Genomic DNA, 72,089 nt, shown 5'->3' with positions numbered 1-72,089 from the left:
CTATGATGCTCTCTCTCCAACAGGTGTTGCCTTTACTGGTGCTCTTTCTTTTGCTTCTCTTCCTAAAACTATTATTGAGGCTATGATAGACCCCAAGTGGAAGCAAGCCATGTCTGAGGAAATGATGGCCTCTAAGAAGAACGGCACTTGGAAACTGGTTGATCTTCCCAAGGGAAGAGTTCTAGTTGGATGACGTGGGTCTATACAATCAACTACCGATCATATGGTGCTATTGAGAGGTACAAGGCAAGATTGGGTGCCAAAGGGTACAGTCAGGACTATGGAATTGATTATCAAGAGACCTTTGGTCCTGTGGCCAAACATAACTCTATAAGAATTCTTTTATCTGTGGCGGCAAACAGAATTTGGCCCTTATATCAGTTATATGTGAAGAATGCATTTCTCTATGGTGAATCAAGAGGAAGTGTATATGCAGTTTCCTCCTGGCTTCAAATCTCTAGCAGTTGATGGTAAAGTGTATCTCCTAAAGAAGGCTCTATATGGTCTCAAACAATCACCAAAAGTTTTATTTGACGGTTCAGGCAGGCCATCTTAAAGAATGGCATTCCTAGATTCAAGCAGATCACACATTATTTACCTGGAGAGGTAATGGTACCATCACAGCATTGATTGCCCATGTTGATGATATGATGGTGGCTAAAAATGACAATAATGAGATAGCTACGCTGAAAGCCTACTTAGCCAAACAATTTGAGATCAAAGACCTAGGGCCCTTGAAGTACATCTTGGGGATGGAAGTGTTGAGGTCTAAAAAGGGAATCAATATTTGCCAAAGGAAATTTCTGTTAGACCTGTTGAAGGAAACAGGGATGTTGAGGTGCAAACCGACAAGTTCTCCTATTGAGCAAAATCACAAGTTAGGAGAAGACTGTGGTTCTTCTCTTGTTGATGCAGGCAAATAGCAAAGGTTAGTGGGAAGCTAATATATCTATCTCTAACTCGCCCAGATATCACTTACACAGTGGGAGTAGTGAGCCAATTTATGCATGCTCCCAATAGCGGACAATTGGATGTTGTGTACCGCATCCTCAGATACTTAAAGTTAGGGGTGTCAATTCCAAGCCCGTTTCGGTAGGCCCGACCAAGCCCGACACGTTTATGGCCTGACACGCTTATGGCTCGACCTAGACCGGCCTGATTAATAAATGTGTCAGGCCTCAGCCCGTCCCGTTTATAAATAGGTAGTACACGGTGCAAGGGGTAAGCCCGATGTGCCTCCCGACTGGCCCGGCCCTTTTACAAGCCTGACTTGGACCGACACGTTTAGCCCGACCTTTTATATAGCTATTTTATTTTTTTTGGAATAGAATAGGGTATATATTGATATTTTTATCAATTATTAACTGTAATTAAGTGTAATATGTTTTCAAAATTGTTAATGATTTAACAAAATAAATTAAAGTATCTTAAATCTAAGAAAAGTAAAGACCGTTTAAGGCCCGTTTAAAATTTTGTTGGTACATTATCCCGTTTAAGGCCCAATTATAGCCCGATTAGGAGAAGCCCAATTAAAGCCCGGAACCTGACCAACCCTTACACGACATCGACCGAGACCGACTCATTCCTTAAATAGGTAGGTCATGGTCCAAGGACACAGGCCCGCCAAACCCGGCTAGGCCCGACTGAGACCGGTCCGGCCCGACCGATTGACACCCCTACTTGAAGTCCCCTCCAAGAAAATGACTCTTATATGCCTAAAACAATCACTTAAGGGTAGAAGGTTATTCTAATGTTGATTGGGCTAGATCCATCTCTGAAAGAGGATCTACTTCTCGCTATTGCACATTTGTGAGTGGTAATTTGGTTACATAGCGGAGAAAGAAACATGTTGTAGCTAATCTAGTGCAGAGGCAGCGTCAGGGCAATGGTACATGGAGTTTGTGAACTCATTTAATTGAGACTACTAGTTTTTGAGTTGAGATATGATACTGACGGACCTATGCGTCTCTATTGTGATAATAAAGCAGCCATAAGCATTGCCCATAATCAAGTGCAACATGATAGAATAAAGCATATTGAAGTGGACCGGCACTTCATCAAAGAAAAAATTGACACTAGCAACATTTGCACTCCCTTTGTGAAGACAGGTGATCAGTTGGCAGACATCTTCACCAAAGGACGCATTCTTCACCAGTTCATTTCCCTCTTATGCAAGCTGGGAATGTATGAAATTTATTCTCCAACTTGAGGGGGAGTGTTGGAATGTATGTAATAGGGGTACTTTGAAAACTGTCTTATGTTAAGTTGTCCTAATTTGTATTTCTTTTTATTTCTCTTTCACCTCTCTTAGGGAAGAATATGTAATTCCCTAAAGTATTAGTTGAAACTAATATAGGTGAGATGAGCTAAGAGCCCACTCACGATTTTCCCTCGTCTCTCTCTTTGTCCTCTCTTCTTCTCTCCTCCTCTCTTCCTCTCTTCTCTCTTTCTCCTACATCTCTAATCTTAATCTTCTCAACTTCCAACTAATTGAACTCCAAATGGTTCAAGGGACGGGGGCAATAAGCCAAACACTTTTAGAAATTGCTAACAGTAGAAAGAGGAGGAACCCAATCTCCAAACTACAGATAGATGATGAATTTATTGGAGAAGATGAAGCTATTAGAAATTCTACGATTTCTATCAATATGCTTTATTCTGAGGTAGGTCCTTTTAGGTTGTGATTACATTATTTGGCTTTTGAGTTGGTGTTGGAGGAGAAGAAACCGAGGCCAGAAGAGCCTTTCAAGGAAGAAGATGTTCCAATCCACAAAGACTATCATCTCATGGGTCTATCACAATCCCATAATGTTTTTCCATGTTAGTAATCAATGCATGAACCTTTTTCTTCATTATCTTGCAATACCTCCAGCCATCATTGTTGTACTGGTTCCAACTTCCAAGGCAAAGCATAGGTGCCATGGTGCCTCCGCGATGCTTAGGTGAGCACCATATACATGGTATATTTTCCATATTTGAGGTATGTTTCCATATCCCAAGCCTGTTTTCCATATTACACGTATATTTCCTTCGTTGTCTAGGTATGGGCGCCTAGAAACATGTGGTGTCTGATTGCCTTGGGCATCACACACACCTTGTTGCCTATGTGTCACCTTGACAACTATCCTTTTCATGGTTTTAATTAAATCTAGAAAGAAAAAATGCTACCTCCTGGAGTGTACCTGTGCCAAGACACAGCAGGTGCAAAAAGACCGTGCTACCCTACGCTGAAGATGCTCACGTGCACCCTCCTACTGGCTGCTCCTGCTGGCGTGTACCTACGCCAAGAGGTAGCATTATCTTGCCCTTAAATCGATTATTTACTTATCTTTCACCATCTACCCATTAATCTATAATGACTACATGTGGGGCAACATTGGACACAAATGAAGTTAATTGGGACGTTGACTCATTAATAACAGTCTCCTTAAAATGTGTTTCTCAAAGAAGGCTTTTTGTGAACAGAGGGAGGTATAGAAAATGATTAAGGATATAGGAGTGTAAAGCTCAAAATCTTATGGTTTTTACTGAAAAGCTGGCACATCAAATAATAGGACTTGCTCAAAGTGTTCCATGACTTCCACGCAAATGGGTTTTATGTAGGGGAAATAAACCCAGCATTATTTGAATGTAGTGGGCAGAAGAATTACAGGGTTTTTTTTTTTTCTCTATCCAATCAGTTTGTTCACTTCGTCGAGGAATACAAACAATATTAATTGCAAAATCATTGGCATTGAGACTGAAATGAGACTAGGCCCATACTTTTTCTTCCCAAGGCGCTTTTGTGGGTAGCTGTCATTGTAACCATTATACATTGCTTCAAGGGTTAAAGATGGTGTTTGGGATGGTCTGCAAAGTAGAGATGTAAAGGCCTAAGATATCACAATAATAATATCAGAAGCCCCTAACTAAAGCTTTTCTAGTACCCAAAAATCACAATATTGAAAGCAAGTTGAGTATGGGAAATTTAACCAGCTCAAGGAGGAACATTGAGAGAACATACTTACTTAGATGGGGATATATATCATACTACTATTAAAAAGTATGTACTCCCTGTCTTTGGTATACTTTTTCAAAAAGACAAAAAAACCATTAACATCTACAAAAAAAAAATTTCAAATGACCAAAAAACCCCTCAAAATGGAAGATGAAAAAAATAATAATTATAAACGTGGAGGAGAAAAGGGGAAGTAAAATCTATCCCTCCATACTAAAATCTCTTATAGGATTTTTCAAAAAGACAAAAAAACCATTGACATCTACCAAAAAAAATTTCCAAATGACCACAAAACACCAAAAAACAAATTCCAAAAAACCCCTCAAAATGGAAGACAAAAAAAAATAATAATTATCACTCTCTCTCTCTCTCTCTCTCTCTCTCTCTCTCTCTCTCTCTCTCTCTCTCCATATTTAAATCTCTATAATTATTTTAAAAAAATCCCACTCACCCTTCAAAATGGAAGATGAAAAAAACTCTCTCTAAACGTGGAGGAGAAAAGGGGAATAATCATTAATTATAATTATTAAGTATTAAAGAGGAAAGTAATTCTTGCTATTACTCCTCTTTAAATCTCTCTCTCTCTCTCTCTCCCCCTCCATATTTAAATCTCTATAATTATTTTAAAAAAAATCCCACTCATCCTCTCAGCCCTCAAAATGGAAGATGAAAAAATAATAATAATAATAATAATAAACGCTTTATAATTCTCTCTCTCTCTCTCTCTCTCTCTCTCTCTCTCTAAACGTGGAGGAGAAAGTGGGGGAGTAATCATTAATTATAATTATTATTAAGTATTAAAAAAGATAAAAATAAAAAAAGGCACATAATAATCCACAATAGGCGTGGACTTCAAAGGTAAATATGGAGAGAGAGAGAGAGAGAGAGAGAGTTTTTTCATCAATCCTCTTTCTTCGAGTATAACAGTTTTTCTAGCATGAAATTCCTCACTAATTATGCCATTTTTTCTCTTTATTTATCTCCTTTCAAATTTTGTATTATCTCTATAACACATTATAGCAAGTCTCTCTCTCAACTCCTAAAATCTCTCTTTCTCCTCCTTCAAAATATCTATCCTCCCTTATGGTAGTAACGTTTCTTTCCATCAATTGTTAGGGAAATAAAAAAGTTTTCTCTCAATCCTCTTTCATCGCTTTTAAAGAGGGAAAGAAAACGTGGAGTAGAAAGGGGAGCTAATTATTAATTATTAAGTATTATTAATTTTGTTTATCTCTCTCTCCCCCTATAAATTTATGAAAGCCATGGTGTTTCGGTATAATCGAGGCTCGGTTGTTTGATTGTTTCTAAGGAGAAAGCTTATAGGTTAGGGGCTTGCATCTATTTTCCTCAGCTCACAATGATACTCATTTGACGAGGTATTGTATATGTTTTTTTTTACTGGTTCTATGATTTGGGTTTCTGTTTTTCTTTTATTTCCTCTTCTGATTTTGTCCAATTTGCTTTACTGGATTTGTAGTTTGAAGGTTTTTTTTTAGATTGATTGTTATGTTTTGTGTTATGAGATGCCTACTAATTTGGATTCATGAAAATTTTCTTCTTTTTGGAGTCTAATCTACAATGAAGTCGCTCTTCAGAAAATATGTGATTTCAAATTGGGTTTCAAAGCAATGAGATTTCAAATCTGAATTCCTCAATTGAGAGAGAAAGAGAGAGATTTATCTTCTAAATTTCCTTGCTCTGTTGAATCCATCTTTTTTATTGATGCTTTTTACACTTTTCCTCATTGGCAAGAGAGGATTAGTGGCTTATCAGATTAATAGATGAAGATGGGGTTTTGAACCTTGCAATGATTCAACATTCAAAGAGTTGACCAGGAAATGAGAAATTTTTTATTTACTCTATTTTATTTGTATTGAGATTCAAAGATATAAGATGGCATTGATTTGAACTTATATTTGTTTTTTTTTTTCTTTTAACGGTTCTGATCCTCTATAAAACCTTTGCATAGATTAGAGGGATTCACTCTATTTTTTTTTCTTCTAATAATCAGAGATTGGAAGAAAGAAAAAAAACGGAGGAACAATTGTGAATCTCAACTTGAAGAATGATTCAAGTGAGAACATGACATGGGTAACTCGAATGCGTGGGAGAAGGAATGAATGATCAGCCAACTTATAGTTTATTATTCTGATGTATGCATATTTCACTTTCACTTATGTGATCGAGATCTTTACCCAATATACACCTATATTAAACCGAAGATGGTGTCTTTTTCATTCTTGCCCTATAAACTACATATACATGAAACTTTTTTTTTTTTTGGTGAAAAGATACATGAACTCAGACTGGGATGTCTTTATCAGAACAAGTTCTACTAAATTTCTAACTTGTTGTTTTTTCGTTCTGAAACCGTTTATGAAACAGGTTTACCAAACACCATTTATTAGGCAAAAAATAAATTTTTAACACAAAAACAGAATATTCTGGTTTTGATATGAAATGTCGTTCCTGGAACAGAAATGTTACCAAACACAACCTCAACATAATCCAACTAATCAAGTATGACTAAAGTATGAAACACAAAAAAACAAGGTAGAAAAGAACTGGAGGAATAAAGTAGATTGGGTAATGTGTGGTATTCAGTTGCGCCAGTTGTTCTCCTTATGTTTTCTGACATTGCTTCAAAATTTTTATCCCATAATTTTTTAACATCTAGCTCACAATGAACAATTATCACTGCAAAAATTTTACGAACGATCTTTGGAATTTGGAAGTAAGCTGAATCTTTCAAACATTATTGCCTTTGAAAATCAACTAAAAATGGTAAAATATGGATTCACAATTGAAGTTTGGGTATCTACAATCAGGATGGTAATAATCAAAGGAAACTTTCTTGCCTATGGAAATCAAATAAAAATGGTAAAATATGGATTCACAAGAAGAAAAACTATTGAGGTTCGATTATCTACATTCATTTTTTTTTTTCCGTAGAAATTATCTAGAATCATGACATGATATTATGGGGAAAAAAATTAACTTGCCTAAATCAAATAAAAATGGTAAATATGGGATCGCAAGAAGGAAAACTACAGAGGTTTGGGTATCTACATCATGATATTAAGAATAAAAAGCAAACAAAGAATAAAATGAATCAACACTTCGACACTAGGTCAATAATATTTAAAAACAATGCTACAATTTTATAAATTAAGAGATCCCGATGCGCAAAGCCAAGGAGCTTTGCCTTTCTAGAAAACACAACTTTTTTTTTTTTTTGGGGGGATTCAATACTAACATCAAAATGGATTGATTAACTTGCTAAAGAAAGCAAACATAGTGAGGGTTGAAATTTTTCTCTAGGATACCAAGATTTGTAAGCGAATAGTAACAATGATGAACATTAATGCTCTCCCTCAATGTATCATAGTAATGGTTTCCAAGATGTTTTATTCTTGAATGTCCTTATACTGGTTATAATTCTAATGTGTAAATATACACGTGCAAGTTTGCTAGTGTGTATATATATATATATATATATATTAATCATTAGTTCATTACGTACTAAGTGGGTGCTAGTACAGTTGTTCTATTACCTGAAGGGCATTCCTTACAATAGAGGGCATAATATAAGGAAGAAATACATAAACAACTGCTCCAATCTCTCTTCCTTAACTCACAAACTCCTATTTAATTCCTTTCTCCTTCTTTATTTACTCCTCTTCTGCTTCTCAAACATACAAACCAAACACATGAATAGATGAAATATATTCAGGCCAATCTATGATTACAGATCAAATATATACCACCACAGAACAGGATTTGTTCAGCTAACAATGATTAACAAAATAGTGCCAGTTGAGCTGTAACATAGTTGGGTTGTCTCTGGCCCTTCAATGGGTCCATGTGTGTGGCTAAGCATGTAAGATACATGCAGCTTGTTTTTAAGTTTCTTCCAAGATATGGATGTAAATCTGAACATCTAGACGGATTACTGCATATATACAAACTTATCTAAGGTCAAAGAACACCACAAGAAGTCAGAGAAGTAATGTATAATATAGAGCACTGATGACAATATGATTGATTATGATTTATGACTACACATCCTAGAATAAAGAAAGGTAACATAGCCAAAAATGTACGACAACAATGACGAATAAATCAAAAGCACCAGAATCATTACCACAATGATGTGGGTTATTTCTAATAAATCATTCAACGTATCAATTGAAGCCTCTTCCCTTGATGAATTAGTGCCTTTGCCTTTGCCAACCAGTACCCTTAAAATAACACCATTCGTGCAAAACATAATAGATGAGTTCTTCCCACCTTTCGACTCCAGCCTTATCTAGCAATGCAACAAAAGAATCAAGTTAAAAGGAGAACATAATCTAACCGAAAACATTGTCTAGGGAAACAGCTAAGAATCATAATCCAAAATAAGTTCGAATATCACCATTGTCTTTGAATATCTAAGCGAACAGCACACATATACACACAAAGAGAAAGAGAGAGAGAAAGAATCAAAATTTCTAGGGAAATTAAAATATAGAAGAAAACTAAAAAGGAAAGTCAATATTTCCATTGTGCATGACTATCTAAGAAGAAGTAAATAGCTGTGAGTTTGTTGGGAATTTGGAGAGAGATATAGAAAAAGTCTACTTGCCTGGGGAAATGAAATAAAAACTGATATGCGCAATAAGATTAACATTACCATTTTGTATGACTGTCTAGGATGTGAACACAGCAGAGAAAGACCAAAATTGTTTTTTGAATTGAAATGCAACTGATTAAATTAAGTTTGTGTAACAGGAACAATGGGGGAAGGACAAGTAGAAGTCAATTCATATTCTTGCATTGGCATATTGGTCTTTCCTCCTAGTCTCACCTCACTCCCAGTAGTCTCATAATGATGCCCTAGGTCCAAAAAGGAGAAAAGGGTGGAACTAGCAAATAGAAGTGAAGTCAGCCAGTATAAATCACTGTTGGAGGTACTTGAGAGCTGGCTGTCCATGTCATCCAGAAGCAAATATGTGAACCAAATGGCATTGTAATTGAAATCCCAGCAGGCTGTTTGATCAGAAACCGGAAATAAAAGGGACTTCCCTGTTGATTTGTTGATTTGATATTGAATCAAAAGATACACAGCATGGTCAATTGTTTCGATGAGGAACCAGAATCAACGTGACTTCCCTGTTGATTTGGCATGAACCGAAGGGTACATGGTCAGGGTCAATTCTTCTTATGAGAATCACTTATAGTTATAGAGGGCATTTTCACTCTTGATCATTTAATTTCTAGGGTTCATGTGCAGCCTCTTTGGCCTTCGGGTTGCTGAGAGTCTGAGACTGTACTCACCTCTTATACAGCTGCCCCTATGCAACTCAAGTTCGGAGAGAAATTATTGCATCGACATTCCACAAGGGTTAATGGGTGCCCCAAGATAAGAGATGGACAAACAGTTTCAAGGTGAGTGTAGAAGATCCAGGATGAAATAAAAAGGCAGGCAGATGGCAACAGAAAAAGCATAACAAGTTCAAAACAAGAGCTTGCTTGGAAAATTCAGTGTACTAAAATCTCAGATTGCTCCCCTATGTTTACTAGATTTAATATTTTAAGTCATCTAAGCCTATGATATTTTCATGAGACTATTTAATATTTGGAGTCATCTAAGAGTTGTATATTTCACGAGTCTATTTGAGGTAGAGATTTAGAACTCAGTAATGGATATTGGATTGTACTCACCTCAATACTGATACAGATCAGATGGTAAGGCCCAATCCTGGCTGAGGCTTGGCTGATGCATCACAGTATAAGCTATATGGAGCAGGCACATCCAACAGTAGAAACCTTGATATAAAGAGTTAAGTCATCCTCATTTATATAGCTGAGCATTGTTGAATATTGAATGAATGAAGACCAATTTGGGCAAGAGTAACCAGTAGGTAAGAGACCCTTGGAGGAACTTAATCAAATGCGTGTCCAAGTTTCAAGAACTCGTTTCATCGGTGTTTCGGTGGTTTCAAAACCACTCGTCGAAACAGTAACTTTTTCCATGTGTTTTGCTTAGCCATTTTGGGTGGCTAATGGCCAAAACGGTCGAAATTAGTAAAATTTCGAAACGAAGTGATCAAGATTCTGTCCTTTTGCGTTTCGTATGCAATTTCGTTTCGATATTATAAAAACAAAAAACAAAAAAAAATGAAATCCGAGATTCCGGCGAGATATCGCAAGTTTTTAAACCATGTGCATGTCTACTTTCTTTCAATGTTCTTCAGGTACCATTCAAGGGTAGTGGGGTAGTATTCAAAATCCAACAGCATCCACCTCTCCTATTTTCTTGATTCACAACCCTAGTTAGTTAAAACGTATTCTTCAGTTACTATATTTTTTCCCTTTTTCCATTTTTCCCCCTTTTTTATTCACAATTTACGCCTCTTTTTTTTTTTCTTTTTTTTTTGGGGTGGGGGGGGTGTTCAGTAATTTTCAAATCTAAATGTTTGACACCCGTACCATCTGTTTTCTTTTTTTTCCGTTTCCAAAATGTTTGACCGTATTTTTTACCATCATGTTCGAATTCTGAACTGTTTTAAACACACCGTACCAAACAATGTTTTTTTTCCGTTCCTGTTTTAAAAATGTTCATAACCAGTCCTATTTTCACTTCACCATTCACTAGTTAAGTCTGATAGTAATCCACCACAGCACTAAGCTTATTTTTATTGGTGACTTATGCAGCATGCCAACGCCAAATAAAGAGTCTGTATCTGCATACACGATACAACAGCGAACATTTTGTGGGACTACGAAGAATTTTTAGAGCTTGACTCATGGGAAAACAATAACCACAAAAACTAATCCGAATGATTCACCCTGCATTCTTAATATAGCCCACACCAGGCTCTAATTCTATATTACCCTTGTTAAACGATAACTACTGACTAACTTAGAAATCTATCAGGGCAAGCGAAAGACTAGAAATTAAAGGGTCAAAGAGAAGAAAAATGAGCTCACTCCACTGTCCACACCTCACCTACACATCTTCTCAAGCAATAACCAAAAATAAACCCCTCCAAACGAACAAAAGACATCAGCGAACTAGGGACTAATAAGACAATTTCCAACCTCCAGATGCAGAGACCTTCCACAGAGAGTAAAGGACAAGATAAGCAAAGAGAGACATAACACACCCAGATAATTGGGAGAGGTGGGAGTGTGGGACAAAGCTGCAAAATTATGTCCACTTCAAATCCCAAATTCTAACAACCTATTATAGATCTTCTCAATCCCTTCCCCTTAGCATGACCACAAAGATCTGTGCATTATGTACACATAAACATTAAAACAATGTATATCATAGTTATCAAGGCGATGCCTACGCCTAGGCATCCAGGCAGCTTTGCCTGGACTGGCACCTTGCTGGAGTCACCTTACAATTCCCCCCCCCAAACTGCCTTGGATCTCCTAGACACCATGACAAATATATATATAGAAAGAGAGAGAGACACGCACCACACATGGATCAAACCACCAACACATTCATACACACTATGGTGTGTTTGGTAACACTGCGGGAGTCTTTCTGCTGCCTTTTTACTCCGCGGGAGTAAGAAACACCCGAAACGTGTTTAAATGTGCCGGTTTGCTTTTGTACTCCCAAGAAGTGAACTGGCCCTCAAGAGTAGAAATGAAGCATTTTGAAAATGCTTTTGCACTCCAGGAACAGTTGCACTCGCAAAGGCGGAGAAATACACAATACTTGAGGGGAGGGCGTCTACCCCTGATATCCCCAGACTCCCAAAGCTTCCAGAGACCTCAGTTCCTGCTTGACCATGGATACTCTCGCAAACTAGAAAGATTTTTTACCTCTGGTTATCAAATGTATTATTATCTCTCGAATGTGCTCCCTGAGAGCAGAAACACCCACAAGTGCTCTTAGCACAGAAACACACCCAGGGAGCAGAAGTGTTACAAAACACAGCACATATTTCCATTTTCCAGATTTCCCATACTTGTCATGGGTCATGATTTCCCATATCAGCTAAACAGAAAAAACAACAGAATTGAAAATGAAAATAATAATAATAATAACTCATCTGCCTTAACATTGATAACACTGCACTGAAAAGTTATTATGTTTCTTTGATACATAAAATAGTGTATATGCAGTGGGCTATAAATGCATGCATGCTTATAAAAGTTACCTTGTATCCAACACTATCTCCAACATTTTCTCCTCTTTCACAAGCAATTCTCTCCGCAACTATGCATAACAATTCTCCAATATAAGTTCACTAGGGTACCACTGAAATCAAAACTATAAAAAAGAATAACAATAACAGAGAAAAAGAACTACAAACTTTAAGGGAATGGTTACTCAGCACAAACCTGATATTGCTGATATACGCCTGGGTTGGGTACACACAATCTTGCATGCCTCACTCTTACCCCAGCAATAGTCCAGAAGAAATTGTGGAACCTGAATTGTTAGAAGGAAAAAAAAATTATAAAAAAGATATCATATGTACAGTTCATTAACCATAGTAGTAAAAAATAATGGCACCCTATATAACAGGATATGCACAGCTATGGATCATACCCACATACACGTGCAAGCAGGTACAGAAATGTGAGGGACTGAAAGATGAATACAATGCTCTCTCTCAAATTTCAAATTTGAATGAACATTATTAAATTTCTAGTTTCTTAGTGGTAGGAGCTTATTCAGGCCCCACACTTGGGTCGAACTATTAGCTTTGAATGAGGTTAGAATTAATAATTCATAGTCGTTATGATCAAATGCTATTAAGGCCTCAACATTATGGGAATCACCCCAGCCTAGAGAGGCCAAGAAAGCAAAGATGATTAGAGCCACAAAGTCACCAAAAATAAATAAAAAAAAGAAATAAAAATAAAAGTGCCGAGAGGCCAGGGTCTTGCATGGGGGAAGTTATTAAGGTTTTCTTTTAAATTTTATATCATTAATATCGGGAAACTACCACTGGAGACAGAGAATTGGATGACAAGGGAACAGAAACCTCATTCCATATATCTAGTTCAACAATATGTAACTGGGGCTAACACCTTTGAACCCTTAATAAGATAATAAGAAAGTTTGGTGAGAAACCTTCAATTGGTTCAACAATAACCCTAGCAATAAAAGGATAGATTGTTTCCCAAAGAACCTCTCATGACAGCATGGTTTCAGGAATCGGATCGGAACGGTCAGTACCGTTTGGATCGGATCGGTCAGTACCGTTTGGATCGGACGGATTCAGCCTTAACCGATCCCAATTCTGGCCAATACTGTATCAGTGGATCGGAATGGACGAAGGGTAAAATAGTCCAAAAAATGGTCTCTTAATTGAAAGCAGTGGTATTTCTATCCGATCTTGGCCGATCCACATTGGTATCAACCTTCACCGATCCCATTCCCGATACCGAGTTCTCAAACCTTGCATGACACCAAATTTTCTTCGCTGCCCTGGAAAGAATGAAAAGTGATTAAATATTTGGGGGTTACCGTATTTTACATATATCAAGCAAAGCAAGTATGAGAAAACAAGTTCCTCTATTTTCTTTATTACAGAAGACATTGGGACTGTTAGCCTTCTAAACAAATACTCTCATCATATAAAGGCCATAAGAAGTCAAAACCAACTTGAAAATAAATGAGCAATAAGAAAGAAGATGGAAAGCAAGCATTTTACAAGCAATTTTGAGGAAAAATAAAGCTTCCTCAGTTCCTCTCGAGTCTGGTGTCTATAGACTTCCTCTCTCCACCATCAAATATGTGGAATTCTCTCATGTGCACCTTCCTTTGGAAAGGTGTTGACTCCGCCAGAGTCCTTCACCTCGTCAGTTGGTCCTCCATCTACCTCCCTAAATCTAAGGAGGGTAGGGGTTGAGGTGAATCCATAAAGTCAACATTGTTGGCATCCTCAAGCTCATATGGAAGATAAATTCTAAGAGAAAATCGATTTGGGTCTCCTAGGTCTACTCTTCCCTCCTTAAGAAAGACTCTCTTTCAAGTTTGGACTGCCTCCCCTCCCTCCAATGTTTCCTAGGTGTGGCGCAAAATCCTTGAAGTCGGACCTCTTGCCATCTCAGCCCTTGATTCCTCTATTGGGGATGGATCCTCTACTTCCCTATGGCTGGATAACTGGCACCCCTCTGGGGTCCTCTTCTCTATGATCGGTGCCAAAGCCGTGTATTCCTCTGGCCAAACCAAGTACTCCACTGTGGCTACCATCATTTCCAATAGTTCTTGGGCTCCTCCCTCTCGGCCCCCTCTCACTAACATTTCGTCTTCCCTTCCCCCCAGACATCATGGTAGAGATGATAAAGTCATATGGTCCCATTCCTTCTCTGGTTCCTTCAGTTCCTCTTGTGCTTGGGATCTGGTCTGCACTCGCAAACCCCTCTCCCTCTAGTACAAAATTGTTTGGTTTCGAGGCCATATTCTCCACCATAGCTTCACTACCTGGAGAGCTCTCTCCAATCGCCTCCCACTCAAGCCTTCCTCATCCATCGCCACATTTCCCCCCCCCCCCGCCTATTGCCTTTGATGGAACTGAACAGAAGACTCTAACCACCTCTCTTTTAGTTGTCCTTTATCTACCTCTATATGGAGGAAAGTACTCAGTAGTTGTTGGCCTCCAAGTAGACGTATTCTCCCCCTCAATAGAGAATGGATTTGGATTCACATGACCTTTTCTAGGAACACCTCTTGCGACTCCATAGGTAAGCTCGTCTTCTGTGCAACCATCGAGCACATCTGGATGGAGTGGAATCTTTGTATATGGACCTCCAACTCTCGTTCCTTTGATATTTTTTGGAAATCCATCTTCTTTAATGTTAGCTCCAAGATTTGTGCACTCCCCTGCTGGCCTTCTAAGGATTCCCCATGGAACAGGCTCATTGTTGTGTCCTGTGGCCTGCTCTCCTCTACCATCCTTTCCCCTGATCCCCCCTGATATCCCCTCTTGGTAGTTTTTTGTTTAGTTCCTCTCTGTTCGTGCCGCCTTATTATTAGCTTGCATTTTTCTATTTTTTTCTTTTCTCCCCCTTAACCATCTGTATATCCCCCCACCTCTTTTCTTTCCTCTTGGAATTGAATTTTATTCACCCCCAAAAAAACAAAAACAAAAAAAAAGGGCACTAGATTCTGGAAGCTTAACACTGAAGGTATATATTTTCACAAATTCTCAGTTTAACAGCCACATCACCAACAGTATCATTGAACATTCACTGCATACAGCTAAGGGCTTCTAATTTTCTAGAGAGTAGAGATCAAACTAGTAAAAGGATTGATCATGGGATGCCAGGTGCTAAGAACTAGAGTTTTGGGAGCTAGAAATAATCAGAAGGTTGACACTTTACTGATTCATATTTTCACATATACTATCTCCACAGAATTCTAGTCCTACGATAGAGCCCAACAATAAGGAAATCCTGGGATTAACATGGGAGTGGGAATTAAGTATTAACAAAATAAGTTCAAGAAAAGGACACACTGAATGAGTTCCAGGATGTGAATTGCTAAGGAGAGACTAGGTAGGTGTTTGGAGGTAAAACAAATATTTCTGCCAACACCACTAAAGTAGCCTAGAGGTATGAAAATCTTCGCAAGGTATGCAATTTTAAGTTGTAAGTTGTAACCCAATCATATCAGAAAACTACTCTAAAAATCCAAAGATATGAAATGTGGCATCAACACGTTATTTCCCCACATCGGCCATCTGATCATTTATTGCAGGTTCTAATTGATTTACGGATTATGGTTTTAACACTCTTTAGTTGCTTATGGCTGTGATGAATTTTTTGTATGCATCTCTTGCATGATTGAAGCATCACAGCTGCAAACCCTGCAACCACTAATTTAGTTTATTTTCTGTAATCGTTGTGACTTATACTGTACATGGCCGATTTTATATGAGACACATTAGCCAAAAAAAATAAAAGGATCTCTTATAAAAGCTAAAAAAATATTTATATGATGTCTTCCCTTTTATCCATGTGGTGCTATTTTAACCATACTAACCTAATTTCATAATAAACTCATGCCCAGATCTCTTTTTTTGCTGTTGGATTTCAAGGCATTGGCTATGATTTAAACAGATTTGACATTTGAAAGCTTTAGAAGTAGATGTTAAAAGGGAGCAAAAAGGTGTGATGTTTTCTTATGTATGGAACTTGGTAAGAGAAATTTGTGACAAAATATGATATAATGGCCTCTTTCACCTCTATGTGAAAGAAAGCCTCTCATGAGGGATGATCAAATAGAGTCTGGAGAGAAAGGCTTATGAGGAGAAATTTAACAAGCTATGAGCCAGTGATCAGGATAAGAGCAAGAAGGAAATAAGGTTTCTAGCTCAAGATGCCTCTTGACACCTATATATAAGAGAAGGGAACATGAAAAAAAAAAAAATGAAATACAACATCACAAAATAAGACTGAAATCAATGCTGCAGCGGAAACCACTTCAAAACATAGTTCTTTGTTACCAAAACCAGTAGAGTGATAACTTGATCTTTCAGCTTCATATTTGTATTCAGTCTTTCAAACAAGTTTCACCACCTATAAATGTAAATGAATTATGAAGGACTAACTTAGTAACCCCAGATTAATCCTATACAAGATACAACTCTAATAGAGTTTGGTTTGGATCAACTGACCCAATAAGCACAAGCCCAGCATTTCTGGTGGATAATAACTAAGGGGTGGCAACTTAACAGGCCAGGCCTACCATAGGGCATAAAAGGCGTATGCCAGGTCCAGACCCATTCAGGCCCGGACATGAGGCCTCATATTCAGGCCCAAACATGCCCTATATGCAGGTTAGCAAGGCTCTGGACCCGTTAAGCTTGCCAAACACTAAGAAACTACCTCTGAACTTTGCTGTTCAAATTCAACTCAATCCCTTTTCTTTAATTTTTGATAGATTAAAAAGAGAAGGAAAAGAACATGAAAATAAAGATTTAATGCGTACAACTTATGTCTCTACAATCAACATCAAACTTGCAGCTTGAGATCTATGTTGAAGTGTGTTAAGGGTTTGGAATTATATTAGTTCTACACAGGGTGTTTTGGGTGTATGGTTCTTGTTTTTAAAGGTTCCTTACGTAATGTTCAGTTATTAGAGCTATTGAAAGAATAACACTAAAGTCCGTCAACAAGTCTCAACTTCTAGCAGGTTTGGAGGAAGTGTGATGGGACTGCAGGGTAGGCTAGTTGAGCTGTTCTCTCACCAAAATTTTAATGGGTGGAATGTAGGGAGAACACAGAATCAGGATGATATGTGTAGTTAATAGTTATTGTAGCCAGAGGCCCCTCAAAGTTCCCCATTTCTTTTCCTTTTTCAACCTATCTGCCCTTCATATACTTCTTCCTCATTTATCGTAAATTACCACTTCAAGAAAGAGAGCCAAGGAGCTATGACTTTAATCAAAGTTTCTGTTAAGTCATTCTCCTCACCGCCAGTGAAAGTTACTTTCTCATTTTTTCTTCCACATCACCAGCTTCTTTCCAAACTTCCCACCATCCATCCAGAACTTAAAAGATTTTAGGCTATTCCTAGTGCAAGACCAGATAACACATGGATAAATTTCTTCCCCAATTTCCACTATGTTGATGATCAACTCAATTTTTTTGTGACTCGCATGAAATTCCGCCAATCTACTTCTCCCCCCGATTATTCTTCAATAAAGAATCACCAGAAAGCATTTAGAGATGGTTATGTCAACATTACCTTCCGTCCTTCCCTAAACATAAAAGTGCTCCCTGTAATTAGATGAGATAATGTCACCCTTTCTTCAAGCTTCAAAAGCATTTATGAGTTCTGCGTTTTTTCATAATTCTGGAAAAGACACCAACAGAAGTGTCAAAGGATCCGTTTTGTGTTCTTCCATTTCTCTGTTTTCTATTTTGGGAGGAACTAACACAGAGAGATAGTCTCCTCTATCTCTGATGGTCATTAACTTCTCTCTAGCTTGACAACTGCATCCATCTGGTGTTCTCCTTCCCAGGGTGGAAGCCATAGCTGTCTATTCCTCTGACTTGGACAAAGATTCACATGTCGCCTCTATCATCTCCAACAAGGCTTGGTCCCCCCCACCTCCCTCCTCTCCTCTTTCGAACATTTGGTCCTCTCTCCCCCCAATTCCTCCTGGTCACTGGGGCAGGGGCAATAGAGTCATCTGGTCCCCCTCGCCTTCTAGCACCTTTAGCTCCTCCACAGCTTGGGATTTTGTTCATTTCCCGCAACCCTTTTGTCCTCTTGTGTAAGATTATTTGGTTCAAAGATCACATTCCCCCGCCACAGTTGCACCGCCTAGAGAGCCCTCTCCATGTGCCCCTCCCACCCAATCCTTCCTTCTTTATCGGCACATGCATGTCCCTCCAGCATGTTGTCTGTGTTGGAACGATTTCGAAGACCCTGATCACCTTTTTTAAGTTGCCCCCTGTCTGTGTTGGAATGATTTCGAAGACCCTGATCACCTTTTTTCAGTTGCCCCCTTCTCTACCTTTGTCTGGAAAAGAGTCCTCATTAGTTGTTGGCCTGGCAGGAGAAGAATTTCGCCCCTTCATAGGGAGTGGATTTGGGTTGACATGACTTATGCAAGATCTGCTATTTGCGACACTGCCAAAAAGATTTCCTTCTGTACCACCAGCAATCACATCTGGATGGAACAAAACCTTCGTAGAAGGACTTCCAACTTTGCTCTTTTGACAAGATTTGGAATGCCATCTTCTTCGATGTTAGTTCTAAGCTTACCATGCTCCCCTTCTCCCTATAAGGGATTCCCCAAGGAACAGGCTCATTGTTGTGTCCTGGGATCTTTCCCCCTCCATTTTTTTGTCCCCACCCCCCACCTCCATAATGGGTTTTGTTTCCATGTGTAGCTGGCCATAGTTTTTTTCTTTTCTTTCCCCTCGGGGCTTGTATATTCCATCTTTCTTCTTTCTTATTGGAAATGAATTTATTATTCACCCCACACCACACACAAAAAAAAAAAAAAAAACACACATACACACACAAAGAGATAGTACTAACAAACTAGTCATGAGACTATAACTATAATACACAAGTTCCACAAGCCACTCTGGCTACAAATTCAAAGAATCCCACCTCGCTCCATGGTCAGCCAACCCATCTGCCAAATAGCTGGTCAATCTCAAGCATCACCGAAACAAGATGTTGAATGAAGAAGCAAGAGAACAAACCAATGTCATGGCACAAGACTAACTATACGGCTCGACCAGATAATCATCTATTACAATTACCATCTTTGTCCACAACTAGACTCTAATGTCATTATATTTGGCCCATCTCAGCCAAACCCCAACTCCTCTAGCCCACCAATCACTAAAACCATTACAGCAATAGGACCAGACAAACTGGCAAAATAGATACCAATCCATCCCATATGTTCCTCAAATCTCAAACTAGAGTTTCCAAAAGTACGGCGATCAGAACTTAGTTTGACAATACTTCCCTCCAGAAGGAACCACCATATAGAGCTTATTATACGGTATTGTTTCTTTACACAGTCAAAGAAAAGTCTCACATCCTTATGTTTTTTAAGTTGTTGTAATCAGGATGTACTTTGCTACCAGAATTAAAATTGATAATACTTACATTAACAAATATTAATATATATATATACGTAGCCGGCTAGCCCACAGCACATATGTAAAGAGAGTAATAGAATTAGTGAGACAGAGAAGGGGGGATGAGAGGAAGAGCAAGAGCTAATGATGCAAAATGCAAATAGAGAAAACAGCTACTTCTGAAGCAACAATTCACATATAGGTTCTGTTCAAATATACCATAAAGAAGACAAAGCAAAGAATTGGTAACCTGCGTAGTTTTCCCACAGCCAGTCTCACCAGATATGAGCACAACCTAAAGAAATAAATTAAAAAAAATAATAATAATAAATAATCTCAACAAATCTTGAATTAAGAGAATACACAATATCAGGAAAATACTTGTATAAAGTGGAGGTAAACCCTAGGCAGCTCAAAAGGGATGGGTCTTATAGGGTCATAACATCAATTGAGAGTAGAGAAATCAGTGCCTGAGGTACAAGACGGGAACAAGTCATCAGTCCAGAACAACCAACTTCTGGACTACCCAGCATTGGCCTACAATTCATACCATCATGCACTGTCCCAACACTTGAACAATCTGGATGGATGTGCAAAGGCAATTTACAACCAAGAAAGACTCAGGAAAAGGAGAAACAGACCAAAACGCATGCAAAATTAATTAAAGAACCTGGTGAGATTCCACTGTCGAAGTAATGACATCCTTGAAAGATGTAATTGGAAGCTTTGACTTCTCTTCAGCAATCTGCAGACATGAAGCCATATTAAACCTTCATTCCAACTTCCAAGTCAGACTGATCAACTATCCAAAACACTAAATCTATTCCTAAAGTGGAATGAAGACTATGCCAGTTTGCAAATACAACCAAAATGTGTGACTAATGAACCAAAGAAGAGTGTAGATTTCCCACTTAATCTAGTAGGTGGAGCAAACCTTTCTCATCTGTGAGTCCTTTTCCATCCTAGAAGCCAATGATTTCACCTTCTTTGCAATTTCGAACTTGTTCATTGATGGTTTGCTGAAACTATTATCTTTCCCCCAGTGTATCTTGTGAGCCTTTACATCCCGGTTCTTTTCCTCACTCATCTCTCTTTCGTCAGGAGGAAAGCGTGTAAATAGATTCTGTAAAACTGATTTCGTCTCTTCTGAAAAAGTTAAATAGGTGAGATTTTCATTCCCCTTTACACCATTATTATTTTTCTTCCTCCTTCTGTGGACGGTAACACGCCGCTCATTGCCACGCCTGTACAATGAAAATTTACTTTATAAAGTCAACAAAATCTAAAGATGTTACAAAATACTACTAAGGAACTCAAGATAACAAGCCTGCAGTATTTCTTTCTAAAGTTTGGGCCAAATACTAGAAGCATAAGATTTTATTTCACCAATTTTGGAACCAAACAATGAACCCAACTGAATCACACTGGCAAAGAATTTTCACAATGTTTACTACTTAACTATAAACAAGAAGATCACAACTCACCCAGAACTTCTTGAGGTCATACCCATTTTCCGACACAATTCATGCACCGCAGCACGTTCAACATTGCTGAGGCCGGCTTCGAACGTATACACTGCATGAAACATCCACAAAGTAAGAAACAACAAAAGATTCGTAAAATTTCATCCTCCAGTAACCTGTTAACCATTGAAAGCAATGGCACACACATGAGACATACTGAGACAAAGAAAATAAAGAACCGCATATCATATATCATATATAAAACTATAAAAGCTCAAATAAATTTTTAATTGTTTGGTACAATTTTTCTCTTATGACATGAATACTCCCTAATCGTTATAACTATTGCCCCCACTCCCCGCATCCTTGCTGTCCCCCAACCCCCCTTCGACTACTCATCTCTCCCTCTCCCACTTTCTGCTTTGCATGTCCCCATGTCTCCATGTCTCTCTCTTTTCCTTTCATTTCTCTCTCTTCCTCCCCTCCAGCTCCTTGATATCTCCCTCACTTTGATGTAGATCAAAGCTTGAAGAAAACGAGAAAAACAAGAGTCAGAAAACACTTGCGATTGAAACACTGGTCACATGAATGTATTTTGTGTCAATATCTTCTATTTTTAGTTTCCTATTTAGTTTGGTTAAGTTAGTTTCTAATTTACATAGTGAGCAAGTTAGTTAAGTTAGTTTCCTATTTTGTTAGTCAAAGAAGTTTCTATTTTGCAACTTAGGTAAGTTTCTTTTTTTTATCAGTAGTTGTTAGTTTCTAGTTTACTATTACTTGGTTAGCAAGTTAGAAGTTAAGTTAGAAGGTTTTATTTCCAGCATTAGTTTCCTTTTTTGATATGTCTTTGTGTCCAAACAATGTAAGGCTTTTTAAAGCCCATCAATTATAATGAAAAAACAGATTTGAATTGAACAAAAATTATGGCTTATGCTATTGTGTTGTGGGATACAGTTGGGTGAGACACCCCAGGTGAGATGCCTAAACCAGAGGGGTGAGATGCTCATTCACTAATTCTTTTTCCCCCTTCTCAACCCCACCATCGAATTCTCTTTCTTTTCTTTCTTTTCCTTTTATTTGTTTGTTGTGAGAGAGTATCAGAGTGATCAAAGCAAAACTTGTTGAAGTTCATAAGCTCCATCAAGAGACCAGTTTGTATCATATTTTGAGGGCTTGTTGACCCATCTAGGGCCCTCATCTACTCCAATTTTCAGCTCCATCTAGGCCACGGTTTGTGAGTTATCGAACTTCTCCCTATTTAGCCAGATTTTGAGATCCTGCCTGGGAATAGGGTCACTTGTGATTCTAGTCTTACATTACATTTCCTCCCTCCCTCCCTTCCCAATCCCACTTTTCTCCACCACCAATTCTTTCCCTCATTCCCCATTGCTCTCTCTCTCTCTCTACCTTATTTCTCTCTGCCCACTTTCTCTCTTCCCTCCACCCAATCTCTCCCCCCCCCTCCTTCATCTACACCCATCTCTCTTTATTAGTGACCTAGCATGCACATAATGGATTAAAAACATAACTGGCGGTGGTAAAGTTTTCTTCATATACTCATCCTAAAAGGAATATCTGACTGCATACTTCATTTGTGCGGTATGGATGGGTGATGGGTGATGGGTGATGTGGCAATTCCAGCTGTTGGATCTATAAGAAATGGTTTGAATCAGCCACATTCATATTTCAAGCTTGTCTAGCACACTTGGAGGCCTAAGTTTAGAGGAGTGTAGTCCATATGGAGGGCATGGGCAGTGACGTGCACCCTCATTTCCCGCAGAGAGCTTCAGCTCTAAGTATGGCGGCCATGGCTTTTCTTCTTCATTCACCAACTGCTTATGAGGGTCAATCACAGACTGTGTCAACTTTTGTGGAGAGCTTCTTCTCATACTCAACCCCCAACCATATCAGTTTGATCCACCAAGCAGCCACGATGGGTCATGGGTTCACATATGCATCCTCATAGACAAGAGAGTATGTTGACGATGACACTTATAGGGCTGTTGTGTTGGACTTCAAGCATACTATGACATCGCCATCCCGATATAGTCAGAGGATCCATGAACAGTTCTGTTGGCAACAAAAATCTTCTAGTGGTTTTGAGCCTCCTAAAACTCTAGTTGCCCTTCTCCATTCTTAAATCTTAATACATATTCCAATTGCTTTTATCGAATGTTGCTTGTTCTACTACTAAATTATGTGTAGAATAGGTTTATATATGGGAAAGGATATAAAAGTCTATGGTGTACTAGCAACTTAAGGTCCAAAGCCAAACTACCATTTTTGTTCTCTTTTTTTTTTTTTTTTTTTTTCCTATCTAATGGTTTCAATATGTGTAAATCATGCTTACACAGGCTTGCCTTGAAGTCTCAGGGAAAATTTCATATGTCTGACCACCAAAATAGCCATTTCAATCAAATCATAATCCCAAACCTTGGATTATGATACAAGCAACGGCAACCTATCAGATCCTTCGTTCTTGACCCTATGATATGTTGAATAATCTCCAAACCATACTTAAGTGCCTCATGCAAGACCTACGGACACCTCAAAACCACAGATGCTTCAACGAAAGGAAGCATAAGCAAGCAAAATTATTCGTCCTTTAAGTTAAGAGATGCATCACATTATATATCAATTATCAACATTTTATATCAATTCCAAAGTATGTCATGAAAGTTTAGTCAGGTCGACTACCAAATTTCTTTGACATGTAAAATCATAATAATGAAAGGTAATAAATATTATAAAATGATTTTCCATATAACTGATAAACAGAATCAAGCCTACTTTATTTATGTTATGTTTTATTCCTACATATGAAGGTCTCATCTATGATGTGACACCATCATATCTATCCACATACATATATTTTTCTTTCAGATTCACTAAAATCAGTTAAAATACATAAAAATTCTAACAAAGCATAGTATATTTTAGGAAAATCCAAGAAAAAAAAATGAACTGTATATATTATATTTTCGATATAATGCATGGATAAATGGATAGTGCATGACATTAATCATTAATTTTTGTCTTATAAAAAAGCTGCTGGGAAATATACACATAAAAGAACTAGAGACAAGTAATCAATTATGTATTACTTTATATGTAGTGTTTTGCTTCAGATACGTGCAATACCCATAAGTAGACCTTTAAACTTATTATTTATAGGTGAAATGAACCACACTGTTTCAAAAATGAGCAACAACATACTCACACAGGGTTTTTTTTTCTTTCTTTCTTTCTCTTTTTTTTTTTTTGTTTGGTGAGGAAATTCAATACCGAGGGGGGAAATTTGGGGGGGGGGGGAATATACAACCCCTCTAAGGGCAAGAAAAAATAGGAAAATCTATCAAAAGATGCTACAACCCGGGAGGGCTAGGGATGGGGAGGATAAAATAGCATGGGGTAAGTCCCAGGAGGAGACAATGAGATTGTTCCTAAAAACCTTACAACAGGGAGGGCAGGAAACCTCGAAGTAGCCGCTCTTCCCAGCAGTGTCCCATATTGACTTTCCAGTGAAAATCATGTCAATCCAGATCCATTCTCTAGAGAGGGGGAGGCTCCTAGAAGGCCAACAACAGGCAAAGACCATTTTCCAAACTATGGAGGAGAAGGGGAAATCAAAGAAGAGATGGTTGATGTCTTCCTAGCCATTTCAACAAAGACAAAAGGCAGGAGAGACCGGGATGTGGCGGTGGATAAGAAAGCATAAGTAGACCTTTAAAACTTATTACTCACAATGGATTGATCTCATCAACCATTATAGATGTCCATTTTTTGTATGGGATGGTTCTTTAGGTATGTATTGGAGATGATTCTCCCATCCTACAACTTTTGTTCAAAATATCCATTATTTGCCACATGATGACATATTTCCACAAAATATTTCTACAGCCAAGAACCCAAGCAAACATTATACATTCAGGACAAGGTCAATTGTACCAACACACGTTTCACTCTTCCTGTGAACTCCTTATCACACGTCATCTGTACATTTACAACATGCAGTACAGAACGGCTAAATTTGGCTGTATGGCCCCCTCTCTAATCCACTCAAAAACTCTAACACACACTTCTACAATGCGAGTAATAATAAATACAGGGAAAGACATGGTGATGTAATATTTCAACTATTTCTTCAAGTAATGCATCTTTTATCATTCACCAAAACGACATGATTGATTTTGAATTTTACGAAAGATACAGTCCTAGTTACAGTTGAGTAGCAGAACAATACTACTAGGATTCTCCAATGAATAAAACTGTAAATTCCAAGCAGAATAATCGCAAGATATAAACAATACACATAAACATCTTATTTCTCACAAATACCAATTACCCACATCAAAAACCAACAAACTCAACATAAACTCAAAAGTACATGGAAAAGACGAAAGGGGATAAATGAAAAAATCTCCTTTTAGATGAAAAAGTATGAAACCTTCATCATTTCCTTCAAAAAATTCATTCAATATCTTGGATATTCGAACCCGGGTGGTCTCAGTAACGGTATTGTTTCCCTTATGAGCCTTGTTTTCTTTGTATTGCCCTTCATTCATCTGTCCTCCTTTGTTCCATCCTTTCTTACCTTTCACCATCTTTGAATTTCGCTCTTCTTTGCTCTATCTCTCTCTTTCTTGCCTTTCTCACGTAATTGGGAGAGTTAGAGTCTGAGAAGAGAGGGCGCCACCGCGAGCGTTTGAACTTGGAAAGGCTTTCGCTCAACCACACTACCTGCTTCTGTGCTGGCTCTCTTCCCAGATCTTATGGCTTTTAGCCTTAGGGCTGACAATGTTTCCCAGTTCGGATCTGTCTGGAATCTGGATAACCCAACCTTCATGACCCGGAATTTCTAAAATTGGGTTGACGCGAGTCACGTGACAATGACAACTGGGTGAGGTTTCCATTCACTCACGGCAAGGAAGGCATCGAAAACGAATTCCTTCAGTGCTCACGGTAAGGTAAGGTTCGCTATTTTATCCTATGGTTCACAAACACTCTTACGATTTAAAATACTCTTCACAAATACCCTGATAAAAGAAAAGAAAAAAGTACTTTTTTGGTATTTTTTTCTCTGTGTTAAGAATTTTTTTTTGCACTTTGTATGTTTTCACTTAAGAGAAGATTTTCCTTTTCCAATTTAAAATTCCTCTTGAGAATTGTGAAATTTTTTTTTGATCCCTAACAAATTTTCTTACCAAAAACACAAGAAAACATGAGAAAATATGAAAACATAATAAGACAAAAAATGAATGATTATACAATGATTTCATATGTGTCTATCTCTCTCTCTTAAAATTCAAATAAATTTGAATTTTTTTCTTTTCTTTTTTTTTCTTCTCTTGGTAACCAAACATACATACTCTTTTTATTTACTCACAATTTATTCTCTTTTCTTCTTTTTTCTTTTCTTTTCTTTTATTTTTTAGATTCTTTTTTCTTTTATTTTCTTCTCTTGGTTACCAAACATAGCCTTAGGATTTAAAATACTCCCCAATACCGTTCACCATGGCCTTATGAAAATTCAGTCCTTTTAAATTTAACCTAAGAAGAGTAATAATGACTTTCAACTCGTGGATTTTTCCTTTCTTATGTGCGAAAGAAAACTTTCTCATAATCTATAATTCAACATTTCATAAGTTTACATTTGGTTAAAAAAATTAAGAAAATTATGAATTTATGATTTGAAAATTCCATTAGATATTAAAATAAAATAAAATTATATCAAGTATTAAATGGTTAAACTTTATTTTTAAGAAAAAGTCCAAGTTTTTGTACGGATTCTATAGTTTCTTTGGCCAAAATATTTGCAATACCATTTTATTGTACATCCATGTAGATAACACCCAATTTTGAATAAACCCCATGTAATAAAGTTTTTATAGATAACGAAAATAAACAAGGGGAAACCATAGAGTGCAATGCTACTCGAGGGCTCATGCAAATAGCCAAACCCAAGTTCTAAATTTATCTCAAACAAAAATTTATCAAATTATTCATAATTTGCAATATGTGGGGTGATTGGGGGGAGGAGGGAGGGAAGCGATATAGTGCAATCTTTATCAAATAATTGTAGTCACATCTTACAAAATTGATTTATCAAATTATTGGACACATGTACCAATCTATTGCTTACCATTTATTCATCGTCTAATAATTAGAGATAGAAAATAAAAATTTAATCATTAGATTGTGGAGAGAATTCCCAATATTTGCAAGTTATTAATTTAAATTATGATATCATCCTTAAGGAATCTTATTTGGAAGATGCCCGATTTTTTTTTGTTTTAATTGAGAAATTTTCTCCAACCAAATAAATTTAAATCTGAAGACCCCTGTGCATTGGATAATCATACACATATTGCTCATCGAATGTGGAAACTATAAATCATTTATGTATAGTTTGAATTTGCAAAACATATTTGTAAGTCATGCATAGAATGGAATTGAGAGAATGCATAATCCGAGTCTCTCTCTCTCTCTCTCTCTCTCTTGATTTTGAGAAGGAACAAGTTCATTAATTAAAATCATATTGTATATCTACATCAAAATCAGATAGGACGATAGGAGTTTTGTTATGCATAATCTAGTAAGCAAAAGATTTAAGGGAAAGGACCACATTGTTGGTTGGCCTAAGCCAAAAAATAATGTTAGGAATGGTCTTATAGACTTTCAAAACACAAGAGACAGTGCTTCAAAGTCACGATTTGATACTTTATTTCAAAATAAGATGTTCCAACTCCACCGAATCATTCCACGCTTCCTTCTCCGGTCAATCCTCGAGTCTTATTGAATGGGTGATTACCATTTGTTAATAATCAGTTGTCTAAATCTACCACTCATGGTTTGGTAGTAACATCACCAATCGTTGATATGAGAGACTTATGGAAAGAATTCTGCCTCATGTGAGATTGTGGGGTGAGATTGTCATAGAGTGAGGAATTATGACGTGAGCGGTGTCGGACTTTTTTTTATGTTAAAATTGATGATCTAAAACATTGGTTTCTTATTTAAAAATTGTACGCTAAATGGTTATGGTTCTTTTAAATAGACACATAATAACTAAGAAGTACGATTACCCATGTTAGAAAAGCATAGTTGAATAGTCATGGACATTTCTAATTGAAAAACAAAAATTATAGTGAAGGTACCTCTATGTATGCTAAGGGACTATACAACTAGGCAACGATCCCTCCCTTCACCCCAAAAAAAAAGAAAAATATTCTATAAGGCGACAAGGAAGGGTATACTAGCTCTCTCTCCCTCTCTCTCTCTATATATAGTACTATTTATATTAAATGGCCTAAGAAGGGTAATCCCACCCACACCCGTGGCTTGTTAAAAACACCATTTATTTATGTCTCTCTTTTTTGATAAATAATAAATATTTCCCAAAATATAAAATTATTACCGACAAAAAATAAAGGTGAAAGTTTACATCTTCCCCTCCCCCTGTTATCTGGCAATCCTTGTATGTTGATCATGCCAGAACGTTGTTCCGTAGTTAATAAATTTTATTCATAAGAAAAAAGAACTAGGGTTCAGCCAAAACCCTAGTGTCATCATCTTTTATTTATTTTTTTGTTAAATAAACAACCCTACTGTCATCTTTTTACTCTCCCTTAATTATTGGAGATGCAAAGGTGATAAAGACATACTTTCTTCACTATGATGAAGGGAAACACGGTCTGAAAAATAAATGGGTTTTTCCAACTTCCAAACATGAAAAAAGGGTCGACATCTACAGTGGACCTCCCCGTTTCAAGATGCCAATAATAGTTGACTGTTGACCTTTTTTCTGTTGACATGGAAGTGATGATACCAGTTTTGGGGCAATTCTGGATTTTGCTCTATAGATGGTTGCCATTGATAGTGAGACACTGTCAACTGGTGATCTTTAGTGGATGACGTGGCTTTGTTTTTTAGAGAATCAATTCTTTTGATGACGTGGTATTCTTTTTAGGGTTATCATTAGCCACATGGGCATATGAAAAAGAAGGGGGAGGGGAGGGGGAGGGGAGGGGGAATATGTTATTTCATGAAAATGAGGGGCTTATCTGTCTTTTTCTCTAATAAAATACTCATTCATTAATGGTCCTACGAGTTTTGTTTCCTCTAATCTTCTGGCTCGTTTTTCTGGGTATAGAGGTTTCACACCAGTTGAATCTCGTAGTAGCAGTGACGAACGGAGATGGAACAGCTCGGCGGCTTCACATTCGCTAAAGATTTCTTCGATGTTTTCAGTGATTGATTATAAATGGATCTTCTCCGATAGTCAAGAAGAAAGAAGAGGAAGAACTGGAAGTTTCGATTTTTAGCTAGTTAACAACCGTAAAGGTGGAAGAAATACGGAGTGGAAGAGCGGAAATCAGACGCCGTTCACAGAGACGGAGAGGTAGAGAGTAATTAGAACCGATTTTTTTTGTATAATACTTACATTCTATGAATTGTATTGTATTTCATTCTAAAATTTTCAGGGAGTAGTCATAATACGAAGGGAGGCAGCGAAGAATGAGACTCAGTGTTAGGGTGCAGCCACAAGAAGGGGAAGATGGGAAATTGCGGTACCAGGGAAGAATCAGCGGTCGTTGCTCATGCTCATACCCAGGCTCAAGGTTAAAGCTTTAATTCCTTCTGTTCTGATTTCATTTTCCCTCATTCATGTGTTGGTACTCATTTTGTGGCACACATTATGCCATTTCGTCACCTCCATCATCATTTCACATCCTTCCTTTTTTTTTCCAGTTAAGATAGCTTGTCTTAACTGGACCATGTAGAGGAAATCATAAATTTTTATTTCCCTGCTACAAAATGTTTTCAGGCCAAGCGGACTTACGATTTGGCAATGTGACCGTATAAATGGGACATTAACTGGATATGCTGCCACCTATAAACTTTGGTGGCCTGTCTAAACCACGTGGCTCATCGTATATGGGGTTTTGTCCTCGGGATTTCTTGGGGCTATAAGTTTCGGGGTTGTTGGTTTTCATGGGTTTCATCATTTCATGTTTTATGTCTCTGGAGTCTGGATGGCTGGTTTAAACTTTAGGATTTCAGGTTTTGTGGATTTAAATTTCAAATTCAGGATTTTCACGAATGCTCAGGGGTTAGAAGTGACTGGAAGTGAAATTCAGATTGAATAGTAAATATTGGTATTAAACATTTACATTTATGACATTTTCTATGCTAATTATTGAATGATGCTGATAGAAGCTACTCTTCACAAATCATTGTTTTGTCAGTGACATCATTATCCTCTTCGTTGATTCAGGGAGAAACAAAAAAAACAAAACAAAGGAAAAGAAAGAGTACCCTCTGTTTTTTGAGATTGAGTTGGGCTTCATTTCTTTTGCTCTTGCCTTGAAATCCCCCTTTTTACCTCTCTTTTCTTATCCTTTTGCAGCTCAAGAAGTAAATAATGCTCCCGATAAGAAGCACAACCGTTCCTTCTCGGATTTGAGTGATCCTTCTACCCCTCGCAATCCCGAGGATTCCAGAAAGAATGCAATTTTATACACCCATGTGATAGCCTTCACACTCTTTGAACTTGAAACCATTACCAAGAGTTTCCGTTCAGATTATGTCCTTGGTGAAGGTGGGTTTGGGACTGTATACAAGGGATACATAGATGAGAATGTGAGGGTTGGCCTCAAATCTCTCCCTGTTGCTGTCAAGGTGCTTAACAAAGAGGGTCTTCAGGGGCATAGGGAATGGCTTGTAAGTTGGATTTTTTGCGCTATCCACTTCGCTTCTTTAGTTATATGATTTTGTTTTCTTAGTTCTTGACTGTTTCATGTATTTTACTCTTCAGACAGAGGTCAATTTTCTAGGGCAGCTTAGGCATCCAAATCTGGTGAAGTTGATCGGGTACTGTTGTGAGGATGATCATAGGTTACTTGTATATGAGTTCATGTTTCGAGGCAGCCTTGAGAACCACTTATTCCGAAGTATGCACTTATTTTTCTCCCATGATATGCTCTTTTCTTCCTTATCTTTGCTTTTAATGACTTTATGTTTCCTGTCATTATAAGCTACATTGAAATTGCAATAGTTAGATAGCCTTTTGAGCTGGCTTGGAGACCTGAGCTTCTAAATTTAAATTTTTTGAAATGTTTACTATTTGTCAAAAATATGAATAGTTGATTTTTATGGGTGGTTGTAGTTGAGAACTATGTCAAAATGGATGATGAATTAGAACTGTGTGACTCTGTCCTTGGCTCCTTGCAGTTAATGCTCCTCTATCTTTCCCCTAGTCACATGCTTCTCCCCATCTCTATAACTCATGTGCAGCCTACTTCAGTATGATTGGCAGTCTCTAATTCATCCCCACCCGTATAAAGTCTTTTTAAGCAGATTTTGATGATATTCTCTTGGGGAACTGGAGCAGTAAGGAGTGGGCGGTGTGGTAATTTGAGGAGAGAATTGTGTAGGAGTTAGGACTGAGCTTATGTAACTTCCACATGAACCATATTAAGGTTTTAGTAATGAGGGGATTGACTGTGGATGAAATTTCTAGACAAGGATCATGAAACTAAGGATCTTGTATGAGACTTCTATCCCTGGTTCTTGTTACATTGGGCCATTTACCATTTATCATTCTCCATCCTCCTCTCTTCCTTATCCAATTGATGCCAATTTAATCGTTTTCTGCATTCTTGCAAGAATCATTTTATTGGAACCTATTCATCATGGAAGCCATCTTCCCGAAGATGCCTGTATGCTCCTGACAATTTGGTTTAAACATTGGTCGCAAGGTTGTGTGTTGAGGCCAATGTTAAGTTGTTAACCCATAGAATGTTTTTGGGAGAATTTAGAATCAAAGGAACCAAAGGATCTTGAAAGAGAAGGCCAGAGACTAATAAAAATTCTGCTTCAAAATTGGGTTGTGCTTCTTTATAGTGCTACTGTGCTAGTGTTTATGAGGATTTTCTTGGGGATGCAAAGCGTGACATTTGTGGTCTAATACATGGAAAGTATTTTGTGGGTATCATAAGTATCTACTTCGCTTTTTTGATTTTAAAGAGATACATGTGCAGACTAATCTTTATGTAAAGAGCAGATATGGAATATCATGAGTGCTGATATACATGTAAACTTTTTCTAGTAAATTCGTAATACACAGTTTCCTTTGTTGGCTTTATTTTATATTCTTTCCCCTTTTTTTCCGATGCGGTTAGGTGGTATGGTGAACTAAGGGGTTGCAAAGATATAAGGTTATTTTCTTTATGAGGTTCTGATTCATATGCCATCAAGTGGTACATTTACAAAGATTGAAGATTCATCACTATATGGGTCTAGTTTCTTAATGTAGGAATGGATTTGACAAATAAACCAGCCCCAAACTGCAGGAACTTTTGAACTAAGAACAACCAAAACCAATAGCAAACTTATAGCAGAAAATCAGACTTCGGCCACAAACCAGAATTGATAAACGATCTCAATGAACAGTAACCAGAAGCGAAATAAATCAGCAGCAGTCTTAGGATTAAACTAGAAATTTGAATGACAATATAACACCTCCAATAGGTTCAGATCACAGATGCTAATAGTCCAGAATGTCACAGTAACACAGAACAGAAAACAGAATCTAAATCTGTTCAGATTTGACAATCGGCCAGAATTGCTTGACAGTTCACTTCAGAAGATCCAGTGGTTTGATTGACCCCAAAATTGGATTGATCCTCCCTCTGGATAGGATCATCCTTCGATCAGAATATGGAGACCATCGGATGGCTGGTTCTCCAAAACAGCTAGGCCGACAGGAAGGAAAACAGTGAAAACCAACCCAGAAATCTGCAGAGAAGTTTGATCACTTACCTGAACTGCTGGAGAGGAGAATCCAATAAGAAAACCAGATAAGAAAAGACCCACCTGGACTTCTCGCCGCAGAGTGTCGATCGGATCACACACCAATCCCTAACCCTTGATCAAACACAAAGGCATAGCCATGGAGAAAACCCAGTGGCAGCAGCATGAAGCTTCTCTTTTTTTTTTTAATTGTCAAAATCGTCTCCCTATGATGAGAGCTCTCCTTTATTTATAATAATGATGGGGAGGGTTTACAAGTAATAGTAACTCAAAGTTACTAAATCTGAGTTACTAAAAATTGATTACAAAAAGTTACTAAAAACTGAAAATTATAATCTAATGAAAATAGAAACTAGTCTAGACAGAAATTAGAAACTAACAATGACTTGAAATTAGCAACTAATTTAGGTACTGAAATTAGAAACTAAATAACCCCATTTAAAAAGGAAACTAAAGAAAATGAAACAAATCACTGAATCCCGTATGCAACCTTAGAACCCCTAGTTTAGACCCATAAAAGTAGCCTGATACACTCCAAACCACATGGACTGAAGGCCCAACACGTATACAACCCAACCCTAAGCTTATTCCTAATAAAACAAGCCTAGTTTGGTGAAGAATCTGCATCATTTCTATAATCCAAAATCACTACTCTCTCTCTCTCTCTCCCTTTGTGAGTTGAGATTTAATGTCGGTTAATTTTTGTCATAACATAGTTACACATCTCAAACTAAGTGGGTGGGATTGTTGGTCATGGCTCAAATTGAAATCTCTTTTTTTGCTTGAGGCATTCAGAGGCAGCAGTTCCATTGTCTTGGGCGACAAGAATGATGATTGCACTTGGAGCTGCCAAAGGGCTTGCTTTCCTTCACAATGCAGAAAGGCCTGTTATCTACCGGGACTTCAAGACCTCTAATATTCTATTGGACTCCGTTAGTGCTTTTTCCCTCCTCTCTCTCTGCTAACTCATCCATTTATTTTCCCATAGGAGCAAAAAATTTAGTCATTTTGTTTTCTTTGAACTTGTTCCCTATGATATGCAGGACTACACGGCCAAACTTTCAGATTTTGGGCTTGCCAAAGCTGGACCACAAGGTGATGAGACTCATGTATCAACTCGTGTGATGGGTACATATGGCTATGCTGCACCTGAATATGTAATGACTGGTAGGGATTCTTGACCCTTTTATACTTGCTTGCCCAGTCCGTTACCACTCTCTTCCCATAGCTGTAGGATGTCTGAAACGAGAATGCAGTAATCATAATGTTAACTTTCTGGTTCTGCTTCAAATTATCCAGATTAATTATTATCAAATCCATGGATTTTTAATTTGCATTTTTGAGATCCTCATCTTGTCATGTAGTAGCTGTTGTCAAATTGTCAGATAATTCACAGAAAATTTGTATATTAGTCTATGTTTTCGGGTTATCTCCTGAAATTTAGTCATTACTGCACTTATCTCAACTCAGCCTTGTCCCAACTACTTTGGCTCATGTATACGATTGTTCTGCCATGCCACTCTGCCTAGCATAACTTGCAGTTGAGTCATAAACATTCACGTCTTTATTTACTATTTCAACCCGATCAATTTGTAATTTATTCCTTGGCTTTTTATTTCCTAACACTTGCATGATACTATCATCGATGTTATTATTTGTTTTCAATTATAACATAACTATCAGGGTTTAAAAAGCCAGAATTGGGATCTGGACCAGTCCTGGTTGGTTCTGATCTGGTTCGGATCATTAAGAATCGGCCCAAACATGCCCTAACTCTAGTTTCTGGAAGGATATTGGCCAAGCCGGATTGGTCAGAATTAGGATCGGCCTCAGCCAATTCCGATCCAAATCGGCTGATCCGATCCCAATTTTTGAAACCTTTATAACCATCTCAATTGATTTTTCTGTACCTTGTTAGTTTGTGGTTCTGGCTCTTCGGTTTATGACTTTGGATTAAACTATTTTTGTTCTAATCCTTTCCAGTCTTGTCTTTCTAAACATCAATGGATCAGATGTGTTGATTTCACATGTGCTGTTTGACTTGTTTCTTCTGCTTTGCATTAAAAATGGGTGCTTTGGCTGGTATCTCATGGTCACCAATTCTAACTATTTCCTCACATCCACTCTTTCTTTACACTGCATACCTATTATTTTAGTTCCCTAGCTCAAAAGCTTCTATTTCTCACAAAATTCACCATGGTTTGGGCTTGGGGCATTTGTTTCCTCTCTGGTCCGTCTTTTCCAAACTGGATTACTGGCAAACAATATGAATTAGAACATCCTGCATATGCTTGGTCATATCACACAGAACTAATACAAAGGGACTGGAGACTCATTCCTTTTGCCTATATTAATAACCATGAATTATGCATATCTCAAACTCAGTTATGTATCGGGGACTCATTTCTTTTTGTTAGGACCACCAGATTGTCCCTATAAGTAGCAAAGGCCAAGTGAAGATAATTTTTTCGTTTTTGCTCATTTTAACCATCAAGTTCCTTGACATAAATCCAAACCACTTTTTGATAACCTTTTTTTTTTTCTGGAAAAAGATTCCAGCCCTCCCACACCCTGGAGCAGACCAGCACATCCTGTGTTTTTTGCCACGTGCAAAGGTGATTTGGAAATTCTGACTGTTGGATGTCTAGGAAATTATGTGGATTTGTCACATGTCAAATTTCAGTTCAATGTGTCATCTTATATATAGGCATACCCTCTCGTTTATGTCCATGCACCCCACTATAGTCCATTTGTAGGGGGAGCCATCTAGGCATTTCTGATGTTCAATTACTTCAATCACTTTAGTATACTATTATCATCTTATCATAGGTTCAATCAATTGCATCCAATATTTCATAGCGTGGCTCATTAACTTGATCCCTAACTGACTGTTACAGCTTTGGATTTCAGTGTTCTTATTTAGATAGGAACTAATGTGCCTTCCTTGCCCTATTGATCATGTTGAAGTGTTGAACCACTTGGCTAACCCAAACAAGCCGTTGTCTCCCTTGCATTTCTAAACTTCAATTAGGATACATTTTGCTGAGAGGCCTTTCTTGTTCTCATCTTTCTCAGTGCCCTTCAAAACAGCCTAATTCAACATCTGTGCATCTCGTCTCTAATGACATTGCTAATACTGTTTTGCTTCAAAATCAATATTAGCTACATGATCCTCTAAAAATATACTTTCTTCATCGTTCTGTCCTTCAATAAGATCCAGTCTTGGGATTGGTTATTGTCTATGGTTCCTGTCCCACATTTTAAGAATTTTTTGTACAGATATATTTCATATCATCCTTTACTTTTTAAAGCATTTTCATTCTTTCATTAAAAGGGGGAAAAAAAAAAAGGCAGTTCCAATATTTTCTAAAACGTGAACTCTTGATTCCAATTGTTAGATTTTTTTTTTTTGGGGGGGGGGGGTTGTGGTGTTCCTTAACTTGAAAACTTGAGCAGCTGATGCATGTCTGAACTATAATAGTATTTCAGTTATACATGCCATCTCCCAAATTCTAGTATTAGGAAATCCATATCACGCAATTGTATTTTGGGGAATTTCTGCTTTTAGTAGTGGGCGGGATTTAAATTGTCGTTCCACCCCTCCTGCTACCTATTTCAAGATTGTTCCAGATTATTGTTTCCGTTACTTGGTAGCATTGCACCACAGCTAGCCAGTTGGACTCCCCTACCTGCAGGATTCCTTAAGCTCAATTTTGATGGTTGCTCGCTACGGATTCCAAGGCCTCTAGAGATGGGGGAGTTATTAGGGATGATGGAGGGTTATTGGAGCTTATTTGGGACCTCATCCCTGGGGTTAACTCAATCCGGGATGAGCTGTTACCAGGAGTAGATGCGCTCTCTTGTCACCCACAATGTTATAGTGGAAGGGGACTATGCCAATGTTGACTGGATGGGGAGGCAGTTTGACTTGCTTTGGCATTATCATGCCCAAATATCTTAATCCAATAGAAGCCAAGTGAAGTGAGATCTAAACCTTAAATGGAAATTGTGAGCTTCTCTTTTCTCCCCCACCCTTTTCTTTTTGATGTTGTGGGTGGACTTTTGGCTCTCCTTTTCGTACTTTTCCCTTCTTTTCTAATAAATTCCTTATTTATCCCAGAAAGAAAAAGAGAACAAAATGTTGGTTCACCCAGATCTGAGGTTCTGTTCCATACATTCGTGATTGATGTTGGTATGATTTTTGACAAGTCCATCCACCCATTTTACCATCTGTGGTTGCTTAAGCCATCCTCGTCTCTTAGTTTCTGTTTCATACATTGGCAATACTTGCTGTTTTATTGAAATTGATGTTTTAAAAGTTCATCCACCTATATCTCACTACTTGGTTACTCCAGCCATCCATATGGTTCTGTTCAATACATTGGCAATACTTGCTGTTTTACTGAAAATTGTCTCCACTGAATGACCAGGTCACCTGACTGCCAGAAGTGATGTCTATAGCTTTGGTGTTGTTCTTCTTGAGCTGTTAACGGGTAGGCGTTCTGTGGACAAAACACGACCTGGCAAAGAGCAGAGCTTGGTAGACTGGGCCCGTCCAAAACTTAATGATAGAAGAAAGTTGCTGCAGATAATTGATCCGAGATTGGAGAATCAGTACTCTGTGAGGGCTGCACAGAAGGCATGCAGTTTGGCTTACTATTGCCTGAGCCAGAATCCTAAAGCAAGGCCTCTCATGAGTGATGTGGTAGACACATTGGAGCCCCTGCAAAGTAGTGGTGCAAATGTAGTCTCAAGACAGGGTTCAGTCAGTGTGGGTCTTCCCGACTATCAGCTGCCCCGCAAGTTTGCAGGCAATGTTGCTGCTGGTTGTAGGTCTCAGAACCCCAATTGTTCTCCTGGTGGCCCTACAGCATGCAGGGTGAGATGAGAAAGTATTAAAGAGTGTTGTGTGATGCAGGTTTCTGTGTGCTTTTTTTTCCCGGGTTGCTCTCCTGTGGAATGATCAGATGTCAAGAATGTGTTTGATATCAATTTGTGTTTGCTTATTGTTCAAATGGCAGTATGTGAATGGATAATGCTTGTTAAGATACATGTATGCATGTTCTTGGTACTGCATCTGCTTTTGACTTAATGTTCTATTTACCATGGTCGATGCATCAATTGATCCATTTGCTCGATGTGTCAGTTGATCGTGTAACTGTACGCACTGCTCCTTGTATTGGTTTAAAAACTTGGTTCTCATTATGCATGATAATAATAGTTATAAGGGAAATTTACCGTGCCACCCCTTCGAGAATGCCACAATGATAAGACCACTCACTCCATTTCACCAAATTATTCTCAGACCCCCTATTATTAGTTACAGTTAAGTCAAGAGGTAAAATGACCGTTATACCCTTTTCACTAAAACGGTCATGGTTAAGTCAAGAGGTAAAATGAACATTGTACCCTTTTCACTAAATCTAACTTTAACCCAATTCCTCTTCACCCCTACCTGGAGACAACAAGTTTGAATGTCCCGCCTGTGGTTTTTCCATCTGGCAATAACCCCAGCACCAGTCCACAACAGCGCCGAGTTCCTACTGGAACGAGATGCCCATAATATTCCCATTTGCATCTCAACTCAGGAAGCTGGATCTCCAATATGTCATGCTTGATAACAGAGGACCATTGTAAGTTGATTCAGCAATGTGCCAATTTAGAAATTCTTGAGGTATGACCTGGAAACTGTTTTTGTCGTTTCTGCATTTCTATCATTGTCTTTGCTTGTAAAGTTAACTAACTTTTGTCTACTCCTTATGGGTAGGCAAGAAATGTCATTGGAGATAAGAGGCTTAGAAGTTCTTGCTCAGAGGTGCAAGAGATTAAAAAGGCTTAGAATTGAGCGAGGTGCAGATGAACCAGGAATGGAGGATGAACAATGTGTAGTTTCACAGAGAGGATTATCTGGGTTAGCATAGGGCTGCATTGAACTTGAATACCTGGCTATTTATGTGTGATATAACCAATGCTTCCTTGAAATCCGTTGGTACATACCTCAGAAACCTCTCTGACTGGTGTTGCTCGACAATGAAGAAAGGATTGCAGATTTGCCACTCGACAATGGAGTCCAAGCTTTGTTGAGAGGTTGTGAGAAGCTTAGGAGGTTTGCCCTCTATCTACGAGCTGGAGGTTTGACTAATGTTGGTCTTGGTTATATAGGGCAGTATAGCCATAATGTGAGGTGGATGCTTCTGGGTTATGTTGGAGAATCTGACAGAGGTCTTTTGGAGTTCTCAAGAGGCTGTCCTAATCTGCAGAAGCTTGAAGCTATTTTCATGGATTCCAAAAGGCGTTGCCGCCGCCGCCGCCGCCTCCGCCGCCATTGTTCGTCATCGATACCGTCGCCACTGTTCTAAGCGATTGTTGATGGTCCAAATCTTTGGGAGAAAGGTAAATTAGGTCTTGGAATGGGTGAAAGGAATAGTAAATTATTACAAGGATATTTTAGGTACTTCATATTTAATAAGGGTATTTTGGTATTTAAAATAAAATAGAATTGCTAACATCAGCATATAAGATATATTTACGGTAGGGGGTCTGAGAATAATTTGGTAAAACAGAGGGGGTGGTCTTATTATTGTGGCATTCTCCAGGGGGTGGCGCGATAAATTTTCCTAGTTATAATATAATAACTTATACTATTTTTTGGTGGGTGAGATGGTTTGGAATTAATGATTCACTGGGTAGCAAAATTTCTACTATTTCAGAATCCCTGTCTCTTTAGTTTTCTTTTGCAAATACGTATGAGGTTTCAAATGCGGGTACTGGGAGGGGGATCAGAGAACAGAATTTGATCCAGCTCAATCATTCACCTGATATCAACATTTTGGCTCTGCCCAAGGAAGTGAGAACTGCAAAATTTACAGCCTTGACATGCATTGAGGAGGGGTGGGGGTGGGGTGGGGGTGGGGGGCATACCAGAAATATAAGGCCTAGTGCTGCATGGTAACCCCCTGAGTCTATGCATATATCTCAATTGAGATTTCCTCAGTTGTATTAGGGTGCCACTACCTTGTTCTAGTCGGGTATTGCAACAAATGGTGCTTTCTAAGATGGGATGGATCTAACGTGGACAACCTATATCTTTAGAAGAGAAAGGGTAAGGGGAAGCTAAAGCTAGAACCAAGTTATGTGCCGAATGGTCGAAAGCTAAGGCTGTATTTCATAGCTAAGAGAGGAAAGAAAAGAAATGAAATGATAAAAAAATAAAAAATTATGTTTGTTTGGTTGCCAATAGATGGAATTTTATTTTTAGAGCAGAATAAATCATAATCAAGATGAATTTTGAAATTAAAAAAAAAATCTTTTAGGCTGTGTTTGGTAGCCAAGAGAAGAAAAGAAAAGAAAAAAAAAATAGTTCATTTTTTGTATTTTTTTCCTTGGGTTAAGAATTTTTCTTTGCACTTGGTATGTATTCATCCAAGAGAAGATTTCCTTTTTCAAATTCAAAATTCCTCTTGGGAATTGTGAAATTTTCTTTTACTTCCCAAAAATTTTCTTACAAAAAACACAAGAAACCATGGGAAAATATGAAAACATAATAAAACAAAAAATAATGATTACACAATGATTTCCTGTGTCTATCTCTCTCCCAAAATTCAAAATTTTTTGAATTTTTTACTTTTCTTTTCTTTTATTCTCTTGGTAACCAAACATACATACTCTTTTTATTTTCTCATCATTTTTTTTTTCTAGATTCTTTTTTCTTTTATTTTCTTCTCTTAGCTACCAAACATAGCCTTAGTTCAAAATATTCCAAACCCAATGAAAATTTCTTAAACCAAGAAAACAAGTACAATTTTTGCACCTTTTTCTTTTCTTCTCTTGGATATCAAACACAGCCTAATGAAATAAAGCTAATACTTTAGAATGCAAATATTCTCAAAATTGGGCCCACCACGCACATGACATGTCCCAATATTTCCACAGTTGTCCTCAGATGCTCCACTCTATGCAAACCACTCTGGTTGTAGGTAGTCCTTTCAAAACAATTCCACTTCGGGGACCAGTGGTCCTATCCAAGTAGCTCTCAGCCTTTCCCTACTCCCTAGTGACTAATCTAATCCTGATGGTCCTTTCTTTTTTTTTAACGGTTCACACCCTACTCCAGTTATCTTTTTTCATGACTTGAATCTATGACATTGATTATAAGTTACAGGATTCTTTTATAAATTACAGGATTTATCTCTATAGAGCACTGGGATCAGAGAGTGATCCTAGGGTCAAAGTGATCTAGGGACGTATGCTGGTTCCTCTAGCCGATCACTCTCTGTCCCCGAACTCTATATAGAGAAGCAAGTGTTGGAAAAAAAAAGTTGGGAGAGGTGTTAAATAATTAATAGATACAAATAAAGCTAGAAGGTTGATTTTTTTTTTTTAATGAAAAAATAAATAAATAAAAACCCGTACCTTATCCCATACTAGGTGCTTATGAGGACTGAGAATTCAATGACCCTTGTTGCCTTGCTCTCACCATCATGAAGCTTGGGCTTTAAGGTGTGCTAGTAAGGTTCTCCCATTGTGATTAATGCACACACCAAAGTTTGATTGCCAGTGGAAGTTGTAGATCATTGCCTTAGGCTTTGGGATTTCTTTGTTGCGTGTCAGAAGTTGGATTCAGAGTTACCAACCCAGTTTCATATAATACTTCACCATTGCTTTAACTGGGACTTTGTGGCATTCTAATTTGGCTTTCTAAAACCTAAGCAACAATTGGAGAACCATCTAGCTGGCTATGTGAAGGCTTACATAACTAACACTGTTGAAATAGGTAACTTTTTTCAAGTAGCATTCAATTGGGAGGAAATGCAATGGAATGCTGAGCTAATGGGTCTTCAATGTGAATGAACCTTTGTTCTTAGATCTTCCATATCATGCCAGCATGGCAACAGGTCCCAGTTGAATTTCATAATCTGTGATCTGTCTGTGATTTGATTCAGATTTTGGCACAACTATAGTAGTCTAAATGTGGCCACTATTATTTCCTTTAATAGAGTAATTTCTCCAAGACTCTGATCTTTTAACTTGGGGGTTGGGGGTTTTATGGACATGCAACTTGGAGTTTATTTGAAGAAGTAATGATTTTGCCAAGGTAAGCCTTATTATTTGTTTTGGGTGGGGATAGAAATCAAGTTTTAAGTCCTATGAACTATGAATGTGTTTTGGGGTTTGAGATTCAAAGTCTAATGGCAATTAATGGGTTTTACAGTCTTTCAAAGATAACCTAAGCTGCCCCTAAATATTTAAATATGAAAGGTGCTACTACATGCTACAAAGCTACATTCTGATTGAAAGATAAGGCCATCTTCCCAAGCACATGACAAGGCCTATATTGGATGAATAATATTGCAGATATCATGTTATTTTCAGTATCACCTAGATCCACTCAAATTAGCTAGGAGACACTTCTGGATGTTGAACCGCGTTTGACATTTTACAAAGAAATAAAGGCCACCCTCCCTCAGGCCACTTACATAATTCTGTACAAATTATTCTTTTTAAAAACCAAAAACTCACTCTCAAGGCATCCCAACAGATCTAGCAGAGACTCCCTGGATTCATTGAAATGCTTTATAATATCAGAAAGAGCAACCTGCAAAGATTTATAGGTCAACCAAGCATCAGCATGTTGTCATCCACAGAGAATCAATAAACATATACACTACAATATATGATTCCTTGATCTTGCAGAGATTTTTTACCCCACTCACCCCATCATGGTTCCCAAGCCACTCCAAGACATTGCTTCTTGTTGCTTCCACTGAAATTTTGCTTCCTTCTTCCAGTACATCGATTTTCTGTAACTTCCATGCAGGTATTTGAACATCATCGAGTCGTGGTTGCTTTGTGCCAGCAAATATCTTAGGGTTGCTTCCTGTGTAGGGACAGAGAGGAGCACTACCATTTCTGTCTAAGCTAGAATTAGCTCCCATATCATCAATTGATGCTTTGGACAAATGTGGGCCTTCTGGATGGTCTTCGCAGTGTAGGTTTTGCAAGGATTCTGATGTCCTAGGGTGTAGTTCACTTGATTTTGAGGATTGAAGGTCAGACGGAATTGCATCTGTTGATATCCCAAGATCTTTTATTGTCAGACTTGCCTTGATGAGAACATAACTTACCTGCGAAACAGCACAAAGTTTCCCATTCAATAGATGTATACAGAAATAAGTCAATTACAGCTTTAAGCATAAGATGTAGAGACCCAGTCTCAACTCTTCCCTGTGCTTTATCTATATTGATATATGAAGCAAGGTGGGGTTCTTATTTTCTCACTTCATATATGACCTACTTCTCAGGTGAACCAAGCTCATTTTTTATTTTTCCTAAAATTATACCTGCAAATTACACTAAAGATAATAACATATGACCATAAAAGATAATTAAATAAAGCTCAATATTAGCCATCTTCCTACTTTCTTGATAAATCCCTTGTTTACCAAATCTGCCCCTTTCTATCCAATCAAAAGTTCCACAAACCATCACTTGAATCTCTCTTTTGCTCCCCACCCTACTCTTCCTCTCCCTTCACATCTCTAATAATTCTCTTCGCCTCTTTAATCCCACACTGTTGTAGTTCGCAACTCTGTGGCTTATATCTCTGGTTATTGGTTAATGGCTCTTGGTTCTTTATCTGACCAATCTACAATCACTTTTATATCTTTGGTTATTGGTCAATGGTTCTTGGTTCTTTATCTGACCAATCTACAATTACTTATCTTGTTTGTTCTGTAGAATGTTGGTTTCTGGTGAGAGGCGATCTTACCTGGCTTAGTGATTTTTCTATTGTTGCTGTCTTATTTGTCTTCTTGAATCTGGTTGGTGGAGTTACTGCGGTGCATGATGGCAGATCCCCTCATGCGGAAAATGTTAATGTCTAGATAATTACTATCAAACTCAATGGAGTGCCGAATTATTTGTTATGGGCCCAAGCAGTTAAAAGTCTATATCAATGCTGAGGGTAAGATGAAGTATCCAGAATCTGACCCGCCTTCTCCTGATTCCAAAGACTATGAGGAGTGGAATAGTATTGATCGAACCATCGCCGCAAATGTTGTCTTCCACACCATTTCCAAGGGAGTTTGGGATGACTTGAACGAGAGCTTCTCCCAAGAAAAGAACTTCTCTCACATATATGATCTTTATGACAAAATGTTTAATTTCAAGCAGGGGGACAAATCTCTAAATGAGAACTACAGTGACTTTTAAGGGAATGTGGGAGGAGCTCAATGTTTATCAGCCTCTTACTACTGACTTGGAGCAGGTGAAGATTCAACGGGCTGACTTTCGGTTGTTCAAAGTCAGATTAAATTCTGATTTTCAGTTAGTAAAGAGCCAGTTGCTTACTAAGGAGGTGCCTCCCTAAATGAGATCTTCTCTCATCTTCAACGCCTTATTTCTCCTCCAGAGCTAACATCTCATCCTCTTTCACCTTTGTTGGCTCAGGGGGGAGGCCATGGCTGTGGTGGCAATAGACAAACCAGCTGTTTAGACAGTGTACCTTTGTGGCAAATATAATCATACTGTCGAGACATACCGGGCTAAACACAATAAACCAGAATGGGCTCAACAATTAGCTAATACTGGTAGTGTCAGATGGTAATACTGAAAACATGTCATTTGGTGACACAAAACTTTCTCGTTCCTCTTGAGCTTCTTCATCAGGATCTGTGTCTCAGGACAATTACAATCAGCTGCTGAAACATCTCCAGAATCTTGAGTCATCCCTTGCTACTTCCTCCACCATAGCTACTTTTTCTCACACAGGTACATCAGCTCTACTTACTACCACATTTACTAACCCTTCGATTATTGATTCTAGTGCTATCACTTATATGACTGGTATGTCAGATTTGATTTCTTCTTTGTATAAGATTCATAATCCTTCACCTGTAATTCTTGCTAACAGGTCTTCCACCGACGTGACTTGCCATGGCACTCTTTCCTACCTCATCCTCTATTTTTTGTTTTTCATTGCCACAATTACCATTAAGTCTTCTATCAGTTAACTTAGTAAATCTTTACATTTTTCTGTCACCTTCTATTCATCCGATTATGATTTTTAGGACCTTCAAACAACAAGGACGATTGGTGGAGAGCTTGAGCATGATGGCTTATATTATCTAGCTTGTGTTGTTCCTTCTCCGTTCTGATTCTATTTGGAGTGCTCCCACCATATATTATGATTCCTGGGTCTAGCGCATGATTCTGAAGCTTCGGCCTACTGCTTTAGGGGCCATCTCCACCCAAATAGATGATGCTGCCCCCACCTCTCTTTGGCTGGACCATTGGCATCCATGGGGTCCTTCACTCAGTTAGTTCTAGAGCCATATACAGCTCAGGCTTCTCCAAATAGCCTATGGTAGTTGACATAATTTCTCATGGTGATTGGGTCCCTCTGGCTTCTTCATCTCCCTTGCTTTAGGCTGTATGGAATGCATTACCCTTGATTAATAGAAAGCCCTCAGGCAAGGGTGACAACGTTATCTGGGTTGTTTCCTCTTCAGGCCTTTTTAGCTCCAAAGCAGTTTGGGATTTTATCCATACTCGAGACTCCTTATCTCTTTGGCACAAGCTTGTCTAGTTCAAACACCATATTCCCCGGCATAGCTTCACAGTTTGGTGGGTTCTCTCCAACGGCTTTCCAGTGCAGTCTTTTTTCATACACCACCAGATCACCGTCTCCTTTCTCTTGCTGTATTCGCTGGAATGTCGTGGAAGAAATTGATCACCTATTCTTTGCTTTCCCAACTCCTCTTCTATTTGGAAAGGGGTGCTAGCAAAATGCTGGCCAAGAAGTCGAAGGATCCTCCCCCTTCAGAGAGAATTGATTTGAGTGGACATGTCCTTTGCCGGTTCTACCATATGATATTGTGGGTGAACTTGCCTTAGCTGCCACCATCAACCAGATTTGGATGGAGTGAAACATTAGGAAATGGTCCACTAGTTCAATATCTTTCCAGCAGATTTGGGACTCCATCTCCTTTGACATCAAGAGCAAGTTATCTTCTGTCTCCTTTCATTGTACTGATTCCCCAAGGAATAGGTATATTGTTGCGTCTTGGGGATTTCCTGTATCCATTTTGCAGCCCTCCTCTTCTATTGGAGGATTGAGTTTTGTTCTGTTTGCTTCTTGTTCTATATTCCTTCTTCCCCAGTTTCGCGGCTTCCTTTTCTCCTTCCTTTTTTGGTAGTGAATTATTTATTCACACCCCACAACCCCACCACCCCCCCCCCAAAAAAAGAAAAAAGAAAAAGTGATCAGAAGCCCCTCACCAGAATCTTTCCTCATGGTATCACCTTACTAGAGGGATCATGCTGATCAACCATGAATTGCTTGTGTGGTGGATGCAAATATTAACCTCAAATCAAAGAAAGAATGGCTTCTCTGAAATCTAACCGCAGGCCATAGACAAGTAGAAAAGAAATGACAAAAGACAAGAATAAGCTACTGTAAAGATATAGAACTCACATGCTCTGGTAATTCATTTTTTATAGGCTTCAACTTTTCTCTCGACCCAACTTTTGATATAGCATCCTGAATTTCTAAGAATACCAATTTAGTCAGCCCAATTTCCACACAGAATCTGGTCCAATTGATTTCAAATCCTTCCTGAGCAGCATCAAGAAGATAATTTACAACTGTTTCTTCTTTAATTGGAGCCGGTCTTCCTGGGGCATTCTACATGGCAAAATGAATCACAAAAATAAAACCGATGTCTACAATATGTAAAATTTGAGAAAACAATATATGCTTGCAACTATTAAAAAACTTACAGCTATCTCTTGAATACATAAATCATTTTCATTCCACATTTTCCAAGCTTCAAATTTTGCTGATGATAATTTACTCTGGCACTTTGGGACAGGATACATCTTTTCTACGGTAGTAGCTTGTACGCTTGCCTTCCCATCCAAAGGGAGGTCCAACTCTTGTGACAAATGACTGATATTTTCAAGAATATAATCCCCGTAAATTGTCAGAAAATGCTGCACCATGCATCAAAATAATTAGTTGGGTGTAAAGTATAATGTTAATAGATGTCCTTGTTTAGACAATCCAGTCTCAAAGTTAAAAATCCTATTAGGTGAAATAGAATGCTGTTAAACAGTAGTAATGTGAACTATAAAAGCAAAAGTACAATCAAGGGAAACCATAACTGAACTTCCCTCCCTTCCTCCCTCCCTCTCTACAGTTGAGATAAAGCATAACTGAAGTTTGCTTCTGAACACCCATTGGGCATCTCCCCCACCCAAAATTACAGTCAATGGAAAGCAGAACTGAAGTCAGTTCCCCAACACCCATATGGACATCTCTCTCTCACTCTCTCTCTGTCTCTCTCTCTCTCTCTCAATAATTCATGCATGTGCTTCATGTGGTGTATATCACTTCTTTCTTCTTTCATAACATCAATCAGAAGCCGATAGTTGCCACATGGAAAGAGGGTGACCTTCAGAAACCTGTCCATGTTTGGGTAGTCAACCATGCTGTCACATGCCCGACTCGGGTAGGAGAAGACCAAACCTGTTGTGTCTTACCAGACCTAGACTTGTAGACTATTTACAGATCACAAATTTTGACATGAATCAGCATTGTGAGAATAACATCATCTTTCTCACTCTTTGTTGGTATACGGTACAATGTCATAATTACATATTATCTGATTAAAATAAATCATATTTGGAAATTATTATTTCCAAGTGAAATTGTTATCTACCCCACACAATATTGTGATATTTCCTCAATTTTCTATGAAGCCTAAATTGGTGGACATAATAATTCCATTTCAATAGTGAAGGATTACCTGGTTAACACCATCTATGTTCGCTAGCCTAGCTTTACTAGATGGCCTTGTCCTTGCAATATTTTGAATTGTTTGATCACTGCAGATAGCATATCTGCAAAAACAGAAACAAACAGTAAGAACTTGTTCCATAGATTATGCATTTATAATTTTTGAAATTTTAGTAGGTAACTTGATCAGCATAAGCATGCATCAAGGGTAACTTACGGAGCTATTCCAGAGCTTCTAGCAAGCTTCATTCTCATGTCTAAAAGCATGCGGAAGAGCTTTGTCTCAGCCTGAAATAGGAAATAAATCAATAATGCCCCTCCCCCCAAAGATACATTTTCACATGTACACACCCATGCAAGATGAAACATGGATAAGAAAATGGCTAAGAATTTAATGGTAAGGCATGAAAAAAGCAGTATGACGCAGTTGAAAGTGCGGTGGGTTAAATATCGTTCTAACATGGACGAACCCTCGAATCCACAAAGTAAATTCTAGAAAGGATGAAGAGTAAAACGGCTACTTTGATTTAAAATGGAAGTAACCTTACAGAAGTCCCACAAAGAGACCTTATATAGTTAAAGTCATTTCTAAGGAAGGGGAAAAAACGTAAAAACAAGTAACTAGGGTAAAAATGTAAACACAACAGGAAACTAGAAAAAAACCCTAATTTGTGCGAACAAACTTCGTGGGCTCCGTTGAGGGCCTAAACGAATTGGGGCTATGGCTCCCGTGACACTAACCAAGTCAAAAGATAGGGTTTCACCAATATTGCTGAAAATGCTAAAAATTCAGGGAAATCAATCAATATCTTTGGCCGGACCATGCGGTCTTCTGTAGGTCCAAATACTTTAGGAACTCCGAAAGCTCCTCTACATCACAATGCATGCATCTAGTTGCCAAGACCTACGAGTCATATAATTCATACTAATCAATGAAGTAATGATATTTATTAAAAAAAAAAAAAAAAATCAACTACTTCGCAAAAAAACTCCTGATAATAGTAAGAAGCAAAACACAAAGGAGATAGCAAATGGTCCAAACAAAAGAATTAGAAAAATATCTCATTGAGTTGAGCAAACAGCAGGCAAGAAGAATGCCTGGTTAGAAGGCTATACAGCAATATAAACAGAAGGGAAACAACTAAGCAATGTTTCAAGTAAAAGTTGTAACCGACATGGGGAAACGATTAATGTTCTTTTTACACTGAACACATTTCAAACACAGTATTCAACACTGAACCAATAACTGTCAGTTATATATCACCAACCTCAGAATATCCATTCCATTCTGGACCAGAAAAATTTTGAAAGTCCCCTGCAGGTTTGCCAGATCCAATCATACATTCTTCTCCCTCAACCATTTCGGAAGTCACTGCCAAAACTAGTGGTTGTTGCCGATCAGGGGTAGCAGTTTTAAGAAACTGCACTCCTTTTTTGCTGACACTAATGCAAACCAAAACAATCCTTTATCATATTCTTCTGTAGTTACAAAAAAATAATAATCTACAACAGAAGAAAGTCCTTCCTCGTAGGCATGCCAAAAAAATGCTCAGGAAGCAATAAATATAGTTACAAACTCTGTAACTAAGCATGACAACGCAGAAATTTACCTCACAGATTTATATATATCCCTAAAAGTTTCTGTCAAATAACCTGAAAAAGATGCAGTTGCAGTCAGCAACTATACTATCATGAGATCTACTGCATTACTGAAGATAAAAATAAAAATAAAACGTTGAGAACTATCACTAACACACGTGAACCTGACAAAAGTAACTAAATTTGGGTCAAGACTCAAGAGGACGAAAAATATAAATGAAAAAGAGGCAAGATTATAAAACAGTGGACACAGTACAGGTAATATTGGCATGCCTTATTCATCCAAAAAAAAAAAAAATATTGGCATGCCACCAGTCATACACTGATTACATTTGGTCATACCCATTCCAGTACGCTAAGGACACCCCCTCCTGCCTCCTTACTCCATTCCAATGACACTCAAGACACCCTCTTAGCAGTATTAATAGCACTACATATGTATTCTTAATGTATAGTCATACCTGAGCATGTCTTCCAAATGAAACTGCAGGGAAATTTCAAGGGAATCTTATATCTATTTAGGCAATAATGCCAGCAGTCACATGTTAGTATGCTATTATAAAAAGCAATGATATTTGACAATCAACTTCATGCATCTTTGCTCCATGAAACAAAGGCAAAAGTTTGTGAGGAACATGTACCGATGGACAATTTGTGGAAGATAAAGAATTACTGCAAATTCAAACTTTCATAGTCTAATCAAGTGATTCTCCTTTAAGTACCATGAGCAATTAACTGGTCAGCAAGTGCTTTCCACCAGTTAGACAAATGATCTTTCCCTAGTCCATGAAGTGGAAGCTTGTCACATTGAAAATCCCGAACTTTCTTGGACTGTGTGGATGCAAATTCAACAATTATTATCAGCAATTCAAAACAATAAATAACAAAAGTCACAAAATAATTATCCATTTCTTTTCTGATACGCACAACAAACGATATCGTTAAGACGATGAAAGGATGTTCCAAATAGAAGGACAAAAAAGAAAAAAAAATTTAAGAATTACAATTTACAGCCATGACATGATGCAAGAAACTAAAGTAAATTAAGATTCCAAAATTAGAGTATTCCACTGAGTATGCGAAATATAAGAACCCCCCTGAATTCCTCTATGTGGAAGCTCAGTTCATAAGGAAACAGCCAACCCTCAAACATAAACATGGAAATGTTCAAAATCCTTCTATTTCTCCCATTCCAAATTGCCCAAAAAACTGCATGCATCAGGCATCTCCAAAACATTTGACCTGTCTCCAAAAGATACTCTTGAGCAAAGATAGAAGTCCCGTTGTGTCTTTAGAAAAGTAGGCACATCAAGCAGAAGAAGAAAAACCACAACAATGTGGCAACATGATGTGTAATAAATAAATGAACCAAAGATCTTCCTTTCATCTGCAAATAAAGCATTTTAAGCCAGAAACACTCGCTGCTTCAAAAATTATCCAATGTTAGAAACTTGTACAATGGAACCACCAACCATCTAAGCAAACACCTTCAAAAGCAGCAGACTCCCAAACATTGGCAGAGAATCTGCATCCCTTTAGTTCAAGTGTGAATTCAACATACAAGCGCACCAATAAAAAAGTCATCAGATTGAACTCTCCATACCCTTTTATCTTCCTGATCTGAACTGATCTAAGAAATATTAAATCCTACAAAGTACAAACTATAGAAACGCAACCCTAAAACGATGCAGAAGATAATGGAAAAACAAAACAAACAATGCACACGGATTTTTACGAGGTTCAGCAAGGTTTCCTACGTCCCCGGTGAGATGAGATCCTGCTTCACCATCAATGGAGAATAGGGTTACAGCGCTCGTCCTCACATCTCTCAGTATTGCTTGCATTACAGAGAAAGAAACCCTCGCTACAAATATATAGCGAAAAAACCCTAATCCGGAAAGTACACAATTGCCCTCAAATAAAAATATTCCCCCTTCACCCCCTGCTATGCAAGGGGTCCTCCTGCCCCCCTTGCAACCCCCACGGCCCGCTAACCGGCTAGCGGGACCACCGTCCTGCCTGTCTAGGTGCTGCAGCAGTACTCCCTGGAATACAAGACATCATACACCAACACAAACAGCCATACGACTTCATCTAATTTGCATGGAAGCAGATTATGATGAAATAAGGGACTCCCAACTATGACACCCATGACAACATCATAGCATCTATCAACAGTAATCTCAATAGTATAGCTTCAGAAAGAAATTTTTCAAAGACCCCTTCAACCACTAGTCCTCCTAAAGTTTGGACCATAATCCCTAGCCTACATGAAGTTGGACTCTTTGGAAGAACCACTACAAATGAGATAAAATATTCTTCTGCATCCCAAACCTATCAGATACTTGAACTTTTCTATTGTCCCACCCACTTGGAGACACCATCTTTTGCATTCATCACCCTCCATCCTTACAAAGAGACTTACATTGTATCTCCAACTTGGTATTAGAGCCAAGAAGGTTCGAGAGTCTATCAACAGCTCTTCCTCACTCTTTTTGCATCTCTTGGAACCTTAGAAAAGTAAAAAGGTCCAAAAATAGAGGCTACACCACGTAAAAATATTCAACTAGAATATCTAATAAAGTTCTATCGTTAAGTTGAAGAAACATTGAAAGAAGATTGGAGGGCTACGAAGACAGATGAAGCTCACTATCAAGGGAAGTTGTACTCTGGGTTACCACCAGCCTTGAAGTCCAGTCCCTCTTTCTCTTTCATCCGGTATTGTTGGAGTTGAGGGTCGGCTTTCTAGAATCGCCCAAGGGTCCTCTTTTGATCCTCCATAGTCTCAGTGGCTGAATGTGTGAGCAGTTGGAGCACAACTCTTTCTTCCATTGGCTGCCAGGTACTGCCAGTTTTCCTATTGAGCTCTTTTTTGTCTGAAATGGTCTGTGTTGTGTTGATTGGTTGATGAGTTACATCATGTGAAGCTTGATTGTTGAGTTGGGATGAAGCTACATAACGAAAGGTATGTTGGATTTTGCTTTTCTTCAAGTTTCTATGGTTCGCTTGCTTGCTGAAATTTTTTTCTGAGTACTGGGAAGGAGAATTTTGGTTACTGCATATTCCCCTTTTGGTTTGGATACCCAACTATGTATTTAGGTGTATCCTTACATCATGCCTGAGGTCAGTGGACTTATAGAAGCTTTATGGCACTCTGACAAGTTTGACGGGACCGGTGATCGTCGAGATCACTTGAGGGCCTACCTCGGACAGATGAGAGTCCAAGGATTTACCGACCAACAAATGGGCCAAGCGTTTCAACTCACTCTTTCTAGGCCAGCCCTTCGCTATTGGTTACCTATCTTTGGAATGTTGGGTGTGGTGTTCTTTGATTGACTCCAGCTTCCTTGGTTGGGAAGGAATTTCTTCTTTGGTTAGAGTGCGTACTCCCCATTTAGCATGGGTATCATCCCCATTTCTACATGTATTCCTACATTATGTTAGAGTTCGAAGGAAGAGGCCAAGGGCCACCCCGAGGGGAAGACAAAGATAGATTCAGATGTGATCATCGTGGGAAATCTGGGCACATTAGAGAGAGATGTTGGGTACTTCATGGCCATCCTCTTAGTATACCTGGAGGTAGGAGAAGGGGAGCTAGAGACTAGAGTACAAACTATAATCAGTGAGGCTGAATCTTTGAGATATTCATTTGAACTACTAATAGACTCCAGTTCTATCACTCTGGAGTCTGGAGGACATTACAGCATTTTGTAAGGTTATGTCTTCAACACCTGCAGTGTTTGATTCTTCGGCTTCCACCTTACATGCCTCAACATCTGTCCCTTCCACTGCCTCTTCTTAGGCCATTGATTCTGGAGCCACTGACCATATGACCGGTATATCTCAGTGTTATGTTTCCTACTCTATTTGTTCTAGTAAGGAAAAGGTTAGGGTCGTTGATGGTTCTCTTTCTTCTATTCCTGGTAAGGGCAGTGTCCATGTTACTTCTTCTATTTCCCTGGACTCCATTCTTTATGTTCATAAATTTAACACTAACCTCTTATTAGTGAGCCATGGCCACCTAACCTTATCCTTGAAATGTTATGTCACTTTTTTCTATTTCATTCTTTTTTTTTATCAGGATTTGGTGACAGAGGATTATTGGAAGTGGACATGAGGAAAAGGGGCTCTACCTTCTTAATCCAAGAACATCCCCTTAGTGGAGGATCGGTTAGGAGAGAGGGGGAATATGGAAAGAAACTAGAGTAGCAGGGGGAAGAGGAAGAAGCACATGCTCACGCACTCTCACAAAACATAAACCAATTCAATTTTCTTATTCAATCACTTCAATCTCTAATATGTTACATCTCCAATTTATAAGAAATGAAAATACATAGAATTGGAATCCCAACTGAAAAAAGAAACTACTCTAAACAAGGAAACAAGTTGCAAACCAACTATACTATGTCCTACATATCCTACTTTGGAAATAAAAGACGTGAAATTAATAAATTAAAAATAAATTACTTCCAACCCTTGATGGACCAAAACCCTAGGTTGGACATGTTCTTCCTGGATCTTGGCTTCCAAAGCCAGTCTATTGGTCCCAAGACTCCCAACCAGTCAAGTGCTATTGTATGAACTCTCCTCCTCTGAAAAGAACTCGACTCCTTCGAGTTTGGAAAAGGATCAAGGAGGTCGTCTAAGTAAATTCGTTGGAGGAATAATGATCACGTCATCTTCTTAACCTTAATGTCGGGGAGATATTTGGCAAAAAGAAACTTCATGGCGTTTTTGCCATGTTTGAAAGAATAGGCGTTTGCATAGTCACAACGTTACACTTTCTTATCAAACAACCATGGTCTCATTGGATTGTATCCACAAATCCACCAGTAGAATATGTGAGCAAACACTTATCAGTAATCTTGAGAATAATGTTGTTCATCCATACAACCTTGAAAGGATTTGGATGTAGCTCTGTTTGCACACCTAGCTTACGAACTTAGTGCAATTACCTCCATTAATGACCAAAGTACTGGTCATTTCACTTCACAAGGGTCTAGATAATACTGTTATGGTGCAATCTTCATCCTCAATGACCTTTTGGGTAGTCAAAACAGGACAAAAAACATAACAAGGGTATGGCTCCTCATCACTAGTTGTACTATTGACTTCACTAGCTATGCACTCTGCCTCTAAAGAAACTGTCTCAAAACTAAGGTGCTCTTCTAGAATATAGGGTATCGAAGAATCTTTATGAATAAAGCAACCAAAAGGCTGGGACACTAAGCACTAATATGTCTATAATCTATATCCTTCGCAAGAAAAGCACTCAATCGTAACCTCAGATGCCACAAAGCGTTTTTCAGAACCACACCGAGATGGAGAATATGGTCGGCTAGGTCGTGAAGATGCCATAGATGAAACACTAGCATGTGGTCGACAGAATGATATTTCCTGGGGAGAAGGCTGCTCCTGAACGGGAATAGTACCCGTAGGAAAAATGTCTGTAAAAGTCCGCCGATTGTATGTCCGTTTCTTACTTTCCTCAAACTGATATGCTACATGTACAACATCCTCCATTGTAGGCAGATGACTAGATGTGAGTACAACATTTATCTGAGGGCGCAAACCATTGCGGAACTATGCCACCAATACTTCTTCATCCCACTCAAAATTAGAACAAATGGCAAAATAATAGAATCTTGCAAGAAACTTTTCAACTGTCAGAATTTCCTAGCCCAGTCCAAACTTAGACTAGAAAATCGAAACCCTAGTCCAGCCTAGCCTTGCCCGTGAAGCCTATATTAAAGTCATGACAAAGGATTGTAGTCAATAGGCCTAACTATTGCAACAGTGAAAGGGCTTCAACCCAAAACCAGCCAAACGATACATTGGGCTGGAATTTCTCAACTTAGCACAGTCCACAAACTGAATCCCTGCCCAAGCCCCTCGCTACCACAAGAAAATAAAAGTGAGAGCATGCCTCAAGGAGGCTTAGGTTTTCTAGGCGCAAGTTACATCCTATTCATACTAATATTAGAACATATTGTTAGGCAAAACAAAAGAAGAAGAAAAAAACAAAGCTCACACGTGATCCGCGAAGAATATCTATAGGCATATTAAGGCCCCAACGACCCCCACAGGATTGGACAGATGATAACAGCAAATATGCTTCCCTAGACATGTCACGCTCCATCTTTGAGTTGGTGCAGTTATCACAACTTCCTACAAAATAAATGATCATCATATGAACATAAATTAGGTGACAATATTGACAGTTAATACAAATAAATGGAAAAGAAGCTTTTGGTAATAAGAAAACATATAGTGAAAAATCATATCCCTACCAAAACAAAGAAAACATTGTAAGATAAGAACTGATACAGAAATATATAATGCAAAATTCACCCAAAAAAATATATAATGCAAAATTCAAACAGTCTAGTATCACTCAAGAAGTAACTGATACAGAAACACATCATCAATCGCATAACAGGATTTAGCTTGATGTTCTTCCAAGGTCAAATGTTCAAGAATTTTATTTTATTTTATTTTTTTAACTGGAAAGAGCCTCAAACCCTAACATTAAATCGCTACATATTAAAAATATGTTTTTGCAGCATTAAGGATCCCCATCGTTAAACCAGAACCTCAAGAGATTCATGGTGAATATCGCAATGCTTGAAATTTAAGAGTTTACTTCTTAAAAAACCACCAGGGGGGGGAGGCTCAATGACGGGTCAAAACTCACAAGCACAGAAACTATGAAAGGGAACTGCAAGAAGTGTAAATAGCAGAAGTTGGATTTCAAGACTGACATATGGAGAACTTCTAAGTTCTAAAGAAGTGCTAGCAGAGAACATAAAAATATGAATGCCAACAGTAGTATTTAAAATTGACCAGCAAGAGGCCTTGCATCCATTCAGATGGGAAGGATATTCGCTGTAACAGTGATATGGAGGTAGAGGGAAGGATTAACTCCTCAAATACTAAGGTCATTCCATATATTTACATCTGTGGAAGACAAAATAGTTGCCAAGGAGTTGAAGAGTTCACATTACCCTTCACTATTAGTGAGTGAAAAGTAGGTCTACAGTCTACTGCCTTTATCTTTCTTTTGGAAGGCTAAATTATGTGTATCCTACAATTGGGACTAGATCACTAAATCAGATATCGAGGCTTTCTTTTGGCTTATTCTCCTTTGCCTCCCCTTGGGATTTTTTCCAATCTACTAGCCCCCTTGTTCCTTAGCGCAACATCATCTGGTTCAAAGGTCACATTCCACTTGACAATTTCATTGCTTAGCGTGCCATTTCCAAATTGCCTCACATGTAGTCTTTCCTCATCCACCGGCACATTCAAGTCCCCCATCTTATTTTCTTTGCTAGAATGGCACCGAAGATACCAACAATCATTTTTTTCTCCTGCCCCTTCTACTCTATCATCTGGAAGAGGATTCTTAGTTGTTTCTGGCCTTCTAGAAGAAGTTCTCTCCTTCAATAGAGAATGGATCTGGATTGACATGACCTTTGGTGGTTCCACCATTTGTGATTCTGCCAGGAAGCTTGCCTTTTGTGCTACTATTAACCAAATATGGATTGGGTGGAACCTTTGTAGATGGACGTCCAATTCTTGTCTTATGACACGATTTGGAAAGCCATCTATTTGACATCCGCCCCAAACTTGCTTCTCTCAAGCCTCGTACTGTTAGGGACTTCCTAAGGAACATGCTTATTGTTGTATCCTGGGGCATTGCTCCCTCCATCTTGCATATTGCCCCCCCCCTCTCTCTCTCCCTCTCTCCCTCTCTCGTTTCATCTTCTCCTTTTCTGGTAATGAATTTTTTATTCATCCAAAAAAAGATATCAATGCTTGGTTTAGGATTGTAACCAAACATACCCACCTCCCCTTGGCTTTGTCGTTCCAATGTTCTAGAATTAAATGGGATATAACATCTTATAAAATATAGTGATGAAATGGATGCTTCTTGCAATTGGGAAGACTAGGGTAGCCACTGAATAATACAAGCTTTTGACCCAAGTAGTAAGCCCTTCAGTGATTTTAAAGGAACACTATTACACTAGAAGATTTTCAAATTTTAATGGCCATGGAAGAGTTAACTGGTTTTCTTCTTTTACACCGAGGGACTCTAGCACCCCAGGTATCCCTCATAATTTTATTAATATATCAACATTTGAGAGAAAATACAAGGTCGAGGGGGATATTTGAGTCCCTGCACTTGACATACAAGCCCAATAAATTAAAAAGAAGATAAGCTTTAGCTTTGAAATTTTTTTATTATGAGACAACCTTCGGTTATATGGATTTTAAGTAACAAGTTAGCCTCATAACCACTTAGGTTTATCACGTAGAACATCTTGGAAGATTGATAAAGGTTGGAAAAGGTTCAAGACCTGGTCTTGTACCATTAACTTATTTAAATACACCATCAATGCTTACATGAGCTAAATAAATTTACAAATGCATAACCTAAATGAAATAAACTCTATAGATGCGTCACTATTTATTCCTTATTTAAGTCAACATGTTAGACAGAAATACCTGTGCTTGATGTTTAAGTTGAATAGTAGAACTTAGATAGGACAAATAAGCAGTGAAAGACTGCACTCTTATATTTTGAATTACATAGAAAAGAATGAAATACAAGAAATGACAGAGGATCAATACAGTAAAAATAGAACATAACTAGAACATAACTGATGTAAACATGAAGGAAGCCACTAGAGCTTAAGTTCTAAGAATAAAAAAACACATCCTTACTCATTGGAAAAAAACATACACACACACACGTCCTTAAGGACAATTCTCCCACATAATGTACAGCACATCAGGACCACAGCTTAACGGACCCAGCTACAATGCAGCCTAGGTCAAACAAAATCATGTTTGATGATTTTAACCATCTGATCTCTGCACTTACCATGGACCTTTAATACATTATTTTCTAATTTCCAAATCAATCTTGTAAAATAAAAATGGCTGTGAACAACCCAATATATTATTTTCACTATGTAGCCCTCTGAATGCTAGCCACATGTACTTGAAAGTGCTTAAGAATGGACATTGAATCACAGTAATCAGATTGTAGGTTTTCCACAGATTAATATGTAGGACGAACAATAAGTCAAACTGAGGATATACCACAATTATCGTTTGCTACTCTTTCCCCAAAGTAGTCCAGCAGGAACTTTCTACGACAAGTAACCAGTGTGCAATAACGTTCAGCTGCTCTTAAAGACTCCATGATAGCTTTTTTATGATTTTCCTGGTGGTGATGATTGAGAAATATTTTGAATAAGATCAAGAAACATAAAGTAAAATGGTAGCAAGGACAGATTGACACTAGAAAAGCATGGTTCATCATCCTAGTTTCGACAATGATAGCAAGGACAGGTTCACACTAAAAAATCATGGTTCATCATCTGGTTTCTTTCGAAACCAAGATGAAACTTTAAGTTGGTGCTGACTCATACCAAGCTTCGACTGGCTTCAGCCATATTTCGCACATTTTGATAGTTTCGACCAATTTTGACTAGTTTCAGTAGTTTCGACTAATTTTGACCAGCCCATGATATGTCGAGTTTTTCCCAGAAATTACAAGGCTATGACCAGGTTTTGACCCATATCTATATGCATCAGTTTGGAAATTTGCTTAAATCAAAAGAAGTTAACATACTGTTTGTGCTTCTCCACAATAAAAGTCGGCTTTTGCGAAGTCACTCCTTGAGTAATAAAGCCAACAGATAGAAGCTAAGCCATCTCTACCACACCTCCCACTTTCCTGGTAATAAGTCTCAACACTTTTTGGGCAACCGTAGTGTATCACACACCTTATGTTTGACTTATCTACACCCATTCCAAAAGCAACAGTTGCAACCATGACAAGCAGTTCATCTCTTATAAATGACCTGCAAACAGGAATGAAACTCGGTGTTATAGGAAGCCATACATAGGATTCTAGATCATACAAAAAATTAAAAATATGGAATATAAGACCTTTAAAGAACAGAAACAAAACATATTGGCACGTTAAAGACAGCTATTGCCTGCAGCTCCCAAGCTGAAAAAGTTAAACTACTCCAAAACATAAGAAGCATATTGACGGGACAAGTGATCAATTGCCCTTAGAGAAGTCTTCAAAAGTAATTAAATTAAGTACAGGAGGACACCTGTGAGACTCCTCACGAGCTTTATTGGCCATTTGACCATGATAAATGCCAGCCTTGATTCCAGCCTTCTTGAGTGACATGAAAATCTGCAAAGAGGTTGATGGAAGATTTTAATGCTTGGGTACATTGCATTTTATTTTTGCCAAGGATACAATATAAAATTAAAAATAAATAAATAAATCAAACCTGTTCAGCATCTTTGACAGTTGTGCAATACACAATAGTTGAGTCAGATGAAGTGACATGTTTTGATATTTCACACACAAGCTCGTCCACAAGCAGAAGACCGCGAACACAACACTTAACCCCATAGAAAAGATTTTGCCGATCAAATGAGCCAATAGCAATAAAAGGATCTTTCATATCCAAAGAATTAATAATGTCTCGTCGAACCCTGAAAAAACGGCAGGAAGTATGAAAAGCCCTTTCCACATAAAATCTAAATAAAAAAACTAGATGAAACAAGTGATCAGGGAACTAATTTCCTTGGAATCATGTCCAGAAAATTCACTTCCTATACTCTGGGAACCAACTGAGAATCATACCCAAAGAAATACATGAAATGAAGAACATCCTAATAAATATACTTCAAGGGAAGTGTAAATGCTTGGAAAAAAACGCAAGATAGATCTTGTAAGACATATCCTAAACAACACATTTCAAAACTCGAAAGTGTATTTTCCAACCAGAAAAAAAAAAAAAAAAAAAAAAAAAAACAGACAACTAAAATTAATAACACAGGAATCTAAGAAAGGTTGGAAAACAGACAACTAAAATTAATACCACAGGAATCTAAGAAATGATTAAAGAAACATTCATCCAGTCTAGCGATAAAAAATAAATAAGGCCATATGGAGTGACACTAGAGCATCGAGGACAAAAGATCCATGGAAGTCGAACCAGAGAGCTAAAATGATGAGGAAGTAGATGGGAGTAATTAAGTCAATTGGCGCATTTGACATTTTATATAGTCCTTTGTTTTTAATCAGTTGGGATGGGTTACATCATGGGACATGGTTGCTTTTCTAAATGAACCCCCAAAAAGCCCATGGTCTTCATCAATTAATTTTTCAAATCAGAGTTCACCTGTACTAAGTGCTAACAAGGATTTTCAACTTTACTTTTATTTGGATAAGTTATCCCATGTAATTAAAAGGTCATTTACCTATTTTACAATTTCTTCCCTTATTTGGTAACACTAATGTTGTTACAACCTGAAGATGCTAAATGCACAGAGCACCATCCTTCAGTTGGGCACTTGCCTTTCGCTCTTATTCTTACACCTAGGACGATGCAAGAAGAACACCAAGATAAATTTCATTTGAAATTCAGGCTTTCGAACCTGTTCACTGTAGCAAAAGTTATTCTTAATTCAAATTGTGGTATTTGTAATTTTTAATTGTTATAAGATATATTTGGTAATTGCTACTACAAGATTAGGGGTGTTTTAGTAAGTATCATGTCTTCTTCAGTTTAATCAAGTCATGTGGAGCTGCCGAATTTTTCTACAAATAAGATGCAATTTGGAGCTTAAGGGAAGAGCCAGCTCAAACCAGCAAAGAGTATATGGGATTTAGTTTGAACTACTGATAGAAACTAGATGGAGCAAGGTCAGACCTGTGAACCAGTCCAACTCTCTATTCAATCAGACTTGGATATCATATTTGCTCATAATTGGGTCAGATTCTGGTTAGACCAAAATTGCAATCCTTCATTGGTAAACAGGATAAGAACTCAAAAGTCAAATCCATGGACATTTGACCCATTCTATGCTCTAGCCCCACTACCTAGCAAGTTGTTCACTGCTTCCACTCGAATCAACTGAAGATCGCTTTATCTGGAGCAGTAGACATTCCCAGGTATGTCCTCCAATCTTCCTTCTATTACTCCTTCCTCTTCTTGCTCCCGCTTTACTCTCTCCCTCCTACTCAGTTCAAATGATGATCAATACTTTCCATTCAGCAAGACCTACTCTAGAGGAGGTTCTTCTTCCTCTTACTTCTGCTATCCTGACAGTCTGTTTAAATGACAATAGCAGCACCCTATTTGCTTGCAAGACTGTTAGAGTTCATGTATTAAGAGTACTTAGAGTATTAGGATGTATTATGTTGTATAGTGTTTTACTTTTACTTTTCAACCTCTTAGCTACCTTATGTTAGCATGTGGAGTAGGCATGTAATTTCCCTTTTATTATTGGCTAAGTGAATCAATATAGGGGAGAGAAGTCTATTCTTCTTTAAAAGAGTCACATAGATAAGTTTTCTTCCCAATAAGCAGCTCATGGTGGTTATACCACCCAACCCATGGGGCAGAAAATTAACCACAGAACTAAAAAAATTCAACAATAGAGGTATGGTTATAGAAAGATAAAGAGCCTTCATTGTAAGACAGACTGGAACTCGGATTGAAGCCCAAAGAAAAATAAGGGCATTTTATATGCTTTTAAATACAGCAAGAAAGTACAAATCTAAATATTATTCCCAGACAAGCATTGATATCCAAGTGTCCTAAAAAAGCAAAAGGGTATTAATTGGTAAAAATAGACAAAAATATCAGAGTAAAAACATACTTCTCAGTAGCAGTTGCAGTTAAGGCAACAACAGGGACATCCAAGAGAATACCACGTAATTTGCCCAACTCCCTGTACTCCTTCCTGTGAATAACAAATCACAACCCCACAATGCCACAATAAATTAGATCGGCGGAACATCAAAAAGAATTTGCTCATAATCTACAGTAAAGACCACAGACGATAACTCATTGTAGCTCAATACTCTTTCATCCTCGTAAGACATGCTCCATAGCTTTATTTTTCCTTTTCCTTTAAAGCCCAATAGTTTCTCCACTATGCATTATGTTGCAAACCTATAAAATTTCTAACCCTATTAGCAACCCAAAATATCACAAGAACGCATCATGGTCCCCCGCCAAGTTGTGCATGTGCCTAACAACATGTCTACATCTGACCTTGGACATGATTGTAAGTGAAGAGGAAATTGAAGTTGAACAAGTATATGGTCACCTATTTGGTTATTAGACCGTAGATGGGTTTTAGTTGTTTATGAACCTTCGTTTTCATGGGCCTAAATAATTAGAGACCACAAGGGTTACTTATTCATGATCCACTTTGTAAGTGTTCTTCTCTTCACTATAATTTTATTATTTGGCTCAACATAAGACAGCTTTTGAGTTAAGATCCCAACTCCAAGTTGGCAACTCTATAATGGAATTTTGGCTTTCCAGTTGCGGCTTGCTTTTCAACTGCACACACCTTTGCTTATTAACTGCCCCTCATGCATTAGTATTAAAGTTCAGGCTAGAATTTGATTTATAGAATTCTCTTTTGAGCTAATCACATAGTTTTTCTTGATACTATTCATAAGTTTCTTTGAGTACTAACCAGTTAATCATATCTTATAGAAATATGATCCTTTAGATTATCTATGATTGGATAGAGATTGGTGCTTCCTGAATGGGATTGAAGAAGCAATTATGTTTATTAAACTCAGTCTCCACTCTTCAGATGGTTGTTTTCGACGGACAATGTAACAAACACCAAGAAACATGAAGAAAACAAATAGATTCATACAAGATGACCTAGAGATATGATGGTTTACACACCAACATGATGTACTACATCCACAGGCAAATCTAAAGACAGTTCACAATATGATGGAAGAAAGATTAGTGGAGATATCTCAAGAACACCCAAAATCGCAGCAAGAACTCTCCCTTGAAAACCGTAACATGAAAACCCTCAAATCTCAATATCTCTGGTCTCACTTACACAACAAGACAATAGAACAAATATATACTCCTTAAAAGTCGGGTCGATCCATCAGGTCACATCCGGTTGGGTCCTATCGTCCCAAGCCCTCTGCTACCATCACAGTCATAAGGGTGAACATTGGGCCCCGCCTGCCCTGAGCACAAACAAGGCTTGGGCTAAGATTACTAACCCTGAGGGCAGGTTTGGGTCAAAAAACACTATTCCTGGGTCAGGGTTGGGCCAGGCTTGGGTTGAGACCTAGGCCCAGCCCAGCCCAACCCGGCCCAGTTTTTAACCCTGATTTTTAGATAAGGAATAATTTGTTGTAACCAGACTAATATGCCGTAAGGCCCCACACTATACTAATTTACAAATTAATTCAGATAAGGGTTCTCTGTAATTTTCCCCCTTTCTCTCATCTACCCTATTATTGCTTCTTTTGTTTATTTTTTAATACATAGAACAGAAATGAAGAAAAAAAAAAAAAGGCAATCATGGTTAACTTGAACTAGCAAATATCGGGGCCAGTTAAGGTCAACTCGGCCCAACCCGGCCCTGCCAGGGTCAATTAGGGCCGGCTTGGGTTGCCATGAACCCTTCAGGTTGGGCCTGGGTTGAGTTTTGAGGACTTAGGGTTGGGTTAGGATTTTAAGCAACCCGGCCCATGTTCAGCCCCTAATCATAGATCTCAAGAAAAAAAAAATTCCTATTCAAGTTGCCACCAAAAAATGTTAAGGGCAATCTTCAAAACGGGTACAAGAATTTGACACACATAACAGACAACAACCTGACAATCTTGAAGATGCAATGGAAATGTTTTAACCAAACTGATGGACTGATAACATACGTAAAGACTAATCCATCCTGATCAATTGTGTTGGCGGTTAAAGATGTGAATGTGTTGTGTTAGGGGCGGGAGGAAGTAAGGTGTTTTCTTATCTTTGTAGCTTAAGATGACGGCTTTTCTTTTCACTAATTTTCTTTTATCTTCACCAAAACTCAGCCTTTGGATGCTCCAGTACAGAGGAGTGAACAGATCCAAATGGATGGAGCTAAAAGGGCTAGGGGCAAGTTGAAAATGACCATTGATGAGTTAGTAAGGAGAGACATGCAAAAGATAGGTCTTGACCCTAGTATGACATCTAACAGAGCTGCTTGGAGGGCAACGATCTCTGTTGCTGATCATTCATAAGTGGGATGTCCTAGAGGTGTTGCGGTGCTTTGTTTATTTTCCCTCTTTTTTTTTCTTTTTTTCCTCTCTTTTTCCCCTTTCTTTCCTCTTCTTTCTTTTTCTTTAGCCTAACTTGGATCCATATAGCCGACCCCATTTAGTTGGGATAAGGCTGAGTTGTGTTCTTGTTACGTTGCTTCAGCATGTCCAATGGCAGCCATTGCATCATGACCTTGCAAGCAACTTCAAGATATGGGCAAATTGAATAACATTCCTTTCATTGACACCTTTGTGGACAATCAAAATATTTTTTCCTAACTGAATGGTGTTTCTTTGACAATAACTTCATGTTTCAATCCTATGTACCTTGACACGTCCAAATTGATCTCACTAATTAACTCTTTTCTTATCTGCATTCGGTCCATTGTCTCACCATCACTGAAGATGGCAAAACTTTTTATGAGCTGTGGTCAAATTTTGTATTGTTTGGCCATAGCTTTGGCTTCATGATGGTTCCTTTTGCAGAGCAACCCAGTGCACGAGGCTCCCACTACGCAGGGTTTGGGAGGGGCGAATGTGCACAGCCTTACCCCCTGCTTTGCAGGAGAGGCTGTTTTCAAGTTTCAAACCTATGACCCATATGTTGCAATAGTGCAACTTACACGTTGCGCCACAGGCTCGCCCACTATGATGGTCCCTTTTGCATGGACCCTAAATCCAAGAAGGTTTCAAAGAACATGCGGCCAATCAGGCAAATGCTAAACCCTTATTCGATAATTGCAAGGTTGACGGACATGTGTTATAGTTGAGAATCAGAGATTTAGATAATGATTTGACTTTCAAGTAATGACAGAGGTCTTTCTTGTTTATAAGAAGATTACATTAAACCAAATAAGGGAAGTAGGGTAGCACTGACTAAGCGTCCCTATCTACAAGATTTACTACAGTAAATAGTAAATGATAAAACTTAACCAAGGTAAGAATAAAACTAAATACGGCCATCTCAACAATTATTAGTTGGACCCCATGGCCATACAAAAGCAATGCAGGACTTCTAGAACTTTTAGTATGAATGAATGAAGAAGAACCTGAAATCATGGCCCCACTCTGATATGCAATGTGCTTCATCAACCGCCAGCAAACAAATTCCCACCTTCAACAAGTTTGACCAAAACCTGCCATGACAACAATCCACTAAGGTCTTTTTTTTTGGGGGGGGGGAGGGAGGGTGAATAATGAAATATATTATGAGAAGAAGAATAATACAGGGATTCCCCAAAAAAGGCAGGGGAGTAGAAGGAAATCAATACAGAGCAAAGCCCAGCCCTCAACTAGGAGGAGCACGGGATAGGTACAAAGTAAAGGGGAGGCCTTAAGAATGAACAATAAGCCTGTTTCTAGGAGAATCGATGCACCAGCAGGCGACCAAAGATAGCTTGCTTCTAATGTTTCATAAATCCATTAGGATCTCAATTCTTATACAAGACTACAAGATTAAAAAAAATATCCACATCATACAATCTACTAAACACTAACCAAAAACCAATGAACTCAGGAAACATCAAATAATCTACTAAACCAATTTATAAACATAAAAGATAAGTATTTTTAAAAAGTCCTTATTAAAAAGGAAAATCAACTTGCAAGGCTAAAATATAATAACCATTACAATAAAAAATATGAAATTAATAGTTAATTAGTCATAGGGGTATTTTAGTCATTTGAGTACTTAGTTAAAACCATAAGTAGTTGGCCCTGCAGGTCTTTTCGGAGTCTCAGGAAGTCAAGCTTCTTATTGAAAAGAGTAAGTGTTAAGACTGCCAGGAAATTTCTTCAGAGAGTTTATATTCTTATCTTACAGATAGCAGTAACCTATTCTACAAGCAGAAGTCACTGAATGGAACAAGAAAAGTGCTTAAGCGTGAGGTGTGATCACGGTGGGCCTGTATGCAGCCACCTCTCTCCATGCAGGTCCTCAAGTATCTTTTTATGACCAAGTATTAATGATGTAGCCCAGGCAAAGTAGGTTAAGCAGCACTTAATATATGTGGAAATATTAGGGCTGCAGTAGATGAGTAGGGTGTTTGCCTAGTAATAGGGGGATTATAACTTATAAGTGTGTGGGATATGAAGTGGGTGAAAACAGGAGTCCACCTTCATGGACATGCCTTGGTTCAAAGTCTGATCCACTATTGTTGAAGGAATAGGCACCTTCAAGTACTAAGATTAGCAGTAGCAACACAAGAGAAATCTTCATTCGACATGCTTCAAAATGCTTACAGGCAGCCCCTTCCATAGAGTGGCTAGAAGGATTATAGACTACATTGGGACTTCCGCACCTAGTTCTAGACTCTTTGGCTATTTGATGAACTGTACTTTTTCAAAGGACTTACTCGGCCATCAACGAAACTGACTTGTTGAATGAAACAATATCTTCTAGGACTCTACAACTATAGATAATATCTATAACTAGTTAATGCTTCTCATGTTCCTCAACTCAAGTGTTAATTACTTTTGCCCCTTCTTTGACTGAGGCTTGGACTGGATTAATTAGGACTGGCCTAGACTTATCCACAATAATCTCCTAAGCAGGGACAAGCTTATCACAGCTTCCACACAACTAGGAATTCTGGCATTTTTTATTTCTGGTTTCTACTTTGTAAGTTTTCAGCTGGGTCTGATTCTCATCAATTCTCCCTGGCTTGAGTGCCCTGACAACTGAACAGCTTGATATGCTTCATGTAAATTAGGGTTGAGGCACTGAAAATCTGGAGCAGTAATCCAAGTGCTCTCCACTTTTGGTTTCCCCTTCCATTTTACTGGAACCTTGTGGCAACTCCCTTTCCTTGTGGATATGAGTTGATTGCAAAGAACATCTTCAACAATTTCTGTCTCCTTTGGTACAGTAGGAAGTCATATTGCATGATCTTCTTCAGTGTCCTCATTGTGATGTCCATGGTAGGGGCTGAGATCTTCAACATTGAATATAGGACCGATGTTGAGATCTTTTTTAGTGCTTTATGGATTTAACAAGCTTTAGGCCCGAATCACTTTTGTTTTGCTTATTATAGCGAGGTGTAATCACCTTCCGATGAAAAGCCTAGCTGGAACCCAAAAAAGCAAAGGATGTTCCATTAATTAAAAGCTATTTCAGACTGTTGGCAGTAGTCCCATAAATAAAACAAATAAAGCACACTGGATTCTTTAAGCAAGCATAGCATGCTAGAAACTGTTTTACCTAAAAGGAAGCGAGCATGCCCTCTCTGGAGTCATGTACACAATATCAAACTGACCACTCTCAGCATTTCCGTAAACGGATGAATTGGTCTGGGTGCTCCCAATATACTCAGCTTTGATGCCCCGTTGTTTCAAACTCATTACCTATTTTTGTTTGAGGTAGAAATAAATAAAATTGAGAACGACAAGAGATTAAAAGAACTATATTCCATAGTTGTCGGCAATTATACCTGGTCTTGCATTAAAGCTAGAAGAGGGCTCACAACGATGGCAGTCTTTCCCGATATCAATGAAGGAATCTGGTAGCTGCATTACACATTTAGATGGGCTTTAAAAATAAGATTAAAATGTAACAGAAAAAAAAAAAAAAAAACTGACAGACGATCTCTATCGGCTTTACCACAACGATTTTCCGCTTCCAGTGGCCATCACTACCAAGGAGTCTCTTCCCTGCAAGATGTCTTCAATTATCTCCTTCTGATATGGCCGGAATAAGGAATACCCAAAATATTTCTGCACCAAATATATAGCATGCATCAAAGAACATCGAATAAAAGAGATGATTGACAATGTAAAATGAGAATAAGAGGAAAAGGGACGATGTTTCTTCTCAAATGAACACAAAATCACAAGCCAATTAAATGATTCGTCACAGTGAGACCAACAAATTCATCAGTAATTAGCCAAAAGAGAAAACACGAAAAATGAACGAGTAAAATGCGCGTTGCCCTGCTTCTGAACGGTTCATCAAACTCGAAGAACAACGAAGTTAAAAGGAAAAAAAATTCAGGAATTTTCTGAATGAAGCAATAAGGCTAGTTAGCTTGCTATTCTTCTTCTTATTACTTTCTTGTCGTCGTCTTCCATTTTTTTCCTAGTGATCACTGCAGGAGAAGATGAATATTCTTTACCTTGAGCGTAGACTCCATTGTTCTGGTCTCTCCTTCGGGCGAGACAAAGATGAACAAGGCACCGAACAGTCCCAGACGGACTATAAAGAGACGGTAGCAGTAACACCAGAGCAGCCCGGGAGAGCGTGGGTTGGAAGCGGAAAAGTGAGTTTTTTCCCGCTCTTTTGGATTTTTGGATTCCCAAAAGGCCCCTTTCATAGACCGAAAAGACCAGACTTCGTTTTCATATTCCTCAGATACCCCTCTTCGAAATGGCCGCAATCCATCACGATTCGAATCGGCCTCTTTATACAGTTTTTCTATGTTTCTGTCTGTTTCAGGCCGTTTCCGGCTGGACCTGATTCAGATGCAGGTTCCTGTTTTTAAAATCCTATCTCTTTCTATAAAATGTAAAATAAAAATTATCACGTAGAATATATCATTGCTAAATATGATAATAAAAATAAATTATGTAATTTATATAATCACATTGGGTAATTAATAAAAAAATATTTTTTAAGTTTGAAAATTTGACTTCCCCTCCCTTTAATTCTCCTTGTAATCACAAAGCCAAACATGACTTTGTGTTTATATCAAAGAAATATGTAATATTTCTCATAGATATTAAAATATGGTCTAGATATGTCACATGCCAAATTCTACTTTAAATTCAATTAGTTACACTCCCATGGTCCTATATATGCTCCGTGTATACCCTTGCAATTGAGCAATCCGATGCAATTCGTGTTGGTCTTGGATTTTTTCCATGCTTCGTCTTGTCCCATAATTAACTCTTAACTAGGTTTTTTTCTTTCCATTTGAACAGGGGACTTTGGGGGTTTACCCATTTGTAAAGTTTTAACCCCACCTGATTTATCAATTTCAATTTCCTAATTTTGTTTTGGGGGAGTGATCTACATTTTGCCCACATATACTGGCACCTCTCACACCAAGCTAATGGGTGAACATGAGAGAGTGCATCACTATTCATGTACAGAAGAATCCACATGGTCAAGAATGAGAGGGTGATAGGATGTAGACTATATCATTAGGGTGTACACCATTTTCTCCTTTACTAGTCATCTCAAATTACACTGCATTTTATCTATCCCTTTTCATCATATGGCTTTTAGTATTCCCCTTACACAAACTTCCAAGGCAATAAGAAAATCCCTTCTAAAAACGCCTTTTCAATTAGGTTGGCATTTAGTTTTTATTTTTTTTTGGGTGTGGTTTTTGTTTTGGGGGAGGGGGGGGGGGGATTGAGGGATTCACTGTTCAATTTCCTCATCCATCAACCATGCTTATCTAAAACATGTTGCATGAGCCTAAAACCAGTACTTTAAAAATGAAGGAAAAGGTAATTGATTGGAACATCTCCAGTGTTCACAATAGAACCAAGAATAAGAATACCCCACCAAATTTTTCCTATGACTTTCCCAACATGGACCTTATTTGTAAAGTTAAAATTGCTACAGAATCCGCAATATGACCTGAACTAGGCAGGAGGTTGTATCAGGTTGACCCACCTGTTTTCCTCTGAAACATAGGACTCTGATTTCCTTCACAAGCATGACATGGATTCATCTTCAATTCTGAGTCTTACAAGTCTGAGCACCTCCGTATGGGTGCAACCAACACTGGCGATCCTACCTCAACTCTGGTGCCAGAAAATTCCATGAAACCATAGAACACTTACTGGTAAATCACCAGGACAACAATCATACTTTTAAGGCATTAACCATGCAAACTTAAGCCATAAACTGTGAAATTTATACCTTTTTCTTCTTACTCCAGTAAACAATGTAAGACCTTAAACATAAAATCTAGATCTGATAAGTAGAATCTATGCATCATTATCCATGAATACGTTTGCCAGAGAGATTACCCAAGCATTGAGTGTTAGAAAACCAGATGTAGTTGTTGAATACAAAGGAGTTGGAAGACCACCAGGACAGATAGCTGCAGGAATCACGTCTGAGGAGTCCAAATCACAGGAGTTGCAGGTGACTAAACCTTAAGGAGTGCTCACTTCTTTTCTTCCCACTGGCATTTTTCCACTGGGGGTTTGGGAAGGAGGGACAAAGGACAGAGGTTCTGCAATAAAAAAAAACTATGGATCCTTCACTTGTCTGTTATGGCTGACACCATACCCAATCCAATTATGTTACGGCAATCACAAGAAAGTGCAATCTCCATGGATAAGCATCACACCTTCCATTCAGATCAATATATGGGAAGCAATATGCAAGTCTATAGGCCTGACTAAAATTAAATAAACAGATATTGTTTCGGGTTACTATGAAATGTACTAAACGCTGATCAGAGGAAAGCGAAATGAGAACTCTGTGCTCTGCGAATTCTACAAGAAAAGCATCCTATATTCATCTGCCTCTTGAGCCATTTCCTCGAAGGTCCTGTCCTTCCTTTCCTTATCTAAGTCAAGTTTCTGCTTCAATTCCTTTTCCTTCAGGTCTATCTGTAAACCAGCATAAAATCAGAAGTCAGTCCACAAACAGCAATTAAAGAATGGAGAAAGTGGCAAGGTGAAAAGAAAGCAGAAAAACGTACAGCATCATATATTTCATCATTTTTCTCGAAGTCACCACTTTTTCGTGGGAGAACATGTATGTGCACATGAGGTACGGTCTGTCCTGCTTGAGGCCCATCCTAGGTGCCAAAGAACATCAGCTGGTTAAAAACCATACAGTCATCCAATCTTTGTAATACTACACAGCATGTTGCAAGAACAATGTTTTGTGGGTAGGTGAAGAAGATGGATTCCATGGTAAAATTTGGCTCCAATAATCAATCCTATGGTTTTACTCCCAAAAGCTTTACTAGCCAACTGGAAACTCAAAGATCTTGGTTAAAGGTGAATTAGTGTGCTCAAGCCATTTGTGGTTAGGTAACAGAAGAAATCTATAGTTAAGTCTACAAATTTTACCCGCTAATGCAGACTCATAATTTTTAGTAAACATGATGAATGCATGTTTCAACTTCGATGTATGAGGAAGGAAAAAAGTATCGTTTTGAAAAAACATAAAGAGAGACATGATTTGGTGGAAAGCTAGAAAAGTTTTAGGCTCCCCTCCTGATTTTTACAAAATCTAACCATTTTCCATTATTTTCAGCAAATAATTGTTATACAAATAGCTATTACCAGGGATTGCGGGCCATGGACTATAGAGTTACCTACCTCTATATTTAAAATGGTAGTTAACCATGGCTTGCTTGGTTGGGCCGTGAGAGAGTCTTTTTCATGTCAAAACAACCTTTTTTCCGTCATTTGTTTGTAAATTTGTCGTGGTTTTGGCCCTAAATCAGTATATTTACTATACATTTGAATCGTCTTTACTTATCATGGCATCTTTTAGTGATTACGTATCATTATTTGGTATTGCATGAGTCCTAATGTTCCTGTGTTTCCATCCAAGTCCTTAATTTCCATCACATCCATGTGTATCCATGCTTCGCGGAGAGGATGGGCAGGCCTCGGCATAATGGTAAGGTTGCTCCATTGCGACCTAGAGGTCATGCATTCAAGTCAAGAAACATCCTCTCTGCAAAACAGGGGCAAGGCTGCATACATTACGCTCTCCAGAACCGGAGAAAACTTTGCTTTCTCTTTTATTTTCTTTATTAT

The 72,089-nt window shown here is 38.2% G+C and overlaps 4 protein-coding genes, 1 long non-coding RNA gene and 1 pseudogene across 6 annotated transcripts in view; 3 read left to right on the top strand and 3 right to left on the bottom strand.

The window, feature by feature from the left end:
• Window positions 1-25,835, bottom strand: part of LOC122088426 (DExH-box ATP-dependent RNA helicase DExH6-like) — a 46,808-nt gene extending 20,973 nt beyond the window's left edge. The window contains exons 1-8 of the mRNA XM_042657695.1: window positions 25,481-25,835; window positions 21,055-21,145; window positions 20,505-20,814; window positions 20,241-20,315; window positions 19,821-19,865; window positions 12,347-12,437; window positions 12,163-12,221; window positions 8,142-8,306 (exon numbers count right to left, since the gene is read on the bottom strand). Coding sequence (XP_042513629.1) covers window positions 8,142-8,306; window positions 12,163-12,221; window positions 12,347-12,437; window positions 19,821-19,865; window positions 20,241-20,315; window positions 20,505-20,814; window positions 21,055-21,145; window positions 25,481-25,637 — 993 coding nt within the window. The 5' untranslated portion in view covers window positions 25,638-25,835. The remainder of the gene's footprint in view (window positions 1-8,141; window positions 8,307-12,162; window positions 12,222-12,346; window positions 12,438-19,820; window positions 19,866-20,240; window positions 20,316-20,504; window positions 20,815-21,054; window positions 21,146-25,480) is intronic.
• LOC122088428 lies at window positions 5,261-9,580 on the top strand. The gene is made up of 2 exons (XR_006143059.1): window positions 5,261-5,373; window positions 8,771-9,580. It is a non-coding gene; the product is annotated as an uncharacterized LOC122088428 (long non-coding RNA).
• Window positions 25,836-29,156: 3,321 nt separating the features above from the next.
• On the top strand, window positions 29,157-37,992 carry LOC122088427 (probable serine/threonine-protein kinase PBL8). The gene is made up of 7 exons (XM_042657696.1): window positions 29,157-29,434; window positions 29,517-29,654; window positions 30,443-30,756; window positions 30,851-30,986; window positions 33,643-33,779; window positions 33,891-34,014; window positions 37,278-37,992. Exons 2-7 carry the CDS (start codon window positions 29,591-29,593, stop codon window positions 37,733-37,735), a joined length of 1,233 nt encoding a protein of 410 aa, XP_042513630.1. The 5' UTR covers window positions 29,157-29,434; window positions 29,517-29,590; the 3' UTR covers window positions 37,736-37,992.
• Window positions 37,993-38,400: 408 nt separating this feature from the next.
• Window positions 38,401-39,206, top strand: LOC122089069 (annotated as a pseudogene).
• A 2,949-nt stretch (window positions 39,207-42,155) lies between these two features.
• LOC122089208 (probable ATP-dependent DNA helicase RecQ) lies at window positions 42,156-68,612 on the bottom strand. The gene is made up of 20 exons (XM_042658763.1): window positions 68,465-68,612; window positions 67,954-68,066; window positions 67,784-67,859; window positions 67,555-67,697; window positions 65,405-65,491; window positions 61,946-62,029; window positions 59,563-59,770; window positions 59,377-59,462; window positions 58,884-59,115; window positions 58,349-58,472; window positions 55,275-55,411; window positions 49,966-50,074; window positions 49,255-49,297; window positions 48,913-49,087; window positions 47,862-47,932; window positions 47,655-47,748; window positions 46,627-46,839; window positions 46,322-46,531; window positions 42,561-42,971; window positions 42,156-42,442 (listed from the first exon to the last, which is right to left on the bottom strand). Exons 1-20 carry the CDS (start codon window positions 68,480-68,482, stop codon window positions 42,320-42,322), a joined length of 2,757 nt encoding a protein of 918 aa, XP_042514697.1. The 5' UTR covers window positions 68,483-68,612; the 3' UTR covers window positions 42,156-42,319.
• A 2,025-nt stretch (window positions 68,613-70,637) lies between these two features.
• LOC122089475 (bifunctional bis(5'-adenosyl)-triphosphatase/adenylylsulfatase FHIT) overlaps window positions 70,638-72,089 on the bottom strand; it is a 9,114-nt gene continuing 7,662 nt past the window's right edge. For both annotated transcript variants that reach the window (XM_042659233.1, XM_042659232.1), the window contains exons 4-5: window positions 71,015-71,113; window positions 70,638-70,922 (exon numbers count right to left, since the gene is read on the bottom strand). In XM_042659233.1, the coding sequence (XP_042515167.1) occupies window positions 70,806-70,922; window positions 71,015-71,113 (216 nt within the window). In that variant the 3' untranslated portion in view covers window positions 70,638-70,805. The remainder of the gene's footprint in view (window positions 70,923-71,014; window positions 71,114-72,089) is intronic.

Source organism: Macadamia integrifolia, chromosome 9 (assembly GCF_013358625.1).
Source record: "Macadamia integrifolia cultivar HAES 741 chromosome 9, SCU_Mint_v3, whole genome shotgun sequence".
Taxonomy (NCBI): domain Eukaryota; kingdom Viridiplantae; phylum Streptophyta; class Magnoliopsida; order Proteales; family Proteaceae; genus Macadamia; species Macadamia integrifolia.
Note: the sequence above shows the minus strand (reverse complement) of the source record. Positions and strands in the feature narration are given on the sequence as shown.

Coding starts and splice junctions, on each gene's coding strand:
- LOC122088427 (XM_042657696.1), top strand. CDS start 29,591: ATGGGAAATTGCGGTACCAGGGAAGAATCAGCGGTCGTTGCTCATGCT. Junction 30,757..30,850: donor AGGGGCATAGGGAATGGCTT/GTAAGTTGGATT, acceptor TTTACTCTTCAG/ACAGAGGTCAATTTTCTAGG. Junction 33,780..33,890: donor CTAATATTCTATTGGACTCC/GTTAGTGCTTTT, acceptor TATGATATGCAG/GACTACACGGCCAAACTTTC.
- LOC122089208 (XM_042658763.1), bottom strand. Junction 49,088..49,254: donor GATATATATAAATCTGTGAG/GTAAATTTCTGC, acceptor GGTTTGCATTAG/TGTCAGCAAAAAAGGAGTGC. Junction 42,443..42,560: donor GGCTTGGGAACCATGATGGG/GTGAGTGGGGTA, acceptor AAATCTTTGCAG/GTTGCTCTTTCTGATATTAT.